The sequence below is a fragment of the Camelus ferus genome, chromosome 35 (genome assembly GCF_009834535.1).
Source record: "Camelus ferus isolate YT-003-E chromosome 35, BCGSAC_Cfer_1.0, whole genome shotgun sequence".
Taxonomy (NCBI): domain Eukaryota; kingdom Metazoa; phylum Chordata; class Mammalia; order Artiodactyla; family Camelidae; genus Camelus; species Camelus ferus.
The window spans coordinates 3,312,484-3,383,470 of record NC_045730.1 but is presented as its reverse complement, the minus strand read 5'-3'; the positions used below and the strand labels follow the sequence as shown (position 1 = coordinate 3,383,470).

At 47.9% G+C, this 70,987-nt stretch overlaps 2 protein-coding genes across 7 annotated transcripts in view; one reads left to right on the top strand and one right to left on the bottom strand.

The window, feature by feature from the left end:
• RBM17 (RNA binding motif protein 17) overlaps positions 1 to 6,060 on the bottom strand; it is a 21,828-nt gene extending 15,768 nt beyond the window's left edge. The window contains exon 1 of one of the 3 annotated variants that reach the window (XM_032473957.1): positions 5,905 to 6,060. The gene's annotated coding sequence lies outside the window, so the exon portion shown is untranslated. Of the gene's footprint in view, positions 1 to 952; positions 976 to 5,904 lie in introns of those variants that run through there. The other 2 variants (XM_032473955.1, XM_032473956.1) reach the window with 2 other exon arrangements.
• A 24,860-nt stretch (positions 6,061 to 30,920) lies between these two features.
• Positions 30,921 to 70,679, top strand: IL2RA (interleukin 2 receptor subunit alpha). Of its 4 annotated transcripts, XR_004317512.1 has the most exons (9): positions 30,921 to 31,204; positions 57,610 to 57,801; positions 59,294 to 59,398; positions 61,558 to 61,773; positions 62,913 to 62,990; positions 63,364 to 63,435; positions 64,593 to 64,659; positions 65,029 to 65,176; positions 68,510 to 70,679. XR_004317512.1 is itself a non-coding variant. In XM_032473962.1 (8 exons), the coding sequence occupies exons 1-8, from the start codon at positions 31,141 to 31,143 to the stop codon at positions 68,532 to 68,534; spliced, it is 819 nt and encodes a 272-aa protein (XP_032329853.1). In that variant the 5' UTR covers positions 30,921 to 31,140; the 3' UTR covers positions 68,535 to 70,679. The 4 variants fall into 4 exon arrangements, 2 of the variants coding, with proteins under 2 accessions (XP_032329853.1, XP_032329854.1); XR_004317511.1 differs by having other exon boundaries at positions 64,593 to 65,176; XM_032473962.1 differs by lacking the exon at positions 65,029 to 65,176.
• The last annotated feature ends 308 nt before the right edge of the window (positions 70,680 to 70,987 follow it).

Here is a 70,987-nt window from a genome sequence, read left to right as displayed (position 1 = left end):
TGTTAATGCCGTATCTGCTGCAGAAGCTGAGGACCAGGCCCCCATTACAGCCCAGACCAGGGCAGAGGGGGACTGGGCGAAGGGCGGTGTCACCTCACTCCCTCAGAACAGCTGTTCTGGTTTTGAACAGAGCAGCTCTCGGCCTGGAAGTCGGCCCCACGAAGCTGCGGCCGCTTCTCGTAGTTTCTTCCCTTCCTTAACGTTTGAACCCCCAGACTGCCTACAAGCTCAGTTCTGATTTCTAAATGAAAGGCCCCAAGGCGGCACAGAAGCAGGGCAGAGGGAAGCAGAGCCCAGGGTACAGGGCTGACAGCTCCAATGAGTCCCCGGAAGCTCAAGGAGCCTCCACCCTCTCCTCAAGGCTCCTGTGACCACTCCCGGCCCGCACCCCCACGGCGCGGCGGGAAGGACAGAGGCTTTCCTAGAGTGAGGCCCATGGGGACGGCCACCACCTCCAGTGCCAGACAACGTGAGCACTTCACTCAGGACCCCGGCCATACCTTGTCCCGTTAAACTCAAGTCGCTGAGGCTAAATGAAGAAAAATGCACGAATTCCATTTCTTAACCAAGCATGGCTGAAAAAACGATCACATCTCCAAAGTTTTGTAGGGAATGCCCTGGCGTCCACATCAGATGCTACTATTTTAATGCACACTGTAAACCCCATGAAAACCTAGCTCCAGCTGGTCAAGGTCACTGCTCCACCCCAGAACTAAGATCAATGATCGCCCTAGAGCAGAAGAGGAAACTGAGCCGACTGCATAGTTAAGCTCCATCTGCAAACCCCTCCCATTCATCCCCTCAGAAATTTCTGATCGACGAAGCTTTGGAAGAGCTGCACCAAAGAGCCCCAAGGCTTTCACGCTCCTGCCCCCAGCCTACCTGGTGTTCAGAACGACTCCTTCCTGTCTAGAGGCATACCCTTAAAGTTCACATTAGCTGAAAAACTCACAGCAACAGCAAAGAGGAGCAAGGCCGAACGCCCAGCTTAGCACAGCCGGCCCTTGAGCAACCCAGTCTGAAGCGCACAAGTCCACTCGTATGTGGCTTTTCCCAACAGCAAGTACCCCGGAAGTACAGCACCCGCGTTGGCTGGATCTGTGGATGTGGACCTGTGGATACGGAGGGCCAACCGAAAAGTTCTATTTGGGTTTTCAACCACACCGAGAGGGTGGGGGCCCCAAACCCACACGTCGTTTACAGGTCACCTGTATTACGAGTCTCAAAACAGAACTTCAGAAATGGCCACGCATCTTTCATCTTTCCTAGTTTAATTTTTTGGGGCCCTCTTCATTCAACTGGCCACCAAGCCAAAGCCAGTAAACAAACTATGGTTCATTTGCTTTATCTTTATTCTTTTGAAAGCAAAAGAACGACACATTCTGGGAAACAAGTATAAACATCAAAGCCTCTGAGAAATTACAAACATAAATTACCAAAGTTTGTCTGCAAACCTACCTCCACAGTACGTCCCCCTAAATTTCTTCATAAGAAGTTTGAGGACTTATCAAAAAAGATATTTACAAATAACATTAGTACCACTGGAAACAGAGTAACCAAACGCCCACTAAACTATGAAGGGAAAACACCAGCTTATTCATTTCTGCAATTCCAACTTCTGGCACAGAGTAAGCATTTAATAGACATTTGCTGAAATATTACTATTAAATAAATTCTATTTAGCCACACAAATCACAGCAAGACCACAGCACGCCCACGGGTTCCACTAGGAAGGGAAAGAGGAGGCAAGAGGTCTGGGAGCTGGAAGATGCTAGTGGTCACAAACAGTGCTGCACACTTAACAACAGCTAAAAATGCAAAGTGTATTTTACCACAATAAAAAGTAAAGAAAAAGAAAAGAAAAAGTAAAAGGCGGGGAGAAGCAGCACTGGGGGAGGCATGTGAGGTAACAGGCTGCTAGGACGTGGTCCTACCTGGAAGGGCAAACTTTGATAGAAACGTCTTCCCAAGCGTCAGGGCTAAACCATCAAGCAGTGCCACAAACTGCGAACTCCAGCAGAGAACCACCACCTCACAAAGCTGTCACCGCTGAGCTGCTGAGGCCTCACGAGACCACACTTCTCTGACTCCAGTCTAGACTGAAGCTGGTTTGCCAACAATTCCTTCAATCTGCCTGGCTCTGTGAGCTCTGGAAGTCATTATGCAGCAAAATCTAATGTTCATTTAAAGTTCCTTGTTCCTGTTCTCAAAACCCTCAAAAACACTTTTAAATATTAGGAGCTGACATCACCGTAGCTGCACCTGCTCGCCTTCCGGAACGTAGAGCCTATAAATCAGGTCTCCGCACCACGGGGATGCAGAAGAGCTCTCTTCATGTTTCTCCTTGTCACTGACCTCCAAATTCAGAGACCTGGATTAACCACAGCAACGACACCCTTGTCATCCATCTGCACATGGAGGGCCTGCTTTGATTAATTACTACAATGCTACAAGCACCAGTGAATTCACCACCCAAAACACCACAGGATCTGGAGAAGAAACCACACTCAACCCACGTGGCCCCGTTCCAGTCACATGATCTCGCCAGGGGTGAGCAACAACCTGAAAGCCCATTTGCATTAACTCCTTGCTTTCCTCCTATTATATAACCTTATTTCACAGAAAGTTTTATTACATCTATTCCTTAAAAGGTGCGTACAACTTTATTTTACCTGCCTTAAGCGTCATAAACATACCGCCGTCGATTCATTCATTTTCTCCACAGCAAACACTGAAATGTAACAAGTGCATTGACAAGACTCTGTTAGGACCTCAGCTTAATCAATGCTGAGATGCTTTCAGATGACATAACACATTTATTTCATGAAGTCTGGTGCCAGGTAGTAAAAAAGTAGCACTATTTCCAACATTTGCATATACCTTAAGAAGCCAGAATCAAATGATACAAATACAAACAACCGATTTTTGTAACATCTTTAAAATACCTTCTATTTACTTCTTTTTTATGGTCACACCGTCCTTTGATTAACACATTTTCCATGTATGTGTTTTTATTTTTCTTAAAAAGAAACACAGCGAACATGTTTCTGCCAGAAAAATGACTTTTCAAGATTCTACATAAGCTGGCAAAGTATTTTTAAAACACATGGAACTGGCAGAAAAAGAACATGGAAGGTGTCTTTGCAGAAGCAGCCCACCCACTCATCTCTCAAGTGCATCTCTGAAGCCTTCGGTGACTACTCCCCCACATTAAACTACCTCAGGCTTGTCTCCCCTGAACACACTCGCATGTTACGCTGTCTGGCTGGCACCTCCATCTCTTCCTGTGTCGTAAGCCCCTCACAGGTACGGGCCATTTCTGCCTTCATCTTTATATCCTTAGCTTAGCATCATGCCTGGAACACTGGAAGTGCTTCGTAAGTATTTTCTAAATGCATCAGTGAGTGAGTGGAAAACGTTAAAGCACCTACCCAAGTCACATTATTACAGAACAGTACGATCTGCAGATCTGCCTTTCAGGGACTTAACTTGTGGTGGGCAGATTTGAGATAAGCATGGCAAACTTTTTATACACAATCAATGGGAGAAAAACTACTTCCATCATACAACTGAAAATGAGTCAAGGTCTGAGTTCTGAGCACCTGAGGAAGGAGGCTTGGCAAGAAAAGGACTTTTTAATCACTAAATAGATATTCATGTCTCATAAATCAAAAATGAGCCTACAGAACATGTGAAGCGCTGCACATACAGAAAGGAACGGGAAGGGAACCATGAGAGCGGTGCTTGTCGATGTCCACAAAATACACAGGTGATACGAGGCACCTGCTTCATGCGCAACATTCGTGACTTCCTGAAGAACTTAAATGTTTCCCTGTGCCCCCAGCTCTAACACCTCGTCACAGGTCAGTGTCTCCATCCACTCTCACACACTCTATTGCTACCAAAGCGCCACAGGCTGGAGTGCACTGGACACAAAGCCCGCGAGTCCCCTGCGGGCTAGGCAGGTGAGAGAACTTCACTTTGCACTATCACGGAAAACCTGGGGGATGAATACTAGCCTTCCGTCATTTGCTCCCGGAAGGTAATTTTAAACAAGCCGGTAAAAAGAAACCCACTGTATAACATTACCTTTGGGGACACACGGCAATTTTCCAGGTTCCTATTTTCCATAAAGGCTACCCTTGGCGCTCACAGAACCCCACAATCAGAACACCTCTTTAGGGTCAACGCTCCCATTACACCTTGTTCTGCTGCTGCCTCACTCACAACCTGCGCTCTCTATTCCAACCTGTGCACCACGCCTTTCTTAATAAAAGTTCTAAAAACAAAACACTCTCAGTTTAAGTTACTAATACCCAATATTCCTTAAAATTCCTTATTATAATCAAACTGTCTGGGGCCTTTATCCCCTCAAATCGTGGAAACTGAGCTGCATTCCTTAAAAACCCCACCTGTTGCCGGAGACACAGTCCTCGTCCACCTGAGTATGTATGGGACTTGGCCTTTGCCCGGAATATCCTATTTTCCCCGCATCTGCCTGGCTCTAGTGATAAGCACCTTCCACGGCTCTACTGACTCCCCCAAGAACCTTCTTGGTCTGACCCGACTACCCCTCTTCAAACCTCTCTGCCTTTCCTGCAATTTCCAGAATGCACTACGGTGCTTCACCCCTGCTATCTTTACACCCATTCCCTCTGCAGGGAACCTTTCCCCCATCTTGCACATCTAACAAAACACCACCAGGACTTAGTCATAAGCCTCATTGGCCCTTGGAAGCCTTTCCAGACCCCATTCAAGTCCCTCGGGTCAACCCCAGTACAGGTTTTCATGCTTGCTCCCCTGCAAACTAAACTTACAGAGCATAGGGACAGAAGCTTATTTATCTAGCACCCGCTGTTCCTAACACCTCGTCTGGGCAAAGGGAGATGCTAAAAAAAAATGCCTGGTGATTGGACGTCAGAGCTAAAACACCGCTTTAAAAGTGTGAAGGAAAAGCCGGGCTGGGCCTACTTGTAAATCTAAGTTTAACAAGTGTCAGATTACTAATCTGAGTTCTGCTAGGCTAACTCCTAAATTTAAGTTAGTAAGTGTGGGTTTGCTGATTCCCTGCTCATGTTTTTTTTTTTTTGCTAGCCAGCTAAATTTTCAGAGAGACATATCTGTCCTTGGAACGTCAGTCTGCTGCCTTCCTGCCTCTGCTTTTGTGATAATGATGCTACGAAAGCTGTACAATGCCTATTGGCCGAATACCCCAAGCTTGTAATTAACCCTATGAAACCGCACGCACACGTCTTGGAGGGGCTCAGAGCTTCGGAGCAGAAGCCCCTGTGAGCCTGCAGGCATAATAAATCTGAGTGCTCCAGCCCTTCAAGTGGTGCTAGTTTCTTGGCTGGCCTGTCGTTTCCATAACAAAAGGAAAAGGATCGAGGTAATGCCGGAGTCACATCTCCCTTCGCCTGTCCAGGTAAACCTCCATCTCTGAGAGATGTCAACACCTGGCTTCCCCGTTCTGCAGCCCGGGAAGGAAACGGCTTCCTTCCTCTGCACCCGCGACCCCGGAGGTCTGCAAATGGCCACGAGCGATCCAGGCCTGCCAAAGGACCCCGCAACTTTTTCCAAACATGACCTACGGAGGGGAGGAAAAACACACCTTCCGGCCCAGAAGAAACGGGAACAAACAGACGGGGAAGAAAAGGAGAGGAGAGGAGGACTTCGAGATCCCGGTGACCCGAGGCAGATAAAGGAAAGGGGCGGCGGGGCGCGAAGGGAGCCGCGGATGGTGGTCCGGCACCGGGCCCCCTAAGGCGAAGGCGCCAGGGCCTCGGGGGCTGGTCCAGGACCCCCGCCCTCGCCGCGCGGCCTAGAGCCGCGGCCTCGCCTCCAGCGCCGCCCGAGGAGGCGCGCCCGCCCCGGCCCCCGCCCGCCGGTCCGGGCGCCACTTACCCGGCCCGCCCGGCCGACGCTCCCGGGCCGCGGCGGCGCAGCGGGGCCGACGCGCCGCGGAGACGGCGGGCAGGGCGCGCTCGGCGTCAGCCTCCGACGGCCGGACCACTCCGGCGCCAACCTCTACGCAGACTCGGAGCGGCGCGCGGCGGCGCGGGGTCACGGCGCGTGCGGCGGAAAGAGAGGCACCCTGCGCTTGCGTCTACGGCGCCCCGCCTGCCGCCGCGCCCCCTGCCGGCGGGAGGACTGCGCCCGCACCGCCCCTCCGCCCGTGTCGTCCTCTCCCGCCAGAAGGGGTCGCGGTGGGGCAAGGCTGTGACATTTCAGACTCGGGGGAGCCTGGCTGTGTCCCCAGGTGGCAGGAGGAGAACTGATCCAGGGCTGCAGAGGTCGAGTTCAGAACCGTTCATCGAGATGCACAAAAGCAGAAATAAATCACAACAGGAGAGATGAAGGGGGAAGATGCTGCAGAAGAGAGGGCGGGGCGCGCTGGATGAAGGGCAGGACGAAGGAACCGTAGGAGCGGCGTGCAGGTGACAGGAAAGAAGGGCGTGTTACACAGCCTCACAGTTTAAAGTCGGTGTAACAGAGGTTGGGAGGGGAGAGGAAATGGGATTTTCACATCTACATTTGAAACCGTATACAAGCCCCTGGGTCCCTGTCCTTTGACATAAAAGCACTTTCCTTTAGTCTCCCAGGCCTCCCCTGAGTCTCAAAAGGCGGTTCAAGACTGAATGACTGGGCAACGTGAAGATGTAGAAAGAAAGAAAAGCTGTTGGGCCTGGGACCTGGTCACAATTCAGACTGTAAATCCGCCCCAGGGCAGACTCACTCCCAGTTCCCTGAAAGATTCGGTTTAAGGGTTGACACACATTCCCCGGTTGTTTTTACAGGAAACAGACCCCCCCCGCCCCGCCCCCCCGCCCCCCGGGCCCAGGTGAAGACTGCAGACCACAAGTACTAGACCCCAGGCCGGCTGAAACCAGAAAGTTGATGATGCTTGAAAAAGAAAGCACGGGGGAGGGGAGGCATATAGTTCAAGTGGTAGAGGGTGTGCTTAGCATGCAAGAGGTCCTGGGTTCAATCCCCAGTACTTCCATCAAAAAACTAACAAAACTAACAACCTCCCCCTTGCAAAAAAAAAAAAAAAAAAAAGGAAGAAGAAGAAAAGAAAAGGAATTTTAAAAAAAGAAAGCACAAACATACAATACATGGAGTAAGGCGGATTAACTCCAGATACAGAGGAAAGTAAAATTAGCTTGAGATGACATTGTTCAGTTTTAGCAAAGAAGTGGCCAAATCTAGACAAAAGAGATAATTTTTAGGACTGGATAATTTCTCGAAATGGGCGAGTTATTCAACTTAAGCAGACCAACTGTCACAGGAAACGTGGGGAAGAGGGGGGGGCATGAGCTACTGTCGAACAGCACCCGGTCCACGCGTTTCCACAGGGGAGTGGCCCCAGACCCTCGGGCCAGTGGCTCCCGCCGTGCTGCTCCAGGGCAGAGCAAAGGAAAGCGCTTCACGCTTCTCGCGTGGAGCTAGCATATCGGGTCAAAACTGGTCATTCCCGGGGGCCCTGTGTGTAGTGATGCGTTTGATCTTCCACAGAGGACGATTTTTGTTTCAGGTATCGCAAAGCAGTTTTGTCCACCTTTCAGAAAAAAAAAATTTTTCCCCCTGCATTTTTTCCTTTCTAAGTCATTCTCTACAGTATTCCTGCTCTGTAATATTTATAATAGCAAACATTTAAAACAAACCAAGTGGCCCAATAATAAAAACAGTGAAATTGAACTCTGTTGGGTCGCAGTTTATTTAGAAAGATCCCATTTTTGTTTTAGGAATACCTAAAAATAGAGAAGTTTTCTAACCAATATTTACCGATACGGTTTTCTCCAGACAGATAGGATTATAGCCGTTCTTTCTTTCTTTCTTTTTGTTTTGCTTGAATTTATGACCAGTAAATTTTTTAAGTATGTAGAATTTTCTGAGTTTTTTAAAAAGTTTTAATTCGTTTTCTAATGGATGTCTGTTCTACTTGTTCACAAAATTTTCCATAACTTTTTTTAAGTATGATTTTCTTTTTTTAATTCTTTTTTAGTTTATTTTGTTTTTATTTATTTATTTTGGGGGGAGGTAATTAAGTTTATTTATTTATTTATTTTGATTTTTTATTCTAACTTTTTAAAAATTTTAACCTTTTTGGCATGGAGAAGAGGTAATTAGATTTAGTTATTTATTTAGCAGAGGTACTGGGGATTGAAACCAGGACCTCGTGCATGCTAAGCACACATTGTCACCGAGCTATACCTTCTCTCCTCCATAATTTTTTAATTGCTTTGATTAGTTGAAAACTAATCCTTCCAATAAGAAATATACTTTTTCAGAAAACATGATTTTTGTGGCGGTTTTATGACTTTAACGTGGGTATTTTTTAGAAGCTGAGTTCAGACATGCACACTAAATTGGCCAATGGGTTATAAAATGCTTTTATCACTTTCCAGCAGTGAGGTTTCCACTCTGAGCAGTGGGACCACGAACTCGATCTGTGAGTGACGGCTGGCGGTGGTGGGGAGGGGGGGCTGCTATTTTTTCCATCCTGCTGTTTGGTGCCATCCCCGGAGTGCGTAGGCAGAAGCAAGCCTTGCTCCAGAACTTTGATCATGAGTACAGCTTTGAGTGGTAACCTTAATGTGGTCCTCAGTGTGTGATCGGGGTCATCAAAGCCAGATCGGTGGCTTACGTGGCAGGATCGGGAAATGAGTTTATCTGTGATCAGAGGGTTTCGAGGGATTAGTAACCCTTTCAAGTTACAGTCTCTGCCTCTGTGGAGCAAAAGCTTTGCAGAGAGCAGTGATGATGGTTTAGCACAGAGGTAAAACATTCACAGATCAGTAGAGGACACTTAGTGCTGGGAATTTTAACGTCAATCATCTCATTTATCCCTAAACCCCCTGTGGGCCAGGTGCGATTATGAACAGGAACTGAGGCTCAGACAGGTCAGACAATTTGCTGAAGTGACACAGTTAGTAAGTGGCTGGACCATGGTGAGAACCCGGATCCATCTGACTCTGTCTGAGTTTGGTGTGCTAGTGTAACACAACACCAGGGACTGGGTAGGTCTTCAACCAGAGAAACTTATTCCTCACCGCTCTGGAGCTTGGTAAGTAAAACCAAGACCAAGCTGTTGGCTGACTCAATGTCTGGTAAGGACCCCCTCCCGGTTCATGGACAGCAGTCTTTTCACTGTGTCCTCACATGGTGGAAGGGGCGAGGATGCTCTCTGGGACCTTATAAGGGCACTAATGCCCTTCATGGGGGCTTCACTCTCATGACTTTATCTCCTTCCAGAGGCCCCACCTCCTAACACCATCACTTTGGGGGTTAGGATTCTAACAGATGAATTGGGGGTGGGGGGCACAAACATTTAGACCGCAGCATATGGCCATTGCTAGGTTCCACTAATGTTTCACAAAAAGGAAATAAAAATCTGTGGGCAACTGAAAGGCAGGTTTGAGAGCCAGAGGAATTCCCCAGAAGCTTATAAAGGGTCTCACTCCTGAGTAAGTGGGAGGCGGAAAACACTGAGAACCATGCCCAGCCAGCATCCACCTTGTTTCAAGCCAATGCAAAGACCTCTTCTGCACAAGTTAGGACACTCTCCCCACTGCCACCAGCCCCAGCCTTTAGACTCCAGCTAGTGTTGAGGACCAGCATCATCGGCCAGGGACTTCCCCTACGGATGCGTGTTCCAACAACCATCTCCATCACTCTGCGGGCCAGGCCTTCCTGGCTGCCTCTCCAGCACCTGCGGCTCATTGTGATAGTTGCACCCCCACTCCTCCCACCCTCCACTCACTGTCATCTGGTGACTAAGAGCTGGCACCTTCCTCTTTTACAGGGGCATTGTCCCCATTCCTATCAGTGAGCCTAGGTGGGCAGCGAACAAGAGTCCTACTCAGCTTGCACCATCAGAGATGAAGGATGGTTGACCAGGAGGATGAGAGACATCACCCCCCCCATTAAAAGTCATGATCCCTTGCTCAACTTCCTGATCTGAGCCAGTGATCAGACCCAGAACCCACTGAGAAAAGAGGAGGCTGGTTTCCTCCGGCAACACCGCCAGCAGCCTACATGCTAGTCATCCTGCCAGCCCTTCAGCCAAGGAACCGGTGGCACTTGGGCCGCTGTACTGGGGAGAGAGAAACAACAAAAAATGTGGAGGATCCTTGCTGACACTGACACCTGGAGATCTGAACGGTTATCATGGCCCCCTTGTCCAAGCTGGGACATAAGAGGACAGGCAATAAATCGAGTCCCAGCCAAGCTCCACTTCCACAGACCGGCCCAGGGGTCCATCTTCTCTGAGTGTGTCACCGAGACTGGCATCCTTGGCTCGTTGCCTTCTGGGTGAGGGCTTTTATAGTGGGAAAGGCCAAAGGGAAGCTCCTGAAGCTCCCTCCTCCCAAGTCAAGACAGAAAATCAAAAACAAGATGGCGCCCCAGCGAGCGGGCCGAGCAGCAAAGATCAGAGAAGCGCTGAAGGGTCAGAGCAGAGCTGGTGCGCATTTCAGGCTTTGAAGGCCGTCGTCGCTAAGCAGCCGCTTAGTTTCGCCGCAGCAGCGCAAAAGCAGCCAGAGGAAATACGCACATGAAATGACATGTCTAATTGGAATAAAATGTATGGACACTGAAATCTGAGTTTCATATAATCTCCATATATCCCCAAATATTATTCTTCTTTTGATTTTCTTTCCCCCAACCTTTAAAAAAAAGAATGTGAAAACCATTCTTAGCTCACACGGACAAAAATAGGCAGCTGGGGGGAGGGTGCAGCTCAAGTGGTGGAGCGCATGCTTAGCACGCATGGGGTCCTGGGTTCAGCCCCCCGCACCTCCTCTAAAGACAGATAAACCTAATTACTTCCTGCACCCCCACCAAAATAAAATAATGAATAAATAAAATGTTTTTTAAAAAAACAGGCAGCCAGATGGAGTTGGCCCATGGGCCATAGTTTGTGGACCCCTGATCTAAATGATCCAGGCTGGTGGTCCCCATCATACTTCCACTAAATTCACCTTTTACTTTTCATCTGTGTGTGTCTTTATATTTAAAATGGATTTCTCATAGACAACATGGAGTTGGAAGACTTTTGATCTAATTTTTTAAAGCTTCAAAGGTCAGGGTGTTGGAAATATTTAAGAACTAGTAGAAGAGAGCTGAGGACTCTCACTTCTGAGCCCTCCTGGTGGCCGGCGGTGGGACTTTAAATGGCTTCTGGTGCTGTTGTGATGGCTCACACTGCCATGGCCACTTAAAGACAAGTGTGCGCACATTCCAGCTATCCAGGATTCCATCCTCATCGGGAGTAACTCATCTGCACTGAGCATATGACTCAGCTCTGGGCTGAGGACAAAGGGGGGACTTGCAAATGGGAATGAGGTGCACAAAGGGGGTTTGTGGGGCGGAGAAACCCAAGGGCATCATATGGGTCACTGAAGGGGCTGTCACGACACGCATGAAATATGCCAAAATACACCCAGACGGTTTTCCAGGAATGGGTGCCAGCTGCCATTTCACTCACTTTTCTTTCAAAAGAATAGCTGTACATCAGTCAGTTGGAATGAAGTTCTAAAGGTAACTGCAGCTTAATTTATGAAACTGGTGAAGGAATTCTGTAACTAGGCACCTGCCCCATTCCTCATCACAGGTGAAGACGCACGAGTGTGTCAGGATAGCACCGTTTCAAATCATGGGCCAGATGCCCTTAAGACTCCGTCTACTTCTGAGGCTCTCCTTCTGATTTCCTTTTAAGGGACAGGAAATGAGAGGAGGGTTTAGAGCAGAGACATTTGGAACCCAGGAGGTTTTGGTAAGGCCAGTCAGTGGCCAGGTATCCTGTAATGCGATCTGTGTCCGTCCTCGGCCACAAAGGAAGCACACACGTTGGATGGACAGCAAAGTCTTGCTCTTTGGGCTCTTTAAGAAATTCTCTTAAAACAGCCTTCCTCCTGCTAGTGTATTCTTTCAACAGGCAACCAAAAATTTATCAGATTTAAGTTTTTAAAAACTACATTCATATTCCAGGTCTGCCCACCGCTTATACACACACTATCTTCCTTGGACGTGTGTTCCCAGATTCTCGAAGACATTCAAGGCAGTAGTTTCTGATTTTACTTCCAGGGGGGCCTTATATTCTCCTGTTAAATTCTATTTCAGAAGATAATTTATTTCCAAGCTCTCGGGTTTTGTGTACTGACCACCTGAATACTATTTAGTATCTTATATAAAAATGTTCTTTGTGACAAAGATTTCAGGAAAATTTCTCTTATTTCTTGATTCAATTGCAAACTCAGTGACGGATTATTGATTTAGTCAGTGGTTTGTTTATGATCCCACTTGAATGCAGGATGCATTGCAAATTCTTTTTCTAGGCTTTTAATTCCAAGTAAGGACTCCCCACCGTCCACTTTCGTATTCCAAAACACACATTCTTAAATCAGAGGGTTGTTACCTGACAGGGAACATGGGGACCAAAATGAAAGTGTGGCGCACAGATCTATGGTTAGAGAAAGATGAAGATGACCTTGGGGAAAACGAAAAAAGACGTTTCTCCTGTTCCCCACCCTCCTCCTATCTTCCACCATATTTCAAGGTGAGGCGGCAGCTCTGTGACTGAACAGTGCCAGCTGTTTCTCCCCCATCGAGTGGAAAGACCACAAGCATTAAAGAGGATGTCTTTATCACAGTATCTGTAATTGTGACCTTCAAAGAAACAGAACAAGAAGTGCTTAGTGAATTGTTTTTTTCACAAGTAAAAAGCTAAGACCTCTTCCTTAAGCAAAAACATAGTTTCTCTCTGTTACAAAAAAAAAAGTTGAAAAACAGAATTTAATTTGTTTCCATCCGTTTGCTTTCCTCTTCTAGGATCGATGGTCTTCTCCGCTCTAAGACGAGATGTTCTGTTCCTGAACATCATTCTGTTCTGTTCCTGGACACCGTTCCAGAAAAGAAAGCAAATCTAAAACTTACCTTCTTGAAACCTGACTTGGGTTGATCTCCTGTCAAAGTTCATAAAGCGACTCACGTTCGTGCCACTGTGCTTTCCTGAGCGAGAGACGGGTCGGATTGAACAGTCTATAGAAGGTGACACCAACTTAGGGCTGAAACAGACTGCAGGCCCTGCCACCTTATTCAGTGCTTCAGTCTTTTCTATTGTACCCACCATGTTGGGATTTCGGTGCTAATTAATTTCATGTCTCTCTCTTCTGAGTTCTGAACCTGTTGAGAAAGCAAAGAGGGAGTGTGATATTGTGATTTACAATAAGATACTTATTTTTGGTATTTGTCCTCGTTTCTGGGACAGAGCTCCTAAAACCTTTGGAATTCCCGAAGTGATGAGAGTGATAAAGTTGTCTTTTGTTATCATGATGAGGTGACTTTTGGAAAGCATCCAAGAATGGAGACTGGTGACCAGGGGAACCAAACATGTGATTTGAGGGTTGGAAATTTCAGTGTCACGTCCTCTCCCCCACACCTTTGGGGAGGGGAGAGGGGCTGGAGATTGAGTTCAATTGCCAGTGGCCAATGGTTTAATCAGCCATGCCAATACAGTGACACATCCCTAAGAACTCAAGAGGGCGGGGTTCAGAGAGCTTCAGGGTTGATGGACACGTGGAGATTCGGGGAGAGTGGCACCCGGAGAGCATGGAGTCTCCACGTCCTTTCCCCGCACCTTGCCTTGTGCAGCTCTTCCATCTGGCTGTTCCTGACATATCTTTCTAAAATAAACCAGTGATCTGCTAAGTAAACTGTTTCTCTGAGTTCCTTGAGCCACTTGAGCAAAGGAATCAAACCACAGGAGGGTCTTTGGAACCTCTGATCTATAACCAGTCGGTCAGAAGTACGGGTAACAGCCTGGGCTTGTGGCTGGTGTCTGAGTTGGGGAGGGGCAGTCTTAAATCGGACTGAACCCTTAACCTGTGGGATCTGACACTATCTTGGGGTCAACAGTGTCAGAACTGAGTTGAGCTGTAGGACACCCAGCTGGTGTCTGAGAATTGTCTGTTGGTGTGGGGACCTCCCCCACCCTCACCCTCCACGCTGGAACTGATGATCAGAATACAAATAAGGAGGAACACAGGGACCAACATGCTAGCTTTGCTGATGGTGAAGCCAAGCTGGAGAGCTCAGCAGATCTGAGGCTTAAGCCCAGTCCGCGGCCACTTGGGGAGAGTGGGGTGTGCCCAGGAGACACTGCCCGGCCCTCTGGGAGTGCTCTGCCTTGTGCCCTTTCAGGGCCTGAAGACAACCCTGGACACACTCCCTTGTTGATCACAGAAGCGCCGACCACAGACAACCTCTACTAGACTTGCCGTCTCACCAGTCAGGTAGGTAATCCTGCCTCATTTAGGGGGAAAAGGCAGTGAGAGGTGGAGAGAAGGGAGCAATTTCTACCCAGTAATTCCAGTAGATGGAAACCCATTATCCAGAAACTGTCCATTTCTGGACAGTTATGACTTCAAGAAAGTTTCTTATGTAAAACTAAAATCCATGTTGCTGCAGCTTCTGCCTACAGCTCCTATTCTGGTTTTTTTGGGGGGCGGGGGCGGGTACTTTTTAGAATAAGACCAATTCCTTTTCTACATAACAGCCCTTAAAAAACTTTGAGATACACTTTTTGACTGTATCATAGCCCATCTTCTCTTAGTTGAACATCTGTACATGCTCAAATGAACAGCTTTTGGTCCATTCACCATCTTGGTCTGCTTTTTAGATAGTACTGATATGTTAAAACATCATTCATTTATGAGGACAAAAAAATATCAAGAAGGCGTCTAAATAAAATAGAAATAGGAAAAAATAAGTATGGAAAGAAAACTTAGAAAAATAACAAACTATTACATTAAACAATGAAATAATAAAATCTCTCATCAACATTCAGTAATTGGGCAGGGAAGCCCATTTTCATTACTGTCATTAAATATTGTTTTGGAAAATTCTGACTAAGCAGTAAGATAAGAGAATGAAATGAATGGCATAAATCTTGGAAATAAGACACAATTATTTTAATCTACAGATGAGATCCTTATATGGCTAGAGAAACATCTATGATTTATTAAAGATCTGTGATACTGTTTTGAAAATTTTTTTACTAGTTCTTGCCGCACTCCAGAAGATTTGACCTCGTTAAGAGATGCTAGGTGCCATCTCTTCCTCTTAAAATTACAAATACCCTTTTTCCTTGACAGAAGAAAAAAAGAAAAGCAACAAGAGAATTAGGCTCATTGTACGTCCTGTACTATTAACTATTTATTACAAGGCTGTTTTGGTTGCACTTCTCTCTCTCATTTTTTTTTTTCTTTCAAACTTCAGCTCCGTTTGGATTTTAGCTTTACTACACTATTCTACAGACCTGTGCCTCATCTTCCATTCACCACTGTTTGGTTTTTCTTTTTCTATCATGTACTTTTGAAATCAGAAATCCCTGTTTAGTCATGTAATTTTTTTCAGTCATGTAATTTTCTTCCTCCTTGGCATCATTATTGGCCATGATAACATCAGAAATTAAATGTCTTAGCTTTTCAACTTTCCAAAGCCACCTTTCTTCTCCAAATCTTAGGCCACCTAATTTTGCCTGCCTTTTAATGAACTTTTTGCAATATCTCTTTCTAACGGAAAACGTACATGTCTGATGACTCTCAGGCTTTCCCACTGTGGTTATCAAAACTTCTAAGAAAATCAATAGAAAGAGGAGCCTTTGTTACACGCCGTGACCTGTGCTAGGCATTTAGGATTCAAAGATGAACAAGATCTCAAGGAAATTTCCCTCTAGAAGGGAGTCGGTGAAATTTTAGACAATCCATAAATAATAGACAATAATCTTCTGTTTCCCTCCTTGGTTTACAATTAATCAAAAAAAAAAAAAAAGGCAAAAGGACTTACAGGTATCAGACTGTCAGCATCTGACAGTCTGACGCAGGGATTGGAGAACGTGGCTTTAGATTTATCCCCCAAATCTAGACGTGATTTGGCAGTCCTTAGATTCCCAAGAGTGCATCCAAGGAGGCTGGGTCTACAGACCAGACCTACTTCCCAAGACTGATGCTTCCCATCCTGACTTTTGTGACAACATGGATGAAACTTGAGGGCATTATGCTAAGTGATATAAGTCAAACAGAGAAAGACAAGTGCTGAATGATCTCAGTTATATGTGGCATCTAAAACCCTGAACTCATAGAAACAGGGAGCGGAGTGCTGGTTGCAGGGCTCTGGGGTGGGAAAGTGGGGGAGAGGGTGCAAACTTCCAGTCATAAGCTGAGTAAGGCCTGCGGATTCGACGAACAGCTTGGTGATTATAGTTAACAATACTGCGTTATATACTTGAAAGTTGCTAAGTGAGTAACTCTCAGATGCTCTTGCCACAAAAAAAGAAATGGTAGAATATGAAAATGAATATATGTACGTTCACGTATGACTGAAAAATTGTGCTGTACACCAGACATTGACACAACATTGTAAACGGACTATAACCCAATCAAAAAGTTAAATTAAAAAAAAAAGAAATGGTAACTACGTGACGTGACTGGAGGTTTTCAGCTAACGCTATGGTGGTCATTGTTCTGCAATATATTAGTGTATCAAATTAGCACATTCTGCACCTTAAACATACACAATGTGTTTGCGAATTAGCTCCTCTTGTAATGGAAGCATAGTCAGTTTACAACGTGTCAGCTTCTCGTGTACAGCGTCATGTCCTAGTCACACATACACGTACACACATTCTTCTCCAGACTTGATTTCATTATAAGTTGCTACAAGGTGTTGGATACAGCTGCCTGCGCCATATGGTATAAACTCCCTGTTTGTCCAGTTTTGTGGGGGTTTCCTGGTGTTGGCGATGTAAGAGACGCTCCGTCAGAGCTCAGCGCGCAGCCGTGTGGTCTGCTCCGTGCGTAGGTGTAGCTTTTGCCGTGTTCGTGGGAGAGGGGGAGCGAGCTGTCTCCCTGCGCCGCCCTCCTGGCCCAGCTGTAGGGAATTCTCTCTTAATAAAACCGGAGGGGAAAGGATTTCCGGCTTAAGATTGCTGCAGAGTACACCCAGTCCACTCTGCAGTCTTCCTGAGGTTGCTGGCTCAGAGAATGGTAATGAAGAGAACAAGAGTGGATCTTTAGCGCTCTTGAAGCTTCAGTAGGTCAGCTCCACCCAACCAAGGAACAGAGGTGGGTGGACGTCACTCAGCAGGCGGGCCCGTTCTCCTTGGAGAGGGGTAAGCCGGGGGTGGGACCCGAGGCTGACCGTGCGCTCCAGCAGGAGACCCTCCACGTGAACACGTGAGGCCAGGGGAAGGGCGGGAGCAACCCCCCCCCCCAAGCCGGGAGACAGACGCACAGTGTTTTGTAGGTGATCTCAAGAAAGGCACAACATGTCGAGAAGAGAATGGTCTACTCCATCTGGGGGTGAAGGTCATGAAAAGAAGGATGAGCTGACTTGGACAGACGAGGGGTGGAGGAACTTCTCAGACAGAGGGAGCATGAGAAAAGCCTTGGAGATATGAAGTGTGGCCTGACACACTGCTCTGTGTGACACTATAATGGCAGGTACATGCCATTATACATTTGTCCAAGCCCACAGAATTTACAACACCGAGAGAGAACCCTAGTGTCAGCTATGGCCATTGGGTGATGATGACGTGTCCGTCTGTCTGTACAGGTTCATCCCCTGTAACCAGGCCCCACTCTGGTGGGGGGTTGTCAGTGCCTGTGTGACAGCAGAGGGTAAAATGGGAAATCTCCGTACCTACCACTTGGGTTTTCTGTGAACCTATAACTGCTCTGACAAATAAAGATTTTCCCCCCGCAAAAAACCCTCAGTAGCCCCCATCACTCCTTCCAGCTACTGCCTTACATTCTCTGCCTTTACAGCACCACCCACGCAATCCCTCCACATAGACAGCACTTGGCATGACCAAAGCAGAATTCTTGACTCCAGCTCCCCCTCAAACCCTAAACCAACTTCGTCTCAGTAAATGGCAACACCTTCCACCGAGCACTCAAGCCAAAGATCTGAGTCATCCTTGATTCTTCTACTTTTTGACATCCTCATCCAATCAGTCAGTCAAGTCCTGTGGGCCCTACTTTTAAAACAGACCCCCAAAGTGGGCACTTCTCACCGTCTCCAGACCAAGCCACCACGATCTCACTCGGACTACAGCGCTAATCTGGTCGCTTCCCTCCAATGCGCTCAACCTTCCCGTGGCTTCCCAGTCAACTCAGAATAAAATCCCAAACCCCTGCCCTGGCCTGCAGCGCCCCCTGACTTTTCCAAGGGCGTCTTCCCTCCGTCTTCTGCCTCTCCCACCGCAGCAACCTGTCTCCTGTTCCCAGACGTCGAGCTCAGTCCTGCTCCTCCCCCAAACAGTCACAAGTCACAGCCTTGTTCCCACCCTTCCTCCCGGTCTCTGGCCACGTGTCACCTTCTCAGAGGGGCTCTTCTCGACCTCTCCACATAAGAAGCGTCCTCTCCATCCCCAGCCCCAGCATGCTTTCCTCACCTGCTTTGTTTTTCCTTATAACGCTGACCACCGTGGGATATTACACCACAGGTTCATTGGTTTATCTGCTTCTCGTCTGTCCGCCTCACCAGAACCGAAGCACCGCAGTAACGGCAAGGATTTTGTCTTTTTTGTTCTCGCCATGAGGCCGGTACAATGTGTCTGGTACAGAGTGGGTCCTCAATAAACAGCAGGGGTAACAGCAAACAAGCTCAAAAACTGAGCTCAGCAGAAAATGAAGAATTCCCTCCTTTGCATAAAACAGACGAGTCATCCACGTGGGGGAGAACGGGGGAACCATAGAAAAGACACGGGTTCTTCAGAAAGAGACAGAAAGGTGAGTAAATTAGAAATTAGTCCTGTCTCTACCATGGATGAAATTAACCTAGCCTCAACAGATCTCAATCTCATTTCTCAAACAAGAAATAGAATATGTCACCGTAGTTCCGGGAGGGAAAATGGGAGGGTTACTCAAAACGTTTTGCACTTCTCAGAAAAAAATAATTTCATCAGTTCGAGGTATTGTTAATACCCCATCTGGCCATGGCTGATGAAACAGATATTTGGGTTCCATGAACTTACCCACTTGCTAATGTCACTGCTAGATGCTTCAGATGGCTTTCTTTGTTCTATTTTAAACCTCCAAGTGTCATTTAAAAAAGAAAGTTTCCCTATTATGAAATAATCTGGCCTCATTACCCAGAAAGTCCCTGTTTTGTTTTTGTTATTTTGTTTTTGTTTTGTTTCATTTTGTTGTCTCAAACTCCGAAACTAGGAGTTGCTGGAAAGAACTGTGGGGAAAACCGTGAGTTTGTAATGCAGGAGCCAAGCTGCTCAGAGGTTTAATAAGCAGAACGTTACCCTCCTCTCTCCTCGCCCCCACCCTTGGCCCGCTTACGCAGAAGACAAGGTCTCAGCTCAGTTCCTGGAGGTGCATCTGCACTCTTTCTCTCTCTCTTTTTATTTTTAATGTTTTTTTAAAAATTGGGGGGGACAATTAGGTTTATTTATTGTATTTTTTTTTTAATGGAAGTGCCGGGGATTGAACCCAGGGCCTCGTGCTTGCTAAGCATGTGCTCTGCCACTGAGCTGCCCCCTCCCTCACCATCTGCTCTTAAGAAGAGAACACACTCAGCCCCTTACACCAGCTGGCTAACTGCATCCAGTTCTCTGGATTCTTGCTTGAGAATACTGACCATCCTGCCTCCTGAAACTGAAGGCATGAGTGTAAATCAAACCCTTGGAGTAACTGTGGACTCAGATGGTACGCCACAACCGAATGACTTCTCCTCAGACCCCATTCCACAAAGAACTATCCTGATGAAAACCAGTTAAGACTGGTACCGTATTCATCTTGTGTCGCAAAACCAGAGCTCCAAAAGCGTTCCCCGTGCAATCATTCTTTCAATGAATTCTTACAGGGTGTCTGTTCTGGGCCAGACACCGCACTGAGCACCGGGAACGAAAGAGGACAGAGGCGTTTCTCACCCCGAAGACATGCAGGGTCTAGTGGGGATGGTCAGACGTGGCTCCAGGGATCTGGGACACAGTTATAAACGGGAGAGGCCAGTGAGTGATGGGATGGTGGCATCCTTTTAAGAGGTAGGTGGGCCTGGGGACCCAGACATGACACCACTTTTAACTGATTGTGAGCATGGCTGTTCCAGAACCGCAGTGAGACTCCATGTCTTCTTTTGTAAAACGGAATTGGGATGGTGCTCAGACCTCATCCACTTTCTGTGAGAAGGCGAGAGGATACGTATGCTGTGCCTCACCTGCCATGTGACATGTGTTTAATCTGCGTTGGTGATTATTAAGGAAAACACCAAGCCGTGGGGAAGGGGGCACCTCCAGGTGGAGAGATTGGGTGAGATTCGTTTAGGAGGCAATAATGGAGCTGGATCTTAAAGAGTGAGTTAAGTTTCAATTTATGGATTTGGCAGAGAGAACCAAGAAAAGAGGGGGCCGTTTGGGGGGATTAGTGAGCGGTTGATGATTTTTGTTTTGTTTTCTTGTTTTGTTTTGTTTTGTTTTGTTTTGTTTTGTTTTGTTTTGTTTTTTCCCAGTAGCAAAGACAGCACGAAGGAGAATCGTGGAGGACGGACGGATGTTGAAGAGGGAGGCTAGGGCAGGCTATGAAGGATTTTGAAAGCCAGGCTAAAGGAATCTGGGCTTAAATTCACAGACATTATGGACATTCCTCAGATTCTAAGTTTTGTATAGAAGAAGGGTAAAAATACAGTGTTCTTCAGAAAGATTAAACTGAAAGTAGTGAGTATGAATTATGGGGGAGTGGAGACATCCCCTGGAGTCAGGGAAGCCACTTGGAAAGCTAGAGAGAGGTCCAGGCAAAAAAAGGTACAGGTGTTCCTACGTGGCCTCTCCAAATACCCATAGCCCGCAGAGCTCAGACGGAGCCCCAGAACCCGCCCAGGCAACCCCTGGCAATGGATCCTCACTGGCTTCAGAGATGAGCGCATTCTTATCCATCCCTGAACTAGAGCCCAGCGGAAGGGGTGAGGGGGCCTTTCACTGATTTCCATCCAGCGAACACATCCTGCTCTCAAGGAGAAAGGGAGAAAAGGAATCTGAGCTTCCGACAGTCTCTCTGGGATCCAACAGGAATAGTCACCAGAAGCTGCCAAGTGACACAGCGAAGTCCACTTTTAACCATTAGGGAGGGAGGACTCAGTTTTTCATTCATACCCATGAGCTGTTCTCTCCCAGTATTTTATGGAAGAGGCAACTCGCAGCAGCCAGCTCCTTGGAAACTAGACGTGCGAGTCGGGAAGAGGGATTTGATTCATCGCGGATTTTGGTTTTCCGCACTACCCTTCTACTGGTAAAAATCTGGTGGTAATTACAAACGGTAGAAATTCAATTCTGTCACAATAACAGGATGCACCTGTAGATTTCATAGAATCTGTAGCAGCATTCTCTCGACACCGTTTGAGATAAATTAGACTGTTTGCATAGCCCCAACGGGGGCAAAAGGTGAAGCGGTGTTACATCTCTCTCAGCGAGGGAGGCTGTCAATCACAGCAGATACTGTCCACCCGCCTCACACACACGGATCGAAGCCCTCAGGGCTCCAGCCTCTCTTGCATTGGTTGATTCGCTGTTTGGGGGATTATCAATTTGACAAAAGGTTACACTTAACTGGGGGCGTTTCTGATCCCCAACCCCCATAATTAGACTGTGGGCTCTTTGAGAGCAAGAACGCTTTTAAATCTGTTTTTACATCTCCCAGACTCTGGGTAGAGCGCCTCGGTCTGCAGTCAGTATACATTGAATTGAGTTATACTATGACAAATGCTGGAGAGGCTGTGGAGAAAAGAGAACCCTCCTGCACTGCTGGTGGGAGTGCAGTTTGGTGCAGCCACTGTGGAAAACAATATGGAGATTCCTCAAAAGACTAAACATAGACTTACCATATGACCCACAATCCCACTCCTGGGCATATATCCAGAGGGAACTCGAATTTGAAAAGATACATGCACCCCAATGTTCATAGCAGCACTATTTCCAATAGCCAAGACATGGAAGCAACCTAAATGTCCATCAACAGATGACTGGATAAAGAAGAAGTGGTATATTTATACAATGGAATACTACTCAGCCATAAAAACCAACAACATAACGCCATTTGCAGCAACAGGGATGCTCCTGGAGAATGTCATTCTAAGTGAAGTAAGCCAGAAAGAGAAAGAAAAATACCATATGAGATCGCTCATATGCGGAATCTAAAAAAAAAAATACGAAACAGAAACAGACTCATTGACGTAGAATACAAACTTATGGTTGCCCAGGGGGTGGGGGTGGAAGGGACAGACTGGGATTTTAAAATGTAGAATAGATAAACAAGATTATACTGTATAGCACAGGGAAACATATACAAGATCTTGTGGTATCTCACAGTGGAAAAAAAATGTGACAATGAATGTATGTATGTTCATGTATAACTGAAAAAATTGTGCTCTACACTGGAATTTGACACATTGTAAAATGACTATAACTCAATAAAAAAAATGTTTTAAAAGAATTGAATTATACTAAAGAATGCTCCCCACATGAAAAGATGCTCAGCAGCACTAATCCTCAGGGAAATGCACGTCAAAACTGCAATGTGATGTCACCTCACACCTGTCAGAATGGCCATCAACAAAAAACTACAAATAGTGAATGTTGGTGAGGATGTGGCGAGAAGGGATCCCTAATGCACTCTGGTAGGAATACGAACTGATGCAGCCACTGTGGAAAACAGGATGGGACACCTCAAAAAGTTAACTATGGCACTACCATCTGATCCAGCAGTTCCATTCCTGGGTAGAATAGCTGAAGGAAATGAGGGCGGTAATTCAAAAAGACACATGCAGCCCAGTGTTCAGAGCAGCATTATTTACAACAGCCAAGCAGCCTACGTGTCCATCAGCAGACGAATGGATAAAGTAGAGATACAGGTGTATAGATATATAATGGAAAACTGCTCAGCCGCAAAAAAGGATGAAGCTTTGCCATTTGCAACAACATGGATGGACCTGGAGGATATTATGTTTAGCGAAGTAAGGTAAACAGAGAAAGACAAATACTGTATGTTTTCACTTCTATTTGGAGTCTGAAAAATAAAATGAATGAATCTAAAAAAAAAAAAAAAAGAATGCTCCCCAGAGTGCATGAGCTATGAAAAAGAGCAACTTGCGGAACCCCAAGTGGAGATTTCAGGTCCATAGCTGAGGGTTTAAGGACAGAAAGGCCTGGGTTACCGCAGGCCTGGGGCAACAACGTCTTTACTGAACCGAATGGGAACGTCGGCGAGTCACCAGCAGGCCCTCTGCACCCCCTCTGGTCGTGAGACTGCCGCCGTCCGAGAGCGCCAAGGTTCTCCTCCCTCGGATTCTGGCCGAGACCGCGGCTCAGCGCATCTCCCTGCTAGAGGAAGGAGCTGCGTTTACGCGGGGCACCCGGGAGGGCGGGGCAGGCCGGGCGAGTAAGGACCCCTGCAGAGCCCGTCAGGCGTTTCCCGTCACGGGTTCATCTCTCTTCCTCTGTGAGTAGAGGGCGAACCTTCCCGGAGCGGGGACGTGCCCTCCTTTCTTGGTTTCCCCCAGATCCTGGCGTGGTGCTTGTTTAACTGTAGGTGCTCAGGCACCGTCTGCTGATGGGTTACCTGGCAGACGTGAAATGCTTTGATCCAAGCCTCACCTTTTCTCTTTCTCGGACCTCCCTTGAAGACGCTAGGAAAAATGAAATGGGATACAGGACGGCGGCAGGAAGGAAAAGAGAGAAACCATGCGATTCTGACCTAAACAGGCTTTCCTCTTGCCCCAGTCTCACAGAGGAAGCCGTGTTCAGCGTTTCAACACATCCTCAAAGCTAATTCAACACGACAAGGCCTGAGCGAGAAATGGGAATTTTACTCAGGGAGTTTGTGGAATGTTGGGGTAAAGGGTTAACATCTCAAAGCAAACTGCAAACTATTACCTCCCAATGATTTTTTAAAATCTCTTCTGAGCTCTCTATTCTCTCCACAGAGTTCCCCTTAATTTTTCACTCTATCTGAATCCCTTCTCTGCCACTCTCTTTCAGCCCTACTTCTTCATTCGTTCACTGCTTCTTTTTTTCTGTGGAGCAATTTTTCTCACCCTTGGCTTCTCTGATGTGCACAAGCATGTCCATCCTTTCAAGCATGCCTTGGAGAACCAGGGTGTTAGCACTTGAAAACAGTAATATGTGCATTCAATAGAAAGCTCACCTTAGCACCTTCAGTCTCCGGTATGACCCCATCCCCGATGACACTGCTCCCTTCTTTCTCATCTCTTTCTTCCTTATCCCGTTCTTTCTCTTATGTCACCCTCATCCTTGTCAATTCTGCACTCAATCACTCAGGATCCATTTCCTTCTTCCTTTCGCAGGAGAACCTGTGCCACTTGGGACTTGGGGCATTGTTGCAATGACCACTGGCAAGCCACCATGGTAAATGAAGGGAAAGTGAAAGGAGGTGGTCGATTTCTCACCATCTCTTCCTTGTTCATCTGCTCCCCCTTTACCCCCTCTGCCCAGTCTAGATTTGAATAAATAGAAACCGTTTCTGCTAGAAGCTATTCGTTAGTCGGGTGGAGGGAGCGATTGGAGAGCTGAGGCTTAGGACAGTCTGGGTAACAAATGCCAAAAAGCTCCCGCCCTCAAGGACCCAACAATACAGTGGGAAGGAGAGAACCACCAAAAGTGAACACCTAACTCCTATCCATCAGGCCAGCGTTTAGCCGCTCACCTAACCTCCGCCTCGTGCACCTGGATTCCATCTTCTGCTGGCCTCTCCCGTCTCCCCCTGCTGGCCTCTTTCTTTCCCGTTTACTAGTATCTTCACCAGGGAGTGCTCAATGGGTCGAAAACATATAACCATATAACTCACATCAATGAATTTCACCTCTGCCAAAGCTCACAACTTCCATCCTCCACCTCTCGCCTCCAAATACCAGGTATTAAAAATTGCATTTTTCCTTTGCAAGATAGTCTGGCGTCATTCCTCCTCACCGTTCCAGTTTGTATCACCTCATTCAGGTCCTTATTATCTCACACCTGAAGAGCGTCGCAGCATCTCCACCCCTCCAGTCTCTTCTGCACCAGCCTGGCTAATTATGATGTCACTTGGATTACGGCCCACCCCTGTTTAGACATCATTGGTGGCTGAAGTCCAAACATCTCGTTCTGTCCTTCAGGGTCCACCTCGCTCCAAATCTCATTGACTTTTCTACCCTTTGCTCCCACCACCTTGTCTACCTGTTCAACCATAGACTGTGTCTTGCTATCTCTGTATCCACCCTCTAAGGCTACACCCCTCCTTCAGAGACATCCTTCTTAGACCGTTCCTGACCACGCCAACCCAGTAGCTTCTCTCTTCCTGAACTTCCCTTGCTCTTGTCAGATCGTTAGTACTTGTCACCTTTTACTGTTACAAAATTGTCTCAAACCTAAGGTAAGGCGGTCTGGGTCAGAAATTTGTTGTCTGATGTGACGAACAGTCTCTTCTGGGAAGTACCAAGCCTTTCTGATCATAGTGTTGAGCAACTTCCTGACAAACGGAGACTCTGCACACACAGCTGACCGTCTCTCCTGGGAGGAACCGGTTACCTTTAACCAAATTTTCCTTCCTGAACACAATCTATCAAGGTTATCTAGCCACCTTTTCCTCATAAAAGAATCTCTACCAGGAAAAAAAAAATCTTTGACCTGAACTGATTGGAAATTACCTCCTTGCAGCAGGCTTGAAACAAAATTTTGACCTGTGCTCACAATGAATCGCCTGAAGTCGCTTTAATATATGCTGGTTACATTTTTATGTGTCTTAACAAATAGCAGTTGGACACCCCACATATGTTACCCACTGCATTAGGTCACATGAGGTCAGCTTCCTAGAGGCCCAGGGTTTGGCTAAAGATCTTTAATCTGCAGTCCTTGAAGTTCCCATGACTCTCCTGAAACCGTCTACCAACTTGCTGGGGGTGTGCTGAAGAAATCACAGATTCCATCGGCTTTTCAAGTGTTCCTAACTGCCTCCAAAAGATTAATGACCAGAGCAGGGGAAGAAAGAAAGCAGACCAAAGGTGGATGGCGATACAGCGGAGCAGGTGCTATGATCGAGTGAGTCTGTTACCCAGACGGGTTCATCCTGCCCGACACACAGTAAGACAAATCACTGAGATGCCACATTCGCAGCCAAGAAAGGGCTTATTCGCAAGGCAGCCACACGAGGAGGCTGGAGAACAAATCCAGCCCCTCAAAGGCAGGAAGGCTTGGGGTACTTATGGGATAACGAATGAAGAAGCAGGGCAGTCTGAAGGGCGGGGAGTGTGTGGAACGTGGGGGGAAGTGATTGGAAAAGGGTGTAGGAATCACTGTTCTGTGCGGGTGTAACGGAGCTACAGGCGCCTGCAAGTTCACAGGTTCAGCAGGCGGACTCCCGCTCCTGCCCAGGTGAGGGGTCCGGGGCCCGTCCAGTCCTGACCAGCTCAGCCTGAAGCAGACACAGCTGACTCCACGTTCCTGGAAAACAGCCCAGGCGAACATCTTACTGTTCAGGCTTCACGGTGCTCGGAGGACGTGCACGTCTTAAAACGACCTTGATGAGTGAAGGTACGTGAAATGGATTAAACCCAGGGTTTCAGGTCAAAAGGATCGCCAAAGGCCTCCTGGAGGAAGTGGAACTCAAGCGTCCTTCCTTCTCAGTCGTCAGTCCCCTGAGGGCAGCAGCTCTGCCCCGTGGGGCCTCGTAGATTATACACAGTTCACAGCAAAATGAGTCTGCTCGGCCCTCCCCGCTCCCTCCATCTCTGCCTCTGCTGTGAGCCTTCAGTGGGAAGGCTCACGGTGGTCAGGAGAGTAAGACTGAAAGCTCAGGCCGGTGCAAGCTGTAAAAGTCAAGCAAGTTGTTTGTCTTAGTGAGTCCATCTTAGCTCTGAGGACTGGTCCTCTTACTTTGTCAGGAAAACTCTGGGGGCTGTGTGGTATGGTATTCTTAAAGCTTTTCATGAATATGAATTCAAATATTTTGTAGTTCCAATCAATTAAATACGTAAAGAATGTTTTCCTGCCGCTGAACAAGTGAGCTAGGTGTGGCTTAACTACCTGAACCTCAGCAGTGTTTTGGCTCAGATGTCAAGGTATGTTTGTGTGAAACTTTAAAACAATGTTAGGGAGAAACCTTGAATAGCATGCTGAATCATTTAGCTAGCTTTATTGTTTAGAGCCCCATATTTTGAAAAGGTAAGGTAAAACATTATTGGTTAGAAGCTCACAAAAGGCTGAGGTTCCCCCCTCCCCATCTGTATTGAGTCAGACTGAAGCTATTGTATTATGATGTTTGTTCTTAGGAGGTTTGAGAATTGTTGAGCTGTCCCTAAGAAAGCCTGCTGCTCCAAGGGGAATCACTGATACAGGAACACGTCGTGTTTGATCTGTCCCTTGGGACCAATTAAATTAGTCAGGGTCAGCTAAGCTGCGGTAACAAAAAACCCAACAAGAATGTACAAAGTGTTCTGCAACTTGAGGCACACGTTCAGGGCCCCAGGGAGCGGTGCTCTGGGCATTCGCGGGGAGCGCAGGGCTCCCACGTCCGCACCCAGCTTCCAGGGTCACCCTGGTCCCAGCAGTCCACCGGCAGGTAAGAAGGGACGCCAGGGTCTCCTGAGTCAAACAGCCGAGGCAGAAGCACTAATGGTCACTTCCGCTAACATTTCTCGGCAAGCGCGTCAGCACATAACCATGCTTTGCTCCGGGAGGCCTGGGAACGCGTTCTTCCCATTCACCCAGAAACGACAGGAAGGGTGACTTTGGGGGCCTGCTGGCTGTCTCCATCACACCAGCTGTCCTGCGTGGTTGTTGACTTACTTATTGTTCTCCGCTCTCTGCCCTGCAACCACAGCTTTCATCCCATCATGTGTTTGATATTATTCAAGTTAATGAATCTCCACATTTATATCCCACAGTCATGTTGACTTGGCTCTGTGACTAAAACAGCTTTACGTGGCTCTCCCAATGGGGCTGACTGAAGATTTTTTTCATGGTTGTCCAACTGGGATTGACTTAAACAAGCAACAAGTCCTAACATTTCCAAGTGAAAATGAAAAATTCCAACCTGAAATTTCTTAAAAATGGAGAAGTGAGGTCCCCGAGGTAAATCAATTGCTCATTTTTCGAGCAAGGGTGCCATTTCCACGTTCCTCCTTTTCCCCAGGATTCCAGTGCAGGATGGGACATCAGATGCGGCCTCTGATATGACACTAATTCAGCAACACCACTCGTAAAACTTAAAGCTATTTGCTTAAAAAGACTCTCCAACCACTATTTTTGTTTTCATGGTTTGAATATTATATTTAATAATAAAAATGTAAAGTAAGAGATACTTAATCTATTTGCTATCATTTTATTTTCTCTGCTACTAATAAAGTGGATTTAACTCTTCTAATTACGTGGGGGGTGGTTGAGGGAGGTCCTGTTGTAGAGCAAAAAAAGTCACATTCAAATTGCCATTATTTTATATAGCAGTGAATTAACCTATGAGATTAATGTTTGCTATCTACTTCAATTCAAGTGCACCTTATGAATCCTGGTTAATATTTCTTTGATCTTCAAGAAATTTTTAAATACAGATCATTAAAGTTAATTTTACTTTAACTTCATAGAAAAAAAAAGAAACTTACATCATATTAGTAAACTTTAGGTCACTGTTACTTTCCAAGAAGCAGTATTAATTCCTAAGAACCCCTCGCCCAACAGAGTTTAGAAAAATATGAAGCCCCTTAAACGCTTGGGGGTCATTGTGGTTTATTTGCTTCCTCACCACGTATGTGCTTGTTCTCTGAGCCTGGCTGGATTTCATACCCACCTAGGAGGGGAGTCAGGGTGAAGCAGAGTGGAGCAGGGGTCCCCGCTGGGGTCCCCACTGGGAGCAGCCCAGGGGAGGAAGTCAGAACCTGCCCAGGGTGAGAGGGGTCCACGGAGACAGGCAGACGCCATCCGAGCCCACGTGGGTGGGGAGGGGGCTCACGCCTGGGGCTGGTGCAAGAGGGTCAGAACTCAAGCAAGGGGAGGAGGCCACCCCCAAGTGGAGCGGCACGGGATGGGGTGCAGCATCCAGGCAGGGTCCGAAGGACATTCACGGTGGGTGGAGGGCGACCTGGTAAGGGGTGTCAAAGCCTGACCCCAGTGAGGGGGCCGTGCTCTCAGGGTCTGGGATGGGCTCAGAACAGGGAGGGCTCAGAACAGGGAGTCAGAGCCTGAGAAGGAAGAAGATGTTCCCACTGGGGAAGGGCTGGTGGCAGAGATGAGTGACTGGTAACACACAGGGGGACCGACCAAACATAAACAGACTAGGGCCAGCGGAAGCCAGATCTCCCGCTGTCAGAGAAGGGGATTACAGACACACACAGACAAGCGGAAAACTAGGACTCAGCCCTGTGGAGTTGGATTGGAACTGGGGTGTTGGGATGTATCAGTGCGAACTCAAAGTTCCAATATGTACAGATCGATACAGAAGCAAATACAGGTGTGAAGGCGTGGGTGTGCACGCCTGTCTTCCCCAGCTCCGCCCGCCGGGAGCGCCTGCTCTGGAATCTGCAAAGGTGATCTTGCCACATTTTGGTAAGCATTCCACTCCCAGAAAGAGATCGGTTCGTGTTTTCCTCTGCAAACTCTGGTACTGAGTCTGGAAACCACTCTTAGTTCCTGTGCAGCATTCCAAGGCTCTTTCCAGAGGTGCCAGTTGCCGTTCTTTCAGGGGTAGAGGTAACACATACGAGAACCAGCGACTGCTTCTGGCTTGCCCAGACGGTCTTTCTTTTGTCAATATTTTTGCTTGCTTTCTAATATTTTTAAATTGTATTTGACTATAACTAGATGATTGCTAGTGGACATGAATTTCCAGAGAGGAAAACCTAGTCAACCATTGCGTGAAAATCAGAAGGTAGCTCTGACCATTAAACAAGGAAGCACTATTCAATTTTGGAAAAAAAAAAAAGGTGAGGGGTGGGAAGGGATAAATTTGGTAGCTTGAGATTTGCAAATAATAACCAGTACATATAAAAATAGATTTTAAAAATTTCTTCTGTCTAGTACAGGGAACTACATTCAATACTTTGTAATACCTTTAATGAAAATGAATATATGTCTGCGTATGCATGACTGGGACATGGTGCTGTACACCAGAAACTGACACATTGTAACTGATGGTACTTCAAGAAAAAAAAAAAAGCCCAAAGTTTAAAACCAAAGTCCACTTTTAGTAATGATCCTTTAAGAGAAAGACAAATCTGGTGGCAAAATGTCTTATAAAATCACAGCTCACGTTTAGGAACCCAGGACATCATGGTGAAATAATTATGGCAAGTACTGATTATAAATCTTGGGAGATTATTCATGAATTCTGAGCATGGGTCAGTCTGCTGCTTCCTTTTCAGTTACCTGAATATTGGAGACCCCACTCCGATGCCCACCAGACTTTTTTTTTTAATTTTTTTTTTAATTTTTAATTTTTTTTTCCACTAGACTTTTTAAAGGCATCTGTGGTCAGACAGCTTTAGGAAGTTCCCATCTATGGCCACGACTGCTCTTCCACACCCTTGGTGTGGCTTTGCTCCCCTGTCTCACGGGGCACCTGCGGACTCCTCAGGGAGTGGCGAGTCCAGGGAAGGACCTCAGTCTCACGGTGACATCAGTTGGTGAAACCCCTGATGAGACAACTGCCAAGAAGCGCTCGCTCAACTCTCCTCCACGGCAGGCGGAATCTCCCTCTCCTCTTCTGCGCGAAGCTGAACGAAGGATTCATAAACGAACTTCAATCCTTCTCACCAACCCCAGCCCACACCTCCCAGCAACTGAACTTGAAATAAAAAAAAAAAAAAAAAACCCTGGTTGAAACCACTTCCTATATTTGAGATGACACAAGAGCGTGCTAGGCACGGTTTCCTGGCTGAACCAACCAGGCTAATACTTATACAGAGCCAGGGCTGGCTGGCATTCAGACTGGATGGACCAGCAGGCAGGGCAACCTGAGCGGACCTGTCTCTTCCTCCTCCACCCTCCCAGCACGATGCAGACAAGAGGCTGACAGCAAACCCAGCATTCTGCAAAGAAACACCTTCTCTTCTCGACCCCCTCACAGGCAGCTGACCCCAGGTGCCGGGAAGATGGAGCCACGCTTGCGGATGTGGGGGCTCTTCATAGTCCTCATGGTACCAGGCTGCGTGACAGGTAAGGGGTCACGGGTGCCCTCGGAGTCTTGGGAAGGCTAAGGGTGTCAACCCTCCCTGGTCACAGAATCAGAGAGGGATCTCAGTAGAAAGAGGTCTTTCAAGAAGGGGCTTGAATCCTGGGTTCTGCCACTTCGTCCATGACCCACTGGGGCCACAATCATCACCGGCCTATCAAGAGAACTTGGAATGATGGGCCCGCCTGTCACTCAAAGTCTTGGACAGTTGATTCCGGGAAGAATAGAGTGGTGTGCTATTTGTGAACAGGGTACTAATGAGCAGATTTGTCAAGAAATTTTATTTTCCAGTGAACGCAGTTTTGCACTGCAAGATAATGCTAAAAATCTATTAGCAATCTCTCTAGGGCCAGGCTAATGCACCTGAGATGCCATCAACTCCTACAAAAAACACTGGGGTCATCTAAGATCTTAGAAAACTTTAGTGTCAAGGATGTATACGTTGTTACTGCCTTGGGAAATAATACCTACAAAGCTCCTTATCTGTGCAACTTTTCAGAAATTTTAGAAAACATAAGCATATCGCTTTTGGAACCTTAATTCTTTTTATGTTCTTATGTGTATATACACATGTATGCGTGTATGTGTGTGTCTGTATATACATATGTGAAAGTATTGAGTTTCATTCATCCTTTCAAATGGGTTTTGTCAGGGTTATTTTAGAAATAAACCACTAACTTCTACCTCAAACCCCTTTCCTAACTGAGTGTGAATTTTCTAGTAACTTCTTCCCCTGCTTAGGCAGGAAGGCAGATAAGATAGCAGAGTCTATAATTTCACATCCTTAATTTCTAGATGTGTAATTACGCTACGCGGCCACAGAAAGAGGTGTTAAGACGTGAAATGCGGCGATGCACACAAGGAATCTTTTTTGCTTGCTTAGGGGAAATGACCGAGTCACTGAGCTGTGAACTGACCCAGGTGCAGGATCTTCCTCACTTTAGAGTGAAAGCGGGCGTGATTTTCGGAAGGCTTATAACGTGGTTTCTGCCCCTGCAGGGCCTCGGCCAAGTGGGAGGTCCACCCAGGCCAGAATAGAAAAAGTCTTCCCAATTAATCATGCTCTCCATCTCTGGGAAACACGTTTCAAGTAAACTTGTGTTCTCGCCAGCCGTTGGTGACTTCTCTGAAGCTACGAATGGTCTTGGGGTGGCAGTGGGGTGAGTGAGGACTCTGATCCTCGCTTTCAACCTGGATGTCACAAACCCACCAGATGAAGAAGAACCCCAGACTCAGGTCACACAGGCAGGGGCAGAGCTGGGACTCAAACCCAGCTCTCTCTGGCTTGTGCCCTTCCTACTCACTGCAGACAGGGTCTGGGCGCCACAGAGAGGAATCTGGCAGAGAGCAGGGAGAGACAGGTGCCGCAGACAGGCCATGAGGCTCTGGAAACAGGCCAGTCCAGAGGCAGATGGGGGCTTGGCGGCCAAAGAAAATAAACTGGGCTGAGTTTCCGGGATCCACAGATGGATTAGGAACCACTCCCGGGTTAGAAATAATCTCATCTCAGACTTCTTCCTCCGGGAGGAACTCAGTCTTAAAAAATCTTTTCATTCCTCAGAAGGGGGAGGTCGCCAACAAAATCAGACTGTCAACAGATGCAATTTCTAGCTGATTCATAAGGCAGATTTTCATTCTGAAAATTTCCAAAGCCACCATTTAAAACTGTGATGGGTTACAGGGGCTGCATTAGTCAATGTGGGTGTTTTCTGTTTCTGTATGACTGGGTCCTGGGATGTGGTTAAAGAGAGAATTCTCCTGACATTGCTAGCAGGCACGTTATCCAAGGGGCCCTTCTCAGAACTGTGGAAATTCTGAGAGTTTATCTACGCCTTGATAATCTTTCTTTCATTCTAGGAATTCTGTGATCAAATCTTTATCCCCTAGACTCAAAAAAACACACACACAGACAGACACACAGCGCGGAAACCCAGTAAGACGGTATTTTTGTGTAATTGTCCCTTCTTGTAAAGACTGCTGCCCACACTGGAATTTCCACCGACACATTTGTCATTAAGACACCAAATGTTTAAATTAACCCTTCACATTTCATCATTCAGTCTCTCTAGGTCCCAAAGTGTTATCACCACTGTTTCCTTGCTCGGAGTTAAGAGGCGCCTGGGAGGGGCAGGGCTTTGGTGAACTTAGGGAGTCATTCATACACCAGCTGCAACTTTCTTTAGAGCCGCGTGTCGTAAGCAGGCAGCGCTGTTTGCCACCTGTGCATCTGCTCCTTTTCAGATCTGAGAAAACTGAGGCACAAAACAGAGTTGATTTCATTAACGGTCAGCTGGAGTTGCTCCAGAGCAGGGTACCAATGTACCAGCGGTACAGCCCTAGCGTTTGACCCCATTCACCTCAAAGAGAAGCCTTCTTAGTGTCATTGGATAAAGTGTTGAGTAGTCTGGACACTCCTGTGTTGTTCCTTGTTGAAGTCGCCCCTTTAATAGCCACAGGCACCCTTGAGTCAGGCTGGCCCTCAGCACGGTGGCCGTTCAAGGTCGCTTCCTGCTCCCCTCTTTGCCGGATGATCAGCAGAAGCCTTAAAAATGAACAGAGGTCCCTTTGGAAGTGGGGCACGTGCGCGAGGTCAGTGGAGAGAAGAATTAGGAGGAAAGGGAACTTCGCAGGGAACAGAAAGCAGGCCGAGGCGCCTCTGAACGACCGTTGCTGGAGGAGGGGAATGGCGTGATTTGGGGCAAATTGCTGTACGTCCCTGGGCCTCAGTTGCTCTACACGATGAGGTTGACAGAGATGACCTTGAGACTGCCTTCCAGTCCTGTTGCTCTGTGTCAAGCATTCTGAACGGGAAATGCAATCAGCTCTGCTTAAAGGTCTTTTCACGCTGGGGTACTTTTGGATGAAAAAGTGTCCAAACTGCAGACACACACAGCAGGGTCTGGGTTAAGACCTTTGAAGGCCTTCGAGGGCCGAGGCTGACATCTCCCCGAAGGTTATTTCCAACTCCTGAAGGCTACTACGTTGCGCTGAAGCATGATCCACGCTTCTGTGACTTGGTTGCAGTCGTCAACTGCAAGGCAGAAACACCGCTCACTGCTGGTGAGGCTTCTGCTGTTTCCTCTTTGGGAATTTCTGCCCTCAAACCATGTCTTTGTTCCTCACAGGGGAGGTCTTGCTTGCGTGGGAACCTATTTCTCTTCTCTCTACCCCACGCCATTCCCTGAGAAAAGGAAATATGACCTTAATTCAATTGATTGCTTCAAAGAGCTCTAAGCCCTTCATCCCTGAAAGTGGTCCAGTACGGGCCGTCGGACCCTCCGGGGGGCCACAGAGGGGGCACCTGCTGGCTGGGAAGATGGACGGGGTGGAATTCTGGCTATTCTCTGCTGCCCTCCAGCTTCTGTGTCTTTAATCCCCTCCCAGAAGATGACACTGGGGATAAATGACATGCAGACTTTTCAAAGGCAAGAGCACCCAGTGTGGGTTCTTGGCTTCAGGAGGGACTCTTGGCCTGTGTTCACTGTCGGCTCTCCGGCCCCAAACTTTGGGCAGCAGTGAGAAGCAGAAAAGGAAGGGGCATCGAGGGGACGGAGGCCGGGTGAGGGCTCCGCTGAGAAGGTAGAAGCTGAACCACGGGTTTCTTTGCGTTTGGTGAGCATCCAGCAGCCAAACGCTCGGCGTCAAGAGTTCCGTCGCCCTTTTCCTCTCCACGAGGTCCTGGACTCCCCTCCTCTGGGAGTGTTTAAGCAGAGCCTACTGAAATTTTGTCAAAGGTGGTGTAGAGATTTCCCAAACTGGGCAGGAGGCCGAAGGGATAGCCCCTGAGCCCTCTGGACTTAGAACCTAGGAGTCCTTCTCTCTGCGCTGACCGAGTGTGTCGCCCTGGCATCCGTCACAGCCCACCCAGGGGAGGCTGGGGGTCTCTAAACTTCCTGAGCCCCTCCCCTCTTGTTCTGCATGTAGGCAGGTACCTGATAAGGCTGGAGGCCCTTAACGAGCCTCCTCATCGCCTGCCTTCCTCTTTGGCTCCCCTTTCTAATAGCTTTTCCAGGAGACTCTGCTTAGATGGAGCCGGCCACCCCCCCAGGTAGCCCAAAGGGGAGAGAAAATGGCCCAGAGAACCTCACCACAGACAGACAGACCTCACTTATCACTGCTATACACACCTCCCGAATCTCTCAACAGGAAGAGCAATGTGAGCACAAGACTCCACCTAGCTTAATCTCTCTCGAGTGATGAGTCCTCGAGAAAATTTGATGAGCACTGTTAAGGGGCTCCTTTGAAAACTGCACATATCCCATATGAAGTTGTGAGCATCGTGTTCAGGGTTACAGCCCCCCTAGCAATCAGGGTCCCCAGATAAGACCTCCGATCGGGTCCTTTACTAGCTGAACTGCCGCAGTCAGGAACCCAGAGGATGAGACACAGGAAGTTACCCTCCCTGCTGAGGGAGCCGTAGCTGGCTTGGCAAAGGCACCCTAAGGGGCCGGGTGCCTAGAGAAGATAGTAAGAAAAAGGTACCAAGGGCAAATCAAGGACACCAGGCAAGCCAGAAAAGTGGGGAGCCAGGACTAGAACCCAGGCCCCCCAAATTCCAGTCCAGTATTCCCTGCATGGCTTCCCATCGACTCCCAGTGACTCACACCCATCCCTCCATCCATCCATCCATCCATTCATCCATCCATGCGTTAAGATTACTGAGATGTTAAACGTTTTAGTCTTTGCTCTCAAACTGCTGACAGCCTAACCACGGAGACGAAATATCTGAGCAACTCCTACCCTGAAGACTTGCCAAGGGAAGCCAGCAGTGCTTGTCAATGAGTCAACAGCCATCACTGAGTCCCCACCTGGCTTTCAGATAAGCCACCCATTTAGGGGAAAACAACGATGTACGCGTTGCTGGGTGCTTTAGGTATCTTCCACCCTGAGATTACTCAGGAAGTTTTGGGCTGTTTGACTTGTTTGGAGATTCCTCTGGGATTTGCTTCCATCAATGAGAAAACACAAGTCTGGCCAGGCAGTGTTTTCAGAGCAGGGGTTCCAGCACCAAGTGCGCATTCAGTGTGCATCTGGGGAACTTTAACAGACAACGTTCCAGCCCCGCCCAAGGCCCGTGACGGCCCATTAGGTCAGACTCTCTGGGGATGAGAATTGGACATAACAGCAACATTATTTTGAAGCTCCTCAAATGATTCAAGATGTGGTTGGTATTGAAATCCACAGAAGAATGATTCCATGGCCGGTCTGATTGCATTATTTTATTTCCGTTCCCTCGGAGTAGGTCCCCAGCGCAGCACGTCCCCAGATCCGATTCACGATGTCAGGGAGGGGACTGAGATTCTGGTTCACACGGGGTCCTGCGTGAGGCCCGTGTTGTCGGCGCCTGAACCCCATTTTGGAGTAGCCAGGCTGTCATGGGAGAGAAGAAATCCGTGTCACGTCCGCCCACACAGAACTTGCGACTCAGATGGGAAGACCAAATCTGGGAAAGACACAGATCAAATATGGCAGAGTGGTCGGCGGCGTGCAGAAAGGCTTCGTGGAGAAGGTGGCTCTGAACTTGCGCTTGTAAACATCAGGAGGTGGCTGGAGGGGGCTGTTTCCTAATGATTTTGCGAAAGCTGTACACTGATCAGGCTCCTTGAGGAGCGGACTGAAGACTGAGGGGTTCACGAGGGCAACGAAACAAATGACCCACACTTCAAAAATTTCACGTTTCATTTTTGTGTGGATGCTAAGCAAACTGAGGCTCAAATGACTAGTGATTATCTGATTAAAAACTAATACTTTTGCTCTGACAAAAAGCACCGGAGTCCCCTGGTCACGTTTTCATCCTCTCGTGTTTACCCACATGACTTGGTCCACACAGTGGGTCCCAGGATCAGCGTCACCGGGACCACAGGACAGCTCTGGTTAATAGTCAGGAAGTCCAGGGTCTTTTTTCCCCCTACACCCCAATTTTGCCCCCGTCCTAGCCCCAGCTGAACACACAACACAAGGCCACAGCCCCAGGGGCTGCATCCTGAGCGCCCACCCACCCAACTCACGCGGCTTTCAACCCACCGCTCTGCCCGCAGCTCTCAGCCCAGTGCCAGGCACCCTGAGTGCAGGAAGATTTCGGGTAGCAGCGAACTCCAAGGCACCAGAGTGTGGATGTCCTGGTGGGGGTGACCAGAAGGTCACAAGGGAAGGAGGAAGGTGGGCAGCGTGAGTCTGATCAGCCAGACCTGCTCCCTGGGTCACTGTCTCCCCCTTTCCAAGCTGTCCCCACCCCCGCCTTTCTCCAGATGCAGCACATGGGTGTCCGGAGACCAGAACAGTTTCATACTTTTTCCCCAAAAGAAGAAAGAGAAACAGGTTTCTAAAGAATACAAAGTCAGTGCTCGGGGCCGGAGCGGGAGGACTGATTCCTTCACCCTCAAGAGCGTGGGAAGCCCGCTGGTCCCCAGGAGGCCGGGAGACAGAGGAGGGCTGGGCGGAGCTGTGCCCTGGAGAACAGGCAGCTGGCGAGGGCAGGCCCGGCCCAGACACTGATGCCAGTCCCCAGGTTTTCCTTTGAGGCTTATTCGCTTTCTGTCTTGTTCCAAGAAGCATTTTAAACGCAAATGATAATTACAGGAGCTAATATTCATGGCCCGCGTGCTCTCTTACAGGCATTATGTGAAAACGCGGCGTCACTTCCATAAATCCTAAAAATCAGGTTGGCTGTTTCCTCATCCCCCTTTCTTTTTCTCATCCTTTTTTTGTTTTTCTAATGGAGGTACTGGGAACTGAACCCAGGATCTCGTGCATGCTAAGCATGCGCTCTACCACTGAGCTCTACCCTCCCCCATCTCATCCCCATTTTTGTACCTGAGTTAATAAGTTGTCCCGCGGTTCCCAACTAGGAGGGCGCTAGGATTGGAGCCAGGCAGGCTCCATGCAGCACCTGCCTTCTTGACGCTTTTCCTAAACTGCTCTCCATAAAGAAGTTTATTTTCACATTTTAAAAAACTGAAGAATGTCTACTCTGAGGATGTCCCGCTGCTCCTGAGGTTGGGCATAAATTAACACCCCTGTTCCGACAGAATCCGACCCCAATGCCCAGGAGCTGCGCTGAGTCTACTCAGGGGCTGACCTCTTAGGGCCCATTGGGCCCTTGGCATCTTACATTCTCTGAATCCTGCGTTCCCCTCCCCCTCCCCCGAGACAGCAGAGGGCTGTCTTTCCTGCATCTGACTGCGCTTCAAAGAAAGCGCTTGAGTCAAGCCAAGTCTGCCCCAGCCGCCCACGGAACAGAGGAAATTCTGAGCACCTCCAGGCATGAGTCAACCCCACCGTGTTCAGGAATTTCTGCCCACAGAATCACCCACTCTTTTCTGTTTGGGCCCAAAATAGATACCTCCTTCAGAAGCCTGCCTGCTTTTTGTATTCTCAGCAATAATTTTTCAAAAAGGCGGCGGGGATAGGTGAGCCTCTAAGGGTGATGGTGGGAGTTTTCTCTGCTGTGAGGTTTTTCAGAGTGAAAACACTGCTGCCGAGGTAGCATCGACAGACAGGACGGGTGTAACAGGTGGAGGAGGGACCCAGGAGGTTCGCTGGGGACAGTGTTGCCTGCAACATCACTTTCAGTTACCGGTTCATTCCTCTGTTTACTCCTTTATTCGGCAGATACTTACTGAGTAACTAGTACGCATCAGGTAAAGGGTTAGGAGATGAATGTGACCCAGTCCTTCCCTCCAGGAACCCACCGTCCAGCAGGACAGAAATAAATCACACAGATAATGCCAACCCCAGTTAAGATCTAAAATGCAAGTGCAAAGGGACAGGGAACGGAACACACAGATGTTCATCCTCACGCGAGTCCCCCTACATCTTGAGTCGAGAACAGCCTCATGTTTACACTAGTGTTTGGGACAGAAGGCAGGACTGAGAGCTTTGCTCTGTCATCACTGGCAACTAAAGTTATTAAAATCAAACACTGCAGATGGTAAGTCCAGAATAATACAGACTGAGGGTGTGCAGAAGTCTTCTTTGGCTCAAGAAACTCCCTGACAGAGGAAATGGGAACATTCCAGGTGGGAGGAGTTACATTTCTTGAAGAGGAAACGGGCTGCTCCCACAGCCCCCAAGTATCATAGAAGTACCCTTCCTGCACAGTGCTGGCCAGCGGCACAGCCTCACCCTCATCCGTGTGGGAGCCATTCCCCAGTTCTTGACGTCCAGGAAGGACCTTCCTCTCGGAGGAAGGGAGGGAGCAGACCTAGTCAGTCTGGCTTATGTCATTATGTGCTTAAAAGCAAAGCAATAATGTTTCTTTTTGAAAATATATATACATATACACACTATGTATATGTATATGTATGTGTCTATATACTTGTACACACAAATATACGTATATACTATGTGTATATATACATATGTGCATGAATATATGTATATACATAGTACATACGTATCATATACGTGTATACACAAATGTACGTATGTATTATGTGTGTGTACATATATCCTATGAATATGTATGTGTGTGTATATATATATTTTTTCATAAAATGAGGACCTTAGAGCAAACTGGTCCATCTCCAGAGAGGAAGATCGTGATAGCAAGCAAAGGGCAAAAGAATCGTTTCTAAGAGTTTTGCTTGAAATCCCCGAAGCCTAGGTTGACGTCAGCTTCTTCCTGCCGCGGGGCTCTGTGAGTTTCCCGGGAGTTTCAGGGGAGGCTGCGCGTCTGACATCTTTCCTGGCTGCGGCCACGGCTGTCAAAGCGGCTTCCCCGGCTCATGAAGCCCGGCAAGAGCCTTCAGACCCAGCTGAGTGTGGTCTCTATTTCCGGCCCCTGTGGTAGTGACACCTCTTTTCAGAGCTTGATTTAGAATAAAAGGATCTCTGTGAAGAGCAGACTCCTTATTTTAAGTGGAAAGCAAAACAAACAGCTACAAAAAAAATTTACAAACCCCAAAACCTTTATAAAACAAAAGGGCAGTTTCCCCAGACATCCTGCTGACACCCCGGGGAGCAGGGAGACCGCAAAGTGTGAGCATCTCAGCTCTGATGTGCATTCAAGCCGTTGCCTATTTTTCACTTTTGGCTTTCAATGCCTTTCACTCACCAGGCCATCAAGTTTCACTTTCCCTCTCCCAGGGCTTCTTAAATCTCACTCCTCTAGCCTGAGTTTGCAATGCACTTGTGAGAGGAGCTGTGACCAGAGTAGCCAGGCCACCTGAGCATCCCGCCCTCCGCCACCTCCTCGTGGGAGAGGAGCTGCGGACCAGCCGGGGCACCCAGCTGCCTGCTCCGCACTTACTGCCTCACAGAGGCCTCACAGCCACCCTACGGGTCAGGCACCACTGTGATCATCCTCACTGGAGCCTGGCTACCTGCTCCATCCTTGTACAAAGGAAGCAAGCGGTCAACAGTTCTCATCGATTCCCATGCCAGCCTTCTTTGACCCATCCCCACTGGAAGCAACTTACATGATGCCTTTTCCCTGACCAAAAAGCTCAAATCATTCCCCGCTGCCTATGTGGCACATTTCCTCTGCCTGGCGTCCCATGTTCTTTCTGCCCTGGTCTGTCCACATGTCCTCTGCGCACAGGGCCCCCCAGTGCCAGGCCCCTGGCCCACAGGTCTCCTCCTGTCCTGCAAACACAGCTCCTTCATCTGCATTTTCAAAGCTTGGTGCCTAGAGGTACCCACCCTCTTACTGGAATAATCTTCCGTGTCTCACATGCCTACTTGGAATTCTTCCCAACTAGAAAGCATCTTGGAAGGGTGGAAAGGGCTCATGAGTTTGGGATTCGACAGGTGTGAATTCAGATCCTGGCTTGACCTTGTATGGCTTTACTTTCTCTTAAAACAATTGTTGGGTACCATTCTCCACAGGCATTAGCAGGCTGGTGGCATCTCATGGCACCGTGTGGGAAGCACTGTGTAAAGAAATGGCAGGTGGCCTGGGAGGGCAGAGGAATGCCCAAAACTAAAGAGAAGGGTCTGGGAGACCCTTTCCAGATTAAAATAATGATGAGGGAGGCCAGCAGGACAAGCAGAAGTTAAGAAGGTAGAAGCTAAGTGATGGGCAAGGTTAATGACAAAAGACGCGGCATGTCCCACCAGGCTGGAGAGCTCAGGTGGGGGGCAAAGGTGGAGGCTTTTGAAACTGGGCATGAGCTATGTCTAGAGCTTTGCCATATACAGAGGCCTGGACTGCATCCTGGGAGGAGCGGGTACCACAGAGCATCTTAGGCCAGGATGGATGTGATCTGGGCTTTAGAGTGTTGGTACTGGCGTCCACACGTATGACTGACAGCCGGTGGGATGGGAGCAGGTGCCGAGTAATCCAGGTGAGAGCTGGTGGTAGGCAGGCTCTTCAAACCTCTGTGGGCCTCAGTTACTGCAGGTATAAGGTGGCAATGACACACCACCCCGCCCCGGGTGACCGGCACAGCCTGCTGAGGGTACCCATAGCAGGCGCTCCAAACACATGGCTTGCTGGACCTCTGATCTGCACAGCCCGGGCCCAGAGCGCCTTTCCGTGGGGACACCTCGTAGGCTTCTCGCTCCGGTCACCCAGACCTGCAGCTCTTTCTCCTCCACTTCCTGTTCCAGTGAGACGCCACCATCCACCCAGCTGCCCAGGAAACCTGGGCAAGACCCTCCTTCCTTTCCCTTCACTGGTCCCACACCCCGAGTCAAGCCCCGGTACCCGGAGGGTCCAGCCCGGACCTTCTCTGAAGGTTAGACCCACTCTCCGAGCTCCGGCTCATTGCCCCGCCCCACCCTCGAGACACCACGACAGCCCTCCCACCACACAGGACACGTGCAGGACGGCGTGGTGGGACGTCAGAGGCTACAGGGGCCGCAGGAACAGGAAGCAGCCGAGACACAGGGAGGAAAGATGGGGGCCCGGGGGTCAAGAGCGCCTCCACCTGCGAGGCCTCGGGTCTAGACACTAGCTTCAGGCCCACCGGCTGTGTGACTCCAGGAAGGTCACTGACTCTGTCGGGGCCTCACTGACATCATTTATAATGTGGAGCCAATAAGAACGACTATCTAATAATTATTAGATGATTCTTACTTATAATTATATTAATCAGACTATAAGATTTTGTTAATATATCTTAGTTTATCATATATTTACTATTTTAATTATGTTATGATATACAATGATCACTGTATTAATTATCATAAATATTCATAATCGCCCACTTCCCCGGTGACTGTGAGGCCAGCAGAGGCCACTTGTTATGCACATGGTGCCCTGGACGGCGCCTGGCACTCACACACCTTGGACAAAGTGGGCACTCTCTACGCACACGAGGAGATTTGTAGAGAGGGTCTTGAAGCCCCTTTCCATCCTGACATCCTATGGAGTAAAAAATAACCCCTTCATTGTCATTCGAAGTGAAGTAAGCCAGAAAGAGAAAGAAAAATACCAAATGATACCACTTACATATGGAATCTAAAAAAGTGACAAATGAACTTATTTAAAAAACAGAAACAGACTCACAGACAGAGGAAACAAACTTACGGTTACGAGGGCAGGAAGGGGGTGGGAAGGGATAAATTGGGAGTTCAAGATTTGCAAATTTTAACTACTGTATATAAGGTAGATAAACAACAAGTTCATACTGTACAGCACAGGGGACTATATTCAATATCTTGTAGTAATTTGTGGTAAAAAAGAATATGAAAAGGGATATATGTATGTTCATGTACGACTGAAGCATGTGCTGTGAGCCAGAAATTGACATCACATTGTAAACTGACTCCACTTGAATAAAGTACGTATATATATAACCAAAAAAATCGCTTCAACCCCGCGCTGTCCGAGCTGCCTGAGCCCCCCAGGCTCCCCTGCCTGCGCCCCACCCACCCGCGAGCAGGGCCGGAGGCATGGGTCCTCGCCAAGGAAGGCAGTCTAGCTAGTTCGCACTGCAGCCGCTCCCTGCTTGATGGGCCCCACTTGTCCTCTTAAGCACAAAGCAATTCTCGGTGAGTCATGATAACAGATCTTAAGTCCCCACGTCCTTGGAAAATGCAGCCACCTTGGATTTAAATCCAAGAAGAAGCCCAGCAGGAGTGCCCCTGGCAGGACCGTTCCCTGTGGTCATACTTCTAAGTCTGAGGTGCCTTTTGAAAGACATAGCGCCCTCCTACCGCCATGAGCAGACACCATGATTCCGGCGCTACCTGGGAGTGGAGGTAAGGCCGGAATGGCGTAGAGCCGATCTGCTAAAGGGCGCTCTGGGGGACACGGAAGGCTGTGTTTCCTTCAGGGCTGGCTGCGGGAGACGGGCCCAGGCTGAGCCCACAGACTGAACCCATTAGAACCCTTTCAGTTGAGTCTGCTTTTCGGAGGCCAGTCCTTGGGGCCCAGGAGAGGGCGTTGGGTATCATTTAATCGACAGTCTTTTTTTTCTTAATTTTTTATGGACGTGTAGTTGATTTACAATGTTAATTTCAGGTGTGCAGCGAAGTGACTCAGTTATACATATACATACATATATGTACATATTTTCTTTTCAGATTCTTTTCCATTATAGGTTATTGCAAGAAACTGAATATAGCCCCCTGTGCTCTACGGTAGGACCTTGCTGTTTATCTACTTTATATATAGTAACGTGTGTCTGTTCATCCCTAACCCCTAATTTATCCCTCCCTACCCTACCTTTGTGACCCTAATCGACACCCTCAACATCAGCTGTTCCCAACCCTGTGTCAGCCACCCTGCCACCCACCCATGCGGAAATGTCCTTATCCTCTTTCTACCTGTGGGGTAGCTCCTGCCCACATGTGGATCTGGGGGATACCTTCAGGCTGATCGCTGTTTGTCTAAGCGAGTCCCAGCAGACAAGCCGATCAGGGCTGCCCCAGATGCACCAAGAGCCCCAGAACCTACATCAGCATCTCCCCTTCTGTCAGCGCGGGGCCCACATTTCCACGTCCTGATGGGCATTCTCCATGGAAGGGCTTGATTCCCGTCAAAAATGCATTGCGTCTCCCTATGTCTTAGTCTAGGCAGGCTGCAAAGATGGGGGGCTCATAACAACAGAACGTCATTCCTCACCGCCTGGGAGGCTGGGAGACCAGGGGGCCAGCGCAGCAGGGCTGGGCGGGGTGAGCGCCCTCCAGGGTTGCAGATGGCTGCCTTCTTACCGTGTTGTGTTCTCATGGCTGAGAGCAGAGGGGAGGCGGCTCTCTCCTCTCTCAAGCCCGAGGAGCCCGTCGCATCCCAGAGGCCCCACCCCCTAACGCCATCACAGTCAGGTTCCCACCTGAATTTGGGGATGGTGGGACTCAGACCTTTAATCTGGACAGCGCACACTTGTGTCTTGTTTATAACTGAGCGTGGCTCTGGAGAGGAGGCAGGAGGAAGAGGGACCCAGAGTGAGGGGCCCGGGAGGCCCCCCGGAGGTGGGTGTGAGAGGGGAGGTTGGGGCAGCTGCCGGCAACACCTGACCCTGGTCTCCCCAGGCTCTGTCCAGGTGGGTTTGGGTGCCTGACACAGTTAGGGCCCCTGTCACCGTGGCCGGCCCCTGTCACCGTGGCCAGCCCCTGCTCGACACCCAGGCTGGGCAATGGTTCTGAGGAGAAACTCTTTGTCCCCCAGATCTCCATCATTTCGTGGGACTTTTTCCCTTTCCCTATGTTTCCCTTCAGGACTTAAGTTTCTACCCGCCATCACACTTACCCGTCTGATATCCCTTACAGTCTCAGTGGGAATTCCATGGCTATCCAGGTGACAATCTCACTCCACGTTCTAATTCTGCAGAAGATTCCCCTTGTGGGAGACAGGGTTGCGGGGAGGGGTTCACCAACGTAGCACATTTCTACTAAAAACATTATTCTGTCCCAAGAAACAGGTTTGAAAGAGTCGAAGGAAAATGGCTTTTAGATTTCAGAGAAAGAACACGAGTGTGTTTCTCCCCCTCTTGTTTTCCTTATCTGACAACCCTTTAATTTTCATCAGGTTGACATTCTGTGGTAAGCCTGTGGTTAACTCCTTCACATGCAGAAGCTTGTTGTCAGCTAGACTCCCAGGGGCAAAATACAGCCTGGCCCAACTTGTCACTCCCAGAAGCGTTCGAGACCCTGAAACGTGAGAGTTTTGATTCGGGCACAACTGCTGGGAGAAATATTTTTGGTTCCCAGCCCCCTTTTTCCTTTCCGAGGTAAAGAGGAAATAACTGAATCCCCACCAGTTCCCCCCACCTCTTGTTTTTTCTTTGGTAACAAGTGTTGATGAAGACAAAAGCTGTTCTCCCAGAGGGTCTTACCCGCCGTGAGTCACTCATTTGGGCTGTGGAAACTCTGACTTTTGGGCCCGCCAGGCTCAGCCGGGCCTCAGAAACCCTAGGTCAGACGACAGACAGAACTCACAGATGACGGATGAGACTGTAGTGCAGAACGTGCTCAGGTGCACTGAGACTGTCTCCCCCAGAGCACACAGCCTCCCCTCCTAGCCCCACCCTGGGAAGCAGGTGCCCTTCCTTTGATGACATTAATGTCCCCAGCCCCATCCCCCCAGCCCACAGCCCTGTCACCCCGAACTTTTCTCTGCCACTCAGCATTTATGCCAAACAAAGATGGATGTGTGTTCGAACGAATGAATTCATAGACAATAGTATCGACGTGACTGACAATACACCCCAGCACTCACTCAGTGCCTACAGCTGTCCACGTTGAGGAAATGGTTTAAATAAATAGCAGGTGATGTGGACGGCCAACAACAGGCAGAAAGGACTGGACGTCTTCAGGCTAAACCGTGCGGAGCTGGTTGGCAGTGATCAGGAAGTCGACGGTATTTTAATAAATGTGACGTCCATGACAAAGGGTTCACGTGAACGCAGGTGAGAGGAAGGAACTAATGCAGACTTCTCATAAATAGTTCTCAGAAGAGGAATTCAAAAGAAACTCCATTTCCTTGTTTCTGACATGATCAAGCTTTAAGTAGTTAACATTTTTAAGTATTTTTCCCCCTCACAAAGGAACCTTGCATATTTTATCATTTGGTCCTAAAACAACAATGCTCGTAAATTGTAATGGTGACAGGATTCATGGGGCATTTTTACAGATATCAGGATGCTTTCGCTATGTCATTTTCACTGATACATTTCTGTCAGTCACACCCTTGCAACTCAAACTCCAGCGAAACTGTCCACTTACAGTCCCCTGAACGTAACAGTCCCTCGGCCTGGGTGACCTGTTCTGCCGAGCATGCCAGGTGACCCCCTGTTCATCCCTGAAATGCAGAACAGTCAAGAGCTGGCTGACCCCTCCCCTGGCTCAGGGCGGGGCAGGATTCCCCACCACGGCACCACGCAGGAGGCCCTGAGGACCAGTCAGCAAGGCAAAGACAGTGTCTTGGAATATCTTAGGAGCTCCTGTGGTCATGTGATCCTTAACGGCTCTGAGGAATCTGCCACCTGCTATTTGATGGGCAGACTCGATCCCCAGAGTAAAGCAAAGAAATGCTGTCAATACCTCTCAACAAAAACTGAGTCTGTGTTTGACAAACCCGCCTCCTGGATCAAAGGAAAAAGGGGGAGGGTGGTCGTTGTCGTAACCAGAGGTCAGTCACAGAGGTGCAGAACAGCTCACCTGCAGCCACTCACTATGTCACTAGTGCCATCAGTTCTGTGCCACGGACCCAGTGATGCTTGCCTTGACAATATTTTAAAGACATACTGGGGCAGGGAGAGACGGGAGGTAGAGGGAAATGCTAAGATGCTACGGCCACGGCAGGTGTGCAGCTGGGAAGGCTGCAGGTGAGCGGCGAGCGTCAGAGGAGACGAGAGGAGGCGAGGGCAAGCGGACCACAGAGGTCCGTCCCGCTGACGACTCTTGGGAAGGGATTCAACAGGACAGCAAAGGGGAGGTGGGATTTAAGGGGGACGCTGAAGTGTCACAGCACGGAAATGCGAGGGTCGTCAAGAGAAACAAGGAAAAGAAGACGAGCAGAGGATGGTTCGTGTGTTTGTTGGACTTTAACTTTTTGAGATAATCACAGACTCATGGGCAGGTGTAAATAATAACATAGAGATCCGACAGAGACATCGTTCAGTGTCCCCTGTCATTACAGCATGATATCCCAACCAGGAAGTTGACATTGCTACGCTCCATCAGTCTCATTCAGATCTCACCAATTTCATATGAACTCATTAGTGCACGTGTGGCTTTAGTTCTATGCAACTTTATCCCATGTGTAAATTCACCACCATCACCGAGACACACAGCGGTTCTGATCACAAGGATTCCTCCTGCTACCCTTATGCAGCCACAGGGTTACTGCCTCCCTCCTTCCTCATCCTGGGCAACCACCAAGCGGCTCTCCATCTCCATATTTTGTTGTTTTAAGACTGCTATGTGAATGGAATCACACAATACGTAACCTTTGAAATTGGCTTTTTTCACTCAAAGGAATTCCCTTGCAACCCTATCTTTCCACACTTAATTCCCATGCCATCCAGCTTTCTACATCCCTTGGCAGGCATTATCCTGTAAAGAGTGCCTCCTTCCCTCCCCCGCCCCTGCCACCCTTCTTCAGTGTCACGGCTGACTGCTAGCTTTTAAATGCATTTCATTATTTCATGACTTCCACCATTGACTTCCTTGGGTTTACTAGATACACCGTCACATGATCTGCAGGCAAACGTAGCTTTACTTCTCTGCTCTCTGGTTCTCATGCCTCTGCATTCTTTCATCCGATGGACTTGACGAGAACCCCAGTGGCAATGTTAAGTGGAAGCTGGAGCAAAGCATCACAGGGAGCCGTCCTTTGATGCCAGAGTAGGTAACCCCTCCCTGTTTTTTGAGCTGCTCTTACTGTGCCCTGGAGACCTGTTGATTTTACATTAAAACTTTGCTTTGGTTTTCACTTTATTTAACTTATTTGTTTATTCATTTCATGTTTAGGCCCAGAGTTGAGTTAGTCATTGTAATCTGTCCATGGTGCACTGTCCTCATGGGTCTACACAACATGCCTCTCTTGTTGGTTTTTTCTTTCTCTTTATTCTTGATCTAGACTTTCATTTCCCCAAAAACACCCCCCTCTGTAACCTTCAGCTCCACTCTTACCATATTAATGTCCCATGTGTGCTTGAAAGTAAAGTGGATTCTGCTCTTGTTGGAGTAGTTCTCTTTAGTTACCCACCATATCAACTTTGTTCATTAGGTCTGTCAGGTTTTGTACATTGCTACCGATTTTGTCTCGTCTGCTTCATCTATCCATCATAAAGAAAGGCTTTGTTAAAATCTCTCATTATGATGGTAGCTTTGTAAATTTATCCTCGTTCTGTCAACAATTGCTTTATATATTTTGAAGTTATGTTGTTAGGTACATATAAGTAAAGAGTTTTTATGTTTTCTTGGTATTTGCTTTGTATGTTTGGAAGCTGTTAGTGGGTGCATAGAAGTAAAGAATTTTTATATTCTTCTGGTAAATCAAAACTTTAACAAGGTTCTGGATTTCTACTAATGCTTTTGCCTTGAAGTCTGATATTAATTAATATGTAACATTCTTTTGGATTGTAATGGCCATTCTTTTAGTTTCAAGCTATCAGAGCCCTCATGCTTTAAGAATGTCTCTTACAAACATCATATTCCTTTATTTTTTGAAAAAATTCTGTTTTGTTTAACTGCAGAGTTAGTCCATTACATTGGCTATCACATATATCAATATATGATAATATATTTGGATTGATTCCCACTAGCTTATTTTTCTCTTTTCTTTCTATGCATTTTTCTCCCTTCTTTCGACTTAGAGGTTTTTATTCAATTCCATTCTTTTCTCTTTACTAGTTTGTAAGGCATTCACTTTACTCTGTCATTTTACATGTCATTTTCAAAATTTTAACATGAACCTAGATTTTACAAAGTCCAAATTTAATTAGAATTATAACCCTCCTTCCAAACAATAAATAACCTTAGTATTCTTTAATTCCACTCACCTTCCTGACTTCCAGGATTTTAGTTCTATCTTGATACCTTTTTAACCCTACAAAAAAGACGTTTTGATGGTTTTACACAGTCAGTATGGGGTTAGAGTCCCTCACAAGTTTAACTTTGCTCACCATCTCTTCTTGCCACCCACACTTTCCTACTGGGCTCATTACCTTTCTTTTTGAAATACATCATTCGAACAAAATAATCCAATGTAATCCAAATGCATTAGTACTTATAATCTATGTAAATGGACCAAACTCCGTAGTTTAAAAAAATTTATAGAAATCCAAAGGTCATGTAATGTTGATAACAATTCAATACACCAGGAAGATATACACTTGTATGTATCCAATAACATGGCCTCAAAATATATAAAACAAAAATTGACAAAACTAAGATACGTTTTTCTAGCCTTGACATCACCTGACTTGGCATTACTCCTACCTGATTCTTTTTGGAAAGTTTCTCAGCCTAGTCTGCCAAATTCTTAATTTGTACTCCTGCTATATTTGTGTTCAATCCAGCTGCTGAGTCCTTTATTTCAGCTGCTTTAACCAAACTCTAGGTTTTCTTATCCCTGCCTCGTATTTCCCATATTCTTCCTCATCCCTTTTAGGACACTAAAAGCTTATTAAAAATTCATATCATTTCTGGTCTTTTGTTTCTTCTTTGGCAGGTGTCGGCTTTTCAATTTGCTGTTCTTTCTTTCTTAATGGGAGCTTTCCTCACTGGTTTATTATTTTTCCCTTTTGAGATCATTCCCCCTGGGAATATGAACCCAAATGTCCTAGGAGAAGAGCTGCAGGCTGGCCCCAGATGCGGCCAGCTGGTGAGTTTGGAATTAGGAGAAGGTAAGACATTCTTGGCTAGAGGGGTCTGTGGTTACAATCTGAGCCTCTGTGTTCTCAAAGTATATAGTCTGCAAGCATTTCTTGAAATTGAACAGTGAGCCTCTCTCTTCAAGGAAAATAACTCACAGTATGATGTACTGTGGTAAATTTTGAGGCTTGACAATGACAAATGATAAATTTTGATTAAATGATCAAACTGGAGCAAGTTGAGAATTTTGGAAACCTGTGTTGCCAGTATGAACTTGATCAGTTCCCAATACTCAAAAATTTTTCTGATGAGATCAGAGGTGACACGAACAAATCTGACTTTTTTTATGATATGTAATGAATGTGTCAGTACTTGGAAGATCAGCACAACTCAGTGAACCATTTCTTTCCCAAATGACTGATACATGGTGCTAAGAGGGGAGGTGTGGGCGCAAGATCCTCTCAAAGAGCTAAGCAGATGATTTCAGTCTAACAGGTCACTGACCTGCAAATAACAACGGAGGGACACCCACCTGTGCAGCTGGTGTCAAAGAGCACCCACAGCTCTCTGAAGGGCTGTTAAAATGCCTCTCCCTTTTCTAACAGTGAGAGGCTGGATCTTCTTCATTTACTTTAATCAGAACAACATACTGAACGGCTTGAACACAGAAAGAAATGTGAGAATCCACCTTCTTCTAGTGAGCCAGCCGTTTTAAAAGTTTGCAAAAATGTAAAAAAAAAAATGCCTCTCATCTCACTACGGTTTTTTGTTTGTTTGTTTTAGAAAATATCATTTTTCACAAAAATTATTTATGTTAGTGTACTGGCTTGCTACTGTTATCCTAAACTGAATTAATAAATATGTACTTTTGAACTTTCTCAGTTTAAATTTATAATGATGGTAAATAACAATTGATATAACCCATAAAAACAAAAGCTTGGGGCGGGGGGGGGCGGTCCTCAGTAATTTGGGGGAAGTGTAAAAGGGTCCTGATACCAAAAGCTTTGAGAATCACTGCCTTCACCGTATTGGTTGTTAAAAAACTGAAATACTTCCAAGCTTGTTGGTGAATGTCTGCTACTTTGAACCTCTCAAATGGCCCTTCTCATTCCCTGGTTCCTCCCATATATCAGCAACTGAAGTGTTAACACGTGGCACACAGGGATCCCACCCCACACACACACCCTCAGCTACATCCCACACTGGAATCCTTCTCACTGGTTCCTGCCCCTGCGGTCCTGCTTGCTCAGTATTCTGAATCTCACTCCTGCAGGGAAACCAACCGCACCACCCTCTGAGCTTCTGTGGTGATCTGAGGTCAACGCAAACCTTCTCTCTACACTTTGGTCCTCTTCATCCTCGATCTTTCCTGACACAGTTAAGTTTGCTATTTGAAAGAATTTCCTGAAAGCTAAAGTGAGATTTTTGTAAAAGGCAGCAATTGTGGGCTTCCTCGTGGTGCCTGTCCCGTCACCTCGGGCTGTGTTACTCGGGGCAGTTTACTGAATGTCTCTGAACCTCAGTCTCCTGCTGTGGAAGCCATAGTGACAATGTCTACCTTTCAGGGTGTAGTGAGCCCTGAAGGTGATCTGCACAAAGGAGCAGCACCCAGGCGGGACTCAGGTATCAGAGTTACTATTATATAGATAACCCCAAATGGAGGGCCCGAGTTCTCTGACTTCAAAGATAATGATCTGAATTAAACCACAACATTTCACAAACACTTCCCAGTGACCCAGATAGGTCAGCCATAGCTCTGCCTCCTAGCCACAGAGACCCTTCCAAAGCTGAGTGAAACGCACACTTGTTCCTGAAGACAACAATTCTACCGGACGGAGAAGCACAAACTGGGAGTCAGGGGTCCGTCTTATTCCCGGGTTTGGGAATTCAAGGATCGACATGCAGCCTCAGTTTCCTTATCAGCAAAATGGGAGATCAACCTAGATTATCTCAGGGGTCTCTCCCAGCTCTCAGATCCTAGGAATCTATTAAGAAGAATAATCAACATGTCCTATGGTTTTTGTTTTTTGTTTTTTGTTTTTTTTGCACCAAAAACACCTGTTTTCTATAAGGCTCAGACTGCTGGTTGGGTTCCCCAAGGAACATGGAGACTGTCTTTGCCATTAGGTACATCTTGGGGTTCTCTTAGGTCTGACACAGAAGACACATGGCTTTAGGTCAAGAACCATTTCTTTATCAGGTGCCCCAAGCTGTTGATGGATTCCTGCGTCCCATGCATAAAGCTTAGGAAAGCATCCCCTAGAAGTTTCTGCGCTTGGAGAGTCAGTCTAATGTTCATCCCCAATCTCTCCTGCGTGGATGGTGAAGAGGAAGGACCTAGGGATGAGGCCATGTGTGCAGTGCTGGCTGGCTAGTACAGGTAAACATAATTTGACCTGGATTCACCCACAGAGCAAAGACTTGTCTCAGCCTCTGTCCACATCCTTTTGAAGCCCCTTCCTTTTCCTTATCTTTTGTGTCACTTACATGGGCCACCAGGGCCTGATGAGCACTCTCTTGTTTTGAACAACATCAGAAAAGAAAAAAAAAAAAAAGTCACCAAGCCCACAACCGTTTTCACCCCCCACCTTTCCTCCAGCCAAGCGGCAAGTTTTCACTGCACCCTCTCAGATGCTTTGCGGGGGAACAGAGTGCGGGGGAGGCAGGCCTCTGGGAAGGGGCAGAGCAGGGCGGGGGACGTGGGGCCTGGGCTGTGTGCTGACTGGCTGCCGCGCCAGCAGCCTCGGGGAGCTCGTGAGGGAGGTCTTAGCCTCCACACTCGCCCGATGGAACCCAAATGTGCATTTCACCAAGACCCCCAGGCGACGCGTAGACACAAAGTTTGAGAAGCTCAGCTTCTGAACAACTGAAGCGGGGTCCTACCTGTTGTGGAGGCTCTGGCCTCCTCCTGGCTCAGGGACTGACGGCCTCCAGGTGTTGGCATGTCTGGTAACTCAGGGGACACAATCTCTCAGCACAAAACTCACCTCAGCTCTAATTCCTTCTAAAAACAAAACAGCAGAACACGGAGGGGTGGCCATCTATGCGGCAGTGGAGTCGAGGGCAGATGGAGACACAAGATAAAGGCTGTCAGGGTTCCAGCTCCAGTGGGGGTCCCCTGGTCTGCGTCTCCTGCTCCGTCTCTCTGCTGTGGGACGTGGCCCCGTGGAGGGAGAGAAGAGAGTACCTCGTTCCAGCGCACTGCTCCTCTCCTGCTAGAAGCCCGAGCAGCAGAAGCTGCCCAGAGGCCCCTCTGGGAATGGTGGCAGGTGGTGATGGTCTGGTCTAATACTCAAAAGGAGAGAGCACATGCCTGGGAGGCAGGAAAGCTGGTTTGAATCCCTAACTCTGTTGCTGTGCGTCCTACAGATGCCTAAGCTTCCCCTCCCTAGCATGGGGGCAGTGAGATGGAGAAGTCGTGTTTCCAGCAATCCGCTGGAGGAAAAGTGTAAAGCAAAACAGCAGAGAAAAAGAAGCCAAGAGAGTCCTAGGGTCCCTCGCCCTCACTCACCTTCCCCCCAGACACAGCCCAGACCGAGGTGGCTCTCAGTTACGGTCGCTGATGTCAGCTGAAGAAGCCAGAAGCAGACACAGGTTCCTGCCCTTTGGTTGAGCAATGAATTCCTGGAGGCAACAAACCTACAACTATCCCAAAGGAAGATGCACCTGGGGACAGTGTTTCAGGGACAGTGATGGAGGCGGGGTGGGCGCAGGGAGTGGGACACATGGGGTCCCACCTGTGTCTTCCCAATTAAAATTCCTAGCAAAAATCCAAAATAAGATGAGAAACAGTTTCAACCTCAGAAGAGCTCAATTTAACTCTCAGTGTGAGTGGAAGCCCTGGGGATTGTCAGGATTAATAAGGCTCTCCTTCCCCTCTGCTACATGAAAGGTAGAAAGACTGCATCCATGTTCCTCTGAGCCTGTGGTAGGATCCCCTCCTGGGGCCCCGCCGTCCAAGCTCTGAGCATTTATCCCAAGTCCCAGCTCCAGGTTAGTAACCTAAAGTATTTCCTCCCCTCCATAGGCGGCACGCACATCAAAGACTCTCAGAAGACAAAATGACATCCAATCCAAAAACATACCAATAGTTAAAAATTACAGAGAGAAAAACCCTTCCCTTCCCACCTTCAAAAATAAATTGCTGTGTTTGCCCCTTGAGCTTCCAGACCCACTGTGGTGTGAGCTGGGGGGGCGGGGGCGCAGGGTGGGGGGTGAGCGAGGGGGTGGGCAGAGCTGAGAGCGGAGGACAGTTTCCGCTAGAAAGTCAGAGCCAGCCGTGGAAGCCAGAGACAGAGCTGGGAAGCTGGGTGCAAGAGAGAGGAGGAAAAGCCTCTGTCCCTGAATTTCAAGACTTTTCAGAGTTTTCAGAGAGGGAACTTAGGGAACTGGGGCAGCTGCCCGGCTGCAGGGGAAGGAAACTCCTAGGTGGCAATGTAGGGAAAGAGGATGCAAAGATGTCCTGCTGAGTCACACCTACGGAGTTGTCCTTCAGTCCTCCGCTGCAAGATTTCAGGAGGGAAAAAGTGTTTCATCATCCTGTTTTAAAGATGTACTGCTGTTTCTGACACTGTGCTGAGAAGCACTTTTTAAAAAATCCCAGATTTATTCCCATTAGATTAAAAAGAAACACCCCCCCCCCCGCCGGGGTACCACTCCCACACACTCTCCGACCCCCACTTTCTTCAGATGTTTGGAACCCCCTCGGCACGGTTCTAGGGAAAAGGGTCACAGCCAAGCTCTTCTCCGGTTCTGAGCTACAGGCCAGGGAAGTTCCAGTGTTTCTAAATTCCAGGAAAGATGCTTTCATGAAGGGAAAGTCTGTTGGACTAAGAGGTTCTGGAGATTTCCCTTGTCCCCACATGACCTCCAGAGATGCTCAGGCTAATTTATGATGGTCCTGGGAATTTCCACGGCCTCATTTAGCCTATCACCACGTAAATAGTTGTTAAGGACACAAAGCTGCCCAAAAGACAATCTGTCTGCTTCCTTTTCAAATTTCTATGTTTAGAAACCCTCTTGGCTTGTGGTTGAATTGTCAGATTCCAAAGGCATCTGAGGTCAAACCTTAATTATTTGTGCTCATGGACAATCATGAGAATTGCTCAGTGTACTTCTTACTGAGTTTTTTTTGTTTGTTTGTTTTTTGTTTTTTGGGGAAGTAAAATTACTTGTAGTAAAACACACAGATCTGAAGGGTACAATTTGATAAGTTTGGGCTGTTAACCAAAATTTCAGAAATGGAGACCTGATTAAAATATAAGAAGGCATCTGTTTGGGTTTATCAGGACTGCCCAGGAGACACAGATTTAAGAAGCCCTTGAACTGCGTCCCCATCCCCAGCAGCTACAAACTAGGGGAGGCTTATAAAGACAAAATAAGTAAGGTTCCAGTTAGTGACATGATTTGTTCGTCAAGAATTCCATGAGAGCTGGCAAGAAATGAGGGTGCTTGTTAAGTAAGGGTTGGTTGGGGTCTGAAATGGTTGCCAGTTACAGGGGGAGACCTTGAAACCATAAGATGCAGCTGCTAGCACATGTTGTGTCAGAAACAGCTGGCGGTGTCCTTAAGTTTGACACAGTTCAGGGAAAATTCCGGTTCTCAGTGGTGCAGGGCCGTGTCCAAGACCAAGTCCTGACTCCGTTTCTTTATGTCCATGAACCATGATTAGTCCATTACCATTTCAACTTGTCATCAGGGCACATATGTCCACCCACGTAACCAACGTCTCCATCACCTCCTTCCCGTCAACCCCCGCTGCTCTGTACCCTAGCTTTGTCTTCTCTTGAACTTCATGTAAACGGAATCAGTGTGTGTATTCTGCGTCCGTCTTCGTTTGTTCAACATAATGTTTGAGATTATTCAAAGCTGCTATAAATGTTTTGTTTTAGCCTTTTTGTAGACACATGCTTTCACACCCCCTAGATAAATCCTGAGGAATGGAATGGCTGGGTCGCAGGGCGGGTATATATTTAACTTCATTTAAAAAAAAAGTGAGTTTTCCAAAGTAATGGTTTTCTTTTGCACTCCTACCAGTAATGTGCATTCTAGTAGCTCTGTGTCCTCTGCAACATTTGGTGATGTCAGTCTTTGATCCATCGTAACCATTCTAAAGGACTATTTCATGGTGGTTTCCAACTTGCTTTTTCTTGATGTCTAATGATGTTTAGCGTCTTTTCAAGTGCTTACTGATAATTAAATACCTTCTTTGGTGAAGGGAACTTTCAAGTCTTTGCCCATTTAATTATTGGGTTATTTGACTTTTAGTCTTAATTTGTAGCTCTCTGTATAATGTGGACACAAGTCTTTTTGTCTGATTACGTGTCGCCAAGATTCTCTCCCAGTCTATCACTGTCACTCATTTTTTTTCCAGTTCCTTAATGTCTTAGGACGAGCAGAAGTTTTTAATTTAATATTCTTTTATGGTTAGTGCTTTTGGTGTCTTCTCTAGGAAATCTTGGCATGTCTGTAGCTTGCAAAGCTGTTTGCCTTTCTTTTAGAGGCTTAATAGTTTAACCTTGTATGTTTACATCTATAATGTATAGATCTGGTATATGGATCTTTTATGTTTAGAAATGTAATCAAATTAATTTTTGTACATGGAGTGAGGTTCTTTTTTCCCTATACATTTGTCATTTATTCCAGAAGAATTTGTGGAGATTTTTCCTTCCCTCATTGAATTGCCATGGTATGTTTCTTAAAAAAAAAAAACCCAACATGTGTGAGTCTATTTCTAGATTCTCTATTCCGTTTCATTATTCTATGTGTCTGTCCTTTTGCCCATATATACTGTCTTGGCCACTGAAGACTTACATAAAGCTTTCATATCAGCCTGGACCTGGTGCCTGTTGTGCTGGGTGGCGAGGCCCCTGATTCTCACTCTCTCCTGTTTCCTGTGGTCCTTCCTGTCCACTTATCTTATCCTACCTGTGGCTTTTCCGTAAAATCTCATCTCTTAAAGCAGGAGAACTTGTCATCAGATATACAGTGGAATCGTCGTTCTGATGAGACCAGTACCTCTTCCCCCTCAGTAGCTGAGCGCTCGGCCGTTTCTTTGAGTACTTTTAGTTGGAAACCAGTGACCTTTTTTTGGGCCAAGGGAGAGTCAGGTCTTCGTGGTATGAGGAGGAATCTGGTAAACTCAGAGGTGCGTAGGTGGGTGAGAAACACACATTTCCTACTCGCCAGACATTGAGTGAAGCACTTCACACATATTTCTCCAAAAAAAGGAAAAAGCCCTACAGAAGCATTCATTGCAGAAAGTTGGACAATCTTTATCTCCTGCAAAGTATCTCTCACAGGCACACGTCCCTCAATCAAATCTACACGGCTTTCCTCTCTTCCTTTCTTCATAGCCCTCGGTCCTTCTCTTTCTAAATTCGCTCAGCATGAAGCATATTTAGAATAAAGCCTCATTCATTTCCATTCATTTAGTTTGAAACACATTGTAGTTTGGAGGTGAACTTGGCTGAAGTTGAATTGTGAGTGATCTCTGATAGGAAGGTTTCTAAAGAAATGCGGTGACAGCCTTAGTTTCTTTCCAGGAAAAAGTCGGGTACCTGTAAGCCCCTTCTATGAAGCGAGGAAACGTGTGATTAGATTATTGCGTGGTGACTACGCCCATGCTGGGAAGCTCCTGCACTCTTAATTCGCTTTTTGTTTTGTTTTGTTGTTTTGGCAGGGGTTTGTCTTCAGGACCCACCAAATATCAGAAATGCCACGTTCAAGATCCTCAGGTACGAGGTCGGCACCACGTTAAACTGTGACTGCGAGAAAGGCTTCCGCAGAACGAGCAGCAGGCGGCCCTACATGCTCTGCACAGGGAACTCCAACCACTCTTTCTGGGAAAACAGATGTCAGTGCGACCGGATTTGTAAGTGTTTCCATTCGTAACCGAGGAGGGAGAGACAAACACTGTAGCAAACGGGGAGACACAGCTTCAACTTTTCTTCCCTCCGCCCTACAGACAAAAATCGGCCAGCCCCATCAACGTGACAACTAATCTTAGTGGTTCTTGGAATAGTCATCCACTGAGCAAATATGTCATGAGAGCCTCCTAGTTCCAAGGACTGTTCTAGGCACAGGGGATATGACAGACCCGGCCCCCAGGGAACTTACACTTTAGGGGGAGGGAGGGACAGACACGGTGCTAATAGTTACTAAACAATTAAAAATAATTCTAGTTCACAGTGATGTGACTACAGCTAAGGGTACTGAACTGTACACTTAAAAATGGTCAATATGGTGAAGTTTATGTTATGAGTCTTTTATCACAATATTTTAATTGAAGTATAGTTGATTTACAATGTTGTGTTAGTTTCAGGTGTATAGCAAAGTGATTCAGCTTTTTATATATATATACACATATATACACACACATTCTTTTTTAGATTTTTTTCCATTATAGGTCATTACAAGATATTTAATAGTAAATTCTTGTTGTCTATCTGTTTTATGTATAGTGGGGTGTATCTGTTAACCCCAAACTCCTGATTTGTCCCTCCCCTCCTTTCCCCTTTGGTATCCGTAAGTTTGTTCTCTCTGTCTATGAGTCTGTTTGTTTTGTAAATAAGTTCATTTGTGTCGTTTTTTTTTTTTAGATTCCACATATGAGTGGTATCATACGGTATTTTTCTTTCTCTTTCTGGCTTACTTCACTTAGTACGACAATCTCCAGGTCCATCCATGTTGCTGCAAATGGCATTATTTTATTCTTTTTTATGGCTGGGTAGTATTCCACTGTACAAATATACCACAGCTTCTTTATCCAGTCATTTGTCCATGGACATTTAGGTTGTTTCCATGTCTTGGCTGTTGTAAACAGTGCTGCTGTGAACATTGGGGTGCAGGTATCTTTTTGACAAAATCTTTACAACAAAGAGGCGTGTTACAGGACAGGTTTTTTTGTCATTGCTTTGGGATGGCTTCTCTCTAACTTTTAAATGAACTGCTTTGGGGACACAGAGGGGTGGGTGGGTGGCCTGTGGAGTTATCACCCTCGTCATAGTCACACTCACTCCCAAGCCCAGTGTTGATGGGTCAGTGGCCAAAAAGGAGTCCTTTTAGGGGAGACACACACAAAAAGAATTCCACCAGAAAAATCTCTGTTCTTTCAGAAATATGTATAGGCCATTGTCATTATGTACACAAATCCTGACTGACAGGCCAGTGCTGGGCTGGCCATGCACGTGCCCCACTGAGACACCCCCCCCCCGGGTTCATCTTCATAACCCCAGCCCCCCGTGTGGCCAGGCACATCACAGGTGCTGGAAAGGCACCCTTTCTGAGTGACTGAACGCAGGGAGAGCAGTTTCTCTTCGACGCATTTGTGACGTTATCTCCCTCCTTCCATCCATACTCTCCAGCCTCCCCAGTAAAACAAGTCACCCCCAGACCCGAAGAACAGAAGGAACAAACACCTACCAAAACGCAAGGCCAAATGCAGCCCACAGACCAGGTTAAGCTGCCAGGTAAGAGGTGACTCTGGACGAGCCAACCATCCCCTTGCAGGCATAGGATGCGTTCCCCAAAGGAGGAGAGTCTGTCCCACTGTCCCCTTTTCTAAGGACACTGTGTGCAGTGTTTGCAGGCTGTTTGCCCAGCATTTCAAGCCTCTTACAGCAGCCAACCTGGGCTCTGGGCTTCCTCCAGATTTGGGAGCTGGCCAGATAGAATTCAACTCACTTCACTTCAAAAAGTGCATCTGGGGATTCGCTGTGCCAGGCACTGCGGCCAGAAGATGCAAACCCAGTAGACAGTGGTCCCTGCCCTCGAGGAAATGCTCTGTTTTCCCTTTAAGTACCAGACAGTGTCCTCCAAGCAAAGCAATTTACTTCCAGATGTTTCTTACAGGACAGGGCTGAAAAGTGTGCGATGCCACACCGGTGAGTCTCGAAGCTGCGGGCACACCTCTCCCCGCCGATGGGCAGCGGGCAAGCAAGTGCCCTGTTACCCAGTGGCTGCCCCAATGTTCCAAAATTAATGATGTCGAAGTCAAGACATAACATCAGGGAGAAAGAGAGGCCATTAGGAAGAGCTGAGCTTTGCGGGGACCAGCTGACCTTACAAAGACCCTGTGGTCTGACGCTCATTTTATAACCTTAGAAAGCACTTCACCACATTATACATGCCTGCATTCAAACCTCAAAGCCCAGTGAGTCGGGGAGCAGGAAATATTACTTCAATTCACTGAAGAAACTGAAGCACAGAGACATTTAAAGACTTGGCTAAACTCATGTAAGAGGACTGAAAGCAGGCTTCGGGCCTCCCAAATTCCAGTAGGGATATTGCTGATTATTTAAACTAGTTTGAATTTACCTTCAGCCTCTACAAATTAAAAAACAAAAAGACACAATGACTATTTCAGGGGCTGTGGGCAGCATGAAGTTTCCAGCCCTTTCCACTCCAACTTTGCGCTGGAACGAGGTTTCAGGACACGTCTAGGGGCTTCTTTGTCTCTGCTTCCCCCACATTTCCCTCCACAATTACTGAAAGTTTTCTCAAGAGGTCAGCGTGTGTCGTCCTTACTCAAGAGATAACCAGCTCACTCTGGCTAAAGGATGCTTCACAGACTGTCTTAATTTGGAGGTTTTCTCTTGGAAGCAGCAAACCCAATTCAGATGGGTTTGGATGGCTATGAATTTTGCCGGCTGTCAGGCAGTCTGAGTCTGAGACTAATGCACAGGTTCGGTGGTGATTTGCAAGGCACTGCGGTAGAGCAGACTGCTGGGGCCGGGACCCTCGGTTCCTACTGCAGAGGGGTTATAGGGGTTACAGGTTATAGGGCTCCTGCTGTTAGAAGGTATGTTGGGTGCTGGAGGTTGTGGAAGGTCAGAGCATACACGCAGCCTCCCGTGTCTGGGGTTGGAGGAGATACGTGTTTCCACATGTCTAGATTGGGGGGCGGGGAGAGCATGGACTCTGAGATTAAATTAGAACAGGACACAATCTCTGGGGTTAAAGGTCACCCAGGCTTGGTTTTAGTTGTGTGAGTGGAAAGTTACTGAGCATGGGGAATTTTCAGAGGCCTTAAAAGGGCTCACATGGGGCGGCTTCAGGCATGGCTTGATCAGAGATCAGGCTCCATTTGTCCAAGACGACCTTGGTGCTCCCCTCCTCCTGGCTTTGGATTTGTCCCCAGTCCTTCCCCATGGTCCCAAGATGACCACTAGCTGCAGTTCGAGGGTGTGCTTCCTCACTTAGCACTGGGGACCCAGGTGGTCTCCACAAGTTGGCTTAAGCCCGCCCTCAGCCCTCAGCTGAGATGACTCTTTCCACATCCGTCCATTTAGCAAATCCCTCGCCACTGGCAGAAGTAACTGCTCATTCCTCTGTGTTCACAGAGCAAGCTGTTTCTCAGCTGTCACCCTCCCCACGTTCTGCCTGCACACGCTGCCCCGCCCAATCCACTGTCTGCTCCTTGTGGGGGACTGGGTCTTTGTGCCTTTCCACAGAGTGCCTGACATGAAGATGTTACCAATACTCATTGGTTGGTAGGAAGGAAGGAAGGAAAGGAGGGAGGGAGGGGGGAAGGACAAAGAACCAAGGTCCAGTCTCTAGAAAGAGGCACCTTGGATTCACTCTCAGCACCTCCCCAACTTGCCTTTGGAACTTCCTTTCCTTCTTCCAGGTCACTGCGAGGAGCCTCCACCCTGGGAACATGGATCTTTGAAGAGAATTTATCATTTTGTGGTGGGGCAGACGGTTCACTACCAGTGCGCCCAGGGATTCAGGGACCCGCGGAGAGGCCTTGCCAAGAGCATCTGTGAGATGATCAGAGGGAAGATGAGGTGGACACAGCCGCAGCTCAAGTGCAGAAGTGAAACAGAGAACAGTCAGTTCCCAGGTTCGGGGCTGCTCCCGTGCCCCCCCCCCCCCCCCCCCCCGCCGCCGCTTCCCTCCGGCAGACCAGGCTGGAATTCCTGAACAACCGGCCACGTGATCTTGGGCAAGGCTCTTCACCTCCTGGGGCCGCTGTTTTTCTCACTCTAGAAAATAGACTAGATAAACTGCAAGATTTCCATCACCTGAGGTACCCCGGACTCTGAACAGGGAAAAGTAGCAGGAGATGGAAGAGGAAGAAAGGGCTTCCGAGGACCCCGGGTGCCCCCTCCCCAGCAGTAATGCTGCCCCCTTTTCTAGCTGGTCCTGAGACGCCCCTTCTTCCTCTAAACTCCCAAGGCTTCCTTGCCTTCAAAAAGGAAAGCCCAGCGCGCCGCGCACCCCCTTCTAACCTCCTGGCACCAACTTGAGCGCAGTATTTGCGCAGCCACCAGCACGCCCCTGCCTCCGGTGCAAGTCCCACCTGAGCTTGGACGCAGTGCAAATGTGCAGACAAAGGACTTCCCACCAGCAACACACTCATTCACACACACAGACAAGCCGCCTAACTTGAGGTCTTCTGCTACTTTCATTCTGAAGCCGTGTTACCATTTCTCCGGGCAAGTCCCTTACACGTGACACTGTCAGCGGAGTCTTCTCTCACCCCGGGTCCCCGGACCCCGTGCCTCCTTCTTGGATCCTCTGGGGAGGCTGTGTTTCTTTCCCGCCCTCAGTGAGCCACGTGGCCTGCTGGCCGTGCCCACCAACAACGGGGAACCTTTCACAGAGAAAAGCTATCCTTTTGTGCATCTCTGCTTTGTTTGACAGTTCAGTGGTATTTGTATTCTGACGACCTGTTTCCAAACTGCAGAAGGAAACCAGGGTTGAGTAGGAAGTCAGGATGAAAGCTGCTCAGAGTTCCGTGGAAAGCCGGGGTCGGGGTCACAGGTCCCTCTCTCCTGCTCTCCTGGGGCCACTGACCCACCTCCCTGGGGCCCTGATGGAGAGCTGTGTGTGTGGCACCCCCAGATAATGTGCCCAGAACCAAGCGTCACACCTCAGCTAGTGCGTCTCGGGTCAGCTGAGGTGGGGGGGAGGGGTGGGTGTGAGCTCCCCACCCCCCACCACCTTCAGTTCCACAAGCATCCTTACTCTCTCCCCCAGGTGATGAAGATCCTCCGCTCAGCACCGAGGCCCCTCCTGGGAGCGAAACTTCCCGTCCCTTAACAACCCAGAGGACAGGTACTGCAGGTTCCACTAGGGTTTCTTTGAAGGTGAAGCTTGGCCATTAAATCATCATGTGGGGAAGGGAAGAAGTCCACCCAGAGCAGAACAGTTCCCCCCAGCAGAGGGGTCAGAGTTGCCAGCAGGTGCCAGAGATGGTCACACATCCGCATCCGACCTCCCAGGCCTCCCATGCGGCAGGTGTCAGCGGAGAAACAAGACGGGATGGGAGGGCTCCTCAAGGCGGAAGAATGAAGAGCTTGCCCAGCACTCCCCCAGTCTCTCCATCCGCCTCCAAGGGTCTAGCCTCCCGGGAAGCCAGGGCCTCCCCAGCCCCGAGCAGTCCCATAACTAGAATAAACTAGCGTCTTCCCCTCCGTCTTTTGCACAGATTTTGAAGAACACACAGACATGGCTGCCACCATGACGTCGTTCATACTTACAACTGAGTATCAGATCGCAGGTGGGTAGTGAGCAAACGTGCCCCAGATAGAGACCATGGGACTAGTACTTGGTGGGTTGGTGAGCTGGTTGCTTAATTAGTTTAAACTAATTTTTTACACTATATAAGACCAGTCCAGATAGTAACATAACTTGGAATCACAGGACTCGGTTGTAGGTAGTTGTATGGTCTCAAACCATCCTCCTGACCAGATGCTAAAGGACAAAATAGCCAGCGCCTGGCTGTGAGGGGTGAGGCCAGGCTGGAGGGACGTGGTAGAACCAGGGAGAGAGAGAAAACACAGAAACAGAGTAGAATGCCGGTCACCAGGGACCTGGTGGGGGAGGGGGGCTGGCAAATGAGATGTTGGTCAGAAGACACACACTTCCAGTCAGAAGATGAGTAAGTTCTGGGTCGAATGTTCAGCGTGGTGACTAGTTAACCATGCTGCCCCGTAGACTGGAAAGTTGCTAAGAGAAGGAATGGTAAAAGAAATGGTAATTTTGTGACCTGATGGAGGTTTTAGCTAACTCTGTGGTGCCCTCACTTTGCAACTTACAAGTATTTCAAAGCAACTCTAACATGCTAAGCGGAGACAATGTTACACGTCAATTCTCTCTCAGTGAAGCGGGGAGAGGAGAAAAACAGGCTTTGAGGCACATCTAAGATAGACAGACAGACAGACAGACGTGATGGATGTTTAGACAGACAGACAGACAGACAGACAACTCGACAGTTCCAGGACCACAGGAAAGTAGCATCTGAGAAATACGAACACTTTCGGAAGGCGCTATAACGTGTGTACCGTTTCTCTTTATATTTCAACATTTCTTGCACCCATCGCCAGCCTCACTCAAGGCCTCTCCAACTGAGGCCGGGCCTCTGAACCTTTTTAAAGAAAGTGCCTGTCAGCTCGCTCCCTCCAGAAAGAGCGGAGCCCCCTGAAGAAAGGCTTGTGCCCTTTCAGTCCCCAGACCCCAGTTCTGGGGGCGCCTCCACAGAAACCCTGCGGGGGCGGGAGCTGCATTCTGAAAAGGGGCGGCAGATGGACGGAAGGACCCCGCAGCGCTCACCGGCCCGGGAGCCCTTTGCCGAGGGTGGGGGGGACGGACTCACGGGGGACTGGCTTTCTCAGCCCTGGGCTCGGGGTCTGCGCTGAACCGCCTCTCTGTCGACAGTGGCCGGCTGCGTTCTCCTGCTCATCAGCATCCTCCTCCTGAGCGGCCTCACCTGGCAGCGGAGATGGTGAGTCCCGCGTGATCCCGGAGGCCCCGCCCTGGGACGCACCTGGGCAGGGCTCCCCTCCCCCCACCCCTCCCCCACCCCTCCCCCTCCTCCGCCAACTGCCTGCGTTTGGGGAGAAGCAGAGGGCAAACAGCCAGGCTCGAATTCCCAGAGTCAACCCAGAGACTTAAAGCCGCGGGGAAAGGGGAAAGCCAAGGAAACGACCATCCATTGAGCACCTACTGTATGCCAGGCTGGGGGCTGACCTTCCGAATAGTGTAGCGACCTGTCTTCTCAGAAGCCTTTGGAACAGCCACCGCTTAGGCAGGTTAAGCCAAGCAAACAGGGTGGCAGAATCCACGACTTCCGTCCCCCACGCGTGCCCCCCAGACGCGCACACCTGCGCCCCCTGCACCAGGAACCTGACCCGCGTGGCCCCTGCGTGACCTCGTTTACGGGAACTCGGATTCTCAGCCCAGGCTGAGAGCCACCGGAGAGAGCATAAAAACACCAATGCTTGAGCGGGACCCCGACAACGGTGCTTTTTTTTTTTTTAATTGAGATAAAATTCATCATTTTAACCATTTTAAAGTGCATAATTCAGTGGTTTTTAGCAATGTTGCGTGTGCACCACCACTACCTAATTCCAGAACCTTTCCATCACCCCAGAAAGAAGCCCACACTTCCCAATTCCCCAGGTCCCTTCCCTGACCGCCCGTGATTTACCCCCCACCTCCACGGGCTTGCCTGGTCCGGACAGTTTGCGTGACTAGAGTCATACACCCTCTGACCTTCTGTGCCTGGGACTTTTTTACAAGTTAGTGTTTTTGTGGTCATGTTGGGGAAATCATGTGTAGCATTAACGGGACCAATGAGAACAAAACAAAATGTTACAAATGTGATATTTGTGATTTGGGATAAAATTTCCAGTGTCTTCATGACACATGGATTCAAAGGGTACAGGAATGAAAGTGATGTACTCGGGGAAACTTAGACAAGTCAAAAAGTGGCCCTGTGATGACAAACACAATGATATTTAAGATGCAAGAAAAGAGATTGTTTAAAATATACTAATTCGCAGTCAAAAAAAAAGTACTTCTTAAAAAGCTCCTCCAACGCATCTAGTACGCACACATCAGTTTAGGTAGCCCCACTGATGCAGAAAAACGTGGTACAGCTCAGTTGTGACAGCAACCTGCATCCCGCCCGGCGACTAAGCAGCACTGGGAGAGCTGGAGAACTCAGGTTGATTACGCCAAGGGGCCCAGCAGAGTTAACACTCTAAACTCCGGACCCCGTCTGTAGGTTTACACAGGCTTTTATAGGCTGCCAGTTTACACTTTGCAACATCATATGCAAATAAGGCATAACAAAAGTTGACTAATTAGGAACAAGCTTTGTAGAAATGGACCAATCAGGAGGGAGAGAAATAACCAATCAGGAGTGAGCTCAGGGAACCAATAGAATTTTAGGGGTAAGTTCCACTTTCCTAGGAGTAAGCCGTTTCAGCGGCAAAAAGCGAGATAGAGCCTCTGGGCTAGGGAACCAGGTGGTGCTGGAGGAGAGCAGTGGCCCTGCCTGGGGGTCCTGCCAGTCTTTTTTATGGGGCTTCCCACCTCACCACGAAAGGCGGGTGGTTCTGAAAGTTGAGTGCATCAGCCTCTCCCAGTGGGCCGGCCCAGAGTCTCTGACCCAGCGGGCTCAGGGAGGGGCCTGAGAAAGCACTTTCTAACAGATCCCCAGGTGATGCTGGCGCACGTTTCCAGGGACCAATTTGGAGGACCCTGCACTGACTGTGACGAATCAATAGAGTGAAATCATCACTCTCACACACACACACACACACACACACACACACACACACACACACACACACGGCCAGTCTCTCCCTCCGTTTAGACGAGGACTGTAAGGACCTACTATGTGACTCTCCCCACTACCCAGGGAATCCCCTAACCCCCCCCCCCCCAGTGCACTCTGCCAACCCTGGCATAAACCCCCAGGAAGACCTTGAGAAGACACAGATTCACCCCCCAAAATCCCAAAGCTCTTTGACCCTCAATCTTGCCTACCCAGAGAGAAACCATCAGAGTCCTTCCATTCTTTTTTTTTTTTTTAAGAAGCAGAACTTCATTCATTTATGTATTGAGGAGGGGAGGTAATTAGGTTTATTTATTTGTTTTTTAGGTGACGGTACTAGGGATTGAACTCAGGACCTTGTGCATGCTAAGCATGCACTCTACCACTGAGCTGTACCCTCCCTCCTCCTTCCATTCTTATGCTGATTGTCAGGCCCACAATAGACTCTTGGTTTTATGTGAATTTAAAAGCACAGATTATTGCCATGCAAAATATAAGCCCTCTAGGTTATGAGAGTAGGAACTGTTCACATCCCTGGCAGCCTACCACACTCTCTGCGCGCTGCTGACTCGTGGGATGCATTTCAGGATTACGTGAGGTGATGCGGTAAAGTGCCCAAGGCTGTCAGGACTCAATACTTAGTTCCTCTCCTTGCTTCACTGACAGGACTTGATACCTGTCAAAAATCTTTCTATTTGTGAGCTTAAAGACCCAAAGCCTTCAGACACAGAGGGGATGAAGCTATCTGGGAGAGGTAAAGGTTTGGAGTTAATGTTGTCAAACAAAGAACTCCTGAAACCGTGAGTTCCCACAAGATCTCCCAGAACTGCAATCTCCAGGAGACACAAACGGACACTCAGATTGACCCCTCTATGGGAAGAGCTGGTCCAAAATCCTTCCTAGCATCGAATTTCATCTGAGGCTGCCCTCTTGTGGCCCAACAGAAGTCCTACATGTTAGGGTTTCATTATGAGCAATTACCGGGAGCCCGCAAAGGGCCAGAGCTGGCAGGCTTACACCGGCTCCTGAGAGCCGAAAGTTAGATCTTCTGAAATTCTGCAAACTGTTCTTAAGCATAGCCACTATTAAAAATTAAAGTACATAAACTTGAAGTTAAATAAGTTATATTAAAACAAAGTTTTCAAAATTTCAAAATTTTCAGTCTTCAAAATTCATCACTTTCTAATTATTTCACTACATTTTGCTGCTTTCTGTGATCTCAGCATGATTTGCATCCATGTATCCCTATCGAGGAAGTACTCGATGTGTGCTGGTTTCATCCTGCACATCTCTCCCCAGTTCTGTGTTCAGGGATTGGCAGCCTGAAACTGGGCGTAACGGGAAACCATGGAGACGGGCAAACTTCAGAGAGGGTTGTTAAGCATTTCAGAGCACAGCAGTTCTTGGGGCTCCCATGGGCGCCCTGCACAAGGCAGGAGGTAACCAGATGTTCCCGCAGGCTAAGTAAGGGCTGGGCAAAGTCTAGGACGTGGGGCGACTCTGGGCTTTAGAGTGTTGACGGTGGGGCTGTAGTCACTGCGCACGAGGATGAAACGGGAAGTGAGGATGGAGTAGTGTGCCCTGAGGGGAGTCACCCCAAGGCAGAGCCTGTCCTCTAGTCCCTTCCCTGAGACCACGGCCTCCACACCCATAACCGTCCAGCTCCCAGGCTCTTCCTCAGCGCCGTCACTGCACTGTGATTGAATTAACATGCTGTGAGAGCCACGGGGCTGCTGTTCTTGGCTTCTGGAGGGATGGCGAGGCCTTGAGGCCAGCGTGTGGGAAGGTCATCATATCCTGGGACTTTAAAGTTAGCAGATCAGGGATGCTGTGTTGTACACCAGAAAGTGACACATTGTAACTGACAGTATTTCAACTAAAAAAATTAAGTTAGCAGGTGAATCAATGGGGGCTTATGTTGAATGTTCTACCCTGTCCGTGTAGGGTGGGGACCACGTTTTCCTCGGGGCCACATTACTCTTGTGATTATGACTGGATTGCATCACTACAGGAAGAAGAGTAGAGGAACCATCTAGAAAACGAAGAGTGCTGAGAAGCCAAGAACAGCCCACCGAAGCCATGGACCACAACCCAAATCGAAGATGCTGAACACTCATCCAAGAGGCACCTCCTGCGGTGCCGGGAGTTTCGGAAAGCCCTGAAGCCACATCACAGAACACCAGGCACCTGAAGCCCCATCGGCGCCAGCTCTGTAGCATCAGCGAGTGAGCCTGACCTGTGTCCAGGCAGCAAGTCCCAGGCTGCTGGAGGAACGGGCAAGAACCCTTGAAGTCTTGGTCTTATTTCATGTATACGTGTTAATTCAAGCACAGCCAGCGTGGAAGTCCCTCCACACCACACACAGTATAAAGAAAAGTCACTTCATGCTAAGGTTTTCCCACCTTCCCTGTTTAGAAATCCCAAGGAGAGCCCTCGCACTAATGTAAATAGATAGGCACAGGCTCTGCCCCGCGTCACTGGACCGCGTCCCTCGATCTTTGTGGATCCTTTCCCCGCCTCCGGGTAACTAGCTCGTCCTCCTGGTCACACCCTTTCAGGAATGCCCTCTAAGAACTCGGACTGGGAACTAGGGAACCTTTTGTCCTTAGCTCAGGCCTCTAAACTAGCTGCCTTGCACTGAACCTTCAATGTGGAGTTTCTGCAGAACAGAGGCCGTGGTGGGATCATCTCTGGGTGACACCCACCGAGCGCAGCCAAGGCCTTGGGACTGCAGACTTCAGCATTTGAAAGGATTTCACAGGCGTTAATGTTGGGAGAAGGATAAATGATGGGTGATTCCTGTCGGAGAGCTTTGGCTGAACATGACCGGGGGCCTCTTTAAGAACTAGTTTCTTGGGGATGGCTATAAATGTTACTCTGCCTCTAACCTGCAAGAATTTGACGTTTACAGACAGACACAAACGTGCACATTGCCAAAGAAGTGCTGTAAAAACACTGATGAGGGAGCAATACATTCAGTGTTTTAAGAAAGGAGAGAAAGAAGGAAGTAAGGAAAGCCACAGAGATTATCCTGACAGAAGGTAATTATGGAAGAGGTCACACCAGTGGTCCTCACACCATTAGCCAAACGTTGAACAAATCAAAGTCACCTGAGGCCTTGATAAAATGCAGACGGCGCGGCCCATCTCCAGGTTCTGAGTCAACAGGTCTGGGGTGGTGCCCGAGAATTCACCTGCTGCTGGTGATAGCTGGTCCTGGGACCACACTTTGAGAACCGCTGGGTTTATACCTCCCCAGGCCCACCCGCCCTCCTCTCCTACTGGAAAACTCAGCGTCAGGTGCTGAGATGTCAGTGAAGGTTCTTGTTCAGACTCTTGTGTAAGATCTTAGTTCTCCAATCAGTTGACTCAGATGTCCTGGTTGAATAAAATCACCTGATAATGAGATTAAGGAAAATTTTTAACTAGCAGCCAGTTTTCATTTCTGAAAGGGCAGGAAAGCGTAACTTAAAAAAAAAAAAGGGCAAATGTCAGCAGGTCCATATTCCAGATTAAAGAACTCTTTTCTGTCCTTTCTGTGACCTTGAACCAAGTACAATCAGATTCCACTGCCAGCATTCCCCCGAGTATATATGTTTTCTGGGCAAACTAACATTGAGAGAAATCTCAGATTAGAAAAAAAAATTTAATCTTATCTATCTTACTTGAGTAAAGCTGAATTATCATTACTCATTTTGGGGAAGGGGGTGGTCTATGGGAGCCAAATTTTTTTCATAATACAGTTGAGCCTTGGAAAACACAGGTTTGAACTGCGAGGGTTCACCTATATATGGATTTTTTTTTCAATAGTCAATCCTCTAGTACTACACGATCCATGGTTGGTTGAATCCACAGAGGCAGAACTGCAGATACAGAGGAACCATCGATACGTAGACACTGGGGATACAGAGGGCCGATTATAACTTACACGTGGACTTTTTACTGCAGGGAGGGGTGGTGCCCTAACCCCCCATTGTAATCACAATGCTATTTACTTTTTTTCATGATCCTTCTCTTACCAGTGTACGGGGTGGGGAGCGGTGCCAGAAGCTACATATGTGATGCTGTCATCACTCTGGTGTTAACATATAATGAGTTTGTTACTGTTGTTTATAAAATAATTAATACATATTTTTTAATTGCTTGGTTTTAATGTCTAAGGATGGCAAATATCACTAAATGTAAGTACATAAACAAAAGGTTTTGGAGCGTCTCAATACTTTTTAATAATATAAAGAGGTCTTGAAGTTAAGCCAGAAAGAGAAAGAAAAATACCATAGGATTATATCTGGAATCTAGGGGAAAAAAAGATTCAAATGAGCTTGTTTACAAAATAGAAACAAACAGACTCACAGACATAGAGAACAAACATGGTTACCGGCGGGGAAGGAGGTGGGAAGGGATAAATTGGGGGTTTGAGATTTGCAGCTACTAACTACTGTATATAACATAGATATACAGTTCCCTCTGTACAGCACAGGGAGCTATAC

Coding starts and splice junctions, on each gene's coding strand:
- IL2RA (XM_032473962.1), top strand. CDS start 31,141: ATGGAGCCACGCTTGCGGATGTGGGGGCTCTTCATAGTCCTCATGGTA. Junction 31,205..57,609: donor GGTACCAGGCTGCGTGACAG/GTAAGGGGTCAC, acceptor TTGTTTTGGCAG/GGGTTTGTCTTCAGGACCCA. Junction 61,774..62,912: donor AGAGAACAGTCAGTTCCCAG/GTTCGGGGCTGC, acceptor TCTCTCCCCCAG/GTGATGAAGATCCTCCGCTC.